Below are 72,089 nucleotides of genomic sequence, written 5' to 3' on the forward strand. Positions count from 1 at the left end.
AAAGTTTGTCTATTATTGAAAGAAGACTGGCACATATCAGAATTTACATATTAATCCCTTGCAATACATTCCGAACAGTTTTCCTTAAGAGAGAACTATAATTGCAACAATTATACCTGGCAATAACTGTTCGGTCTGTCTCAAATCATTATTGTAGAAAGACGAATAATAATAAAACAAAAGTACTGCCTATTTCTTTCTTAATGTCATGAAACAAAAAGGTTTATGAAGTATAAACTAATCTATAAGAGAATAAAACATTTAGTGGCATTGGAAAATACATTATTTGGATGAGTAATTTGTCTCAGTTTGTGAATGTATTCTAAGCAATCCCTATACTCTGAATGTGCATAATTTAAATCCAGGCACATTGTTTGAAAGCATTTCTTCCAACTCTGTGCTTACTAAAGTTTTGTTCTTTCTTCAGTGTCCAACTCAGGTGCCACATCCTCCATTACATCTTCCCATTCCAACTTCTAGGACACAGTTTCTTCATCCATAGCATGAGGGAATTTGATTCCTCTGTGTATTGATTTCGTTTTAATTTCTGTTGGGGTACAAAGAGATATTGTGGCATGCTGAGCTGGTCTTGGAGTCAAGAAGATCTAGGTATAACCCTGGACAAGTATTTTAACCCCTCAATAAATCAACTAACTAATTAGATTTCAGAAAAATTGCTGCTCTTCAGCAATATAAGGAATGACATTGAATAAGTAAATCACAATTTCAGTCTATATCTATATCTCTTTCCATATATAATCTATGTACATATTTAAGCTACATCTGTTTCTGTATGTCATATATATATATATATTTTAACTAATATATTTGTATACTTTGATATTCCATATATATGCTATAAGCAACAATACTGATGTGTACTGATAAGGTATGCATATTTCAAAATGCATATACATATATATGCACTTTTCTATCTTATGATGAATATAATATGAATATATACAGTGACAGAATTTCATCATTTCAACATATGTTTTATCTTTACAGTTTCTCTCTCTCTCATAGTATAAGATCATTGAGGACAAGGTCTTCATTGTTAGCATCATCATTTCTCCCAGAGTTTATTTTATTACACATAATAATGTCTTTAACAATTGTTTATTTAGATGAAAAGTAAACAACAATAAGATGGTATTAATGATTGTATATCAATTCAATTATATTCAGATGTTCAATTTATGCTTTGTTAACTAGAAATACTGATTTTATACATATATTTAAATGCATGATAAATATATATATATATATTGCTAAAGAAGATTGCCAATTTTCAAACCTTGTCTATTAGGTTGAAAATATACTCATAATTGAAACTTTTATAAATTGTATCTGCTTTCCCTCAGGCTCTATATTCTCTCTAAACTCCATTAACTGAAAAATCCCTGAAAATGCAGAAGACAAAATGAATTTCATGAAAAATCTACTTATCTGTCTCAAGAGTGCTGGTAAACCAATATGGGAAACATGATTATATACCATCTCTCTCTAACAATACAGATATCCATTCAACTAGATAAAGAGTATTACAAATTTACTCAGTAGAAGAAAAAGCCAATTTTAACTCTGTACCTTTGGAATGTTAAAATCATCATATCTTGTGCATTCCTCCACAAATATGAGTGATTACACAAAATAAACAAACTTAAAATAATAGAGTCTACATTGATTCTTTATGAAGGAGCATAGTTATTCCCTATTTAATTTTCTCCAAAGAAAAAAATAAATAACATTTAGGAAGGTTATAGTTATGAATGTTATATATTGAATGAATGGGAAAGGCATCTTGAGTTGTAAAATTAGAGAAAAAGTACTTATAAATGTTAATTTTTCTTTTTAAAATTCAATAAAATATTAAGAATTAGAAATAGTTTTTAAATCTACCAAAATATATTGTCATAATTTTTCTTAGAGAATTGCTTATTCTGGATAAATAATAGCTATTACACTTTAATTTCTACCAATTATTGAAGAGTGAACTAAAGAGTCTAATTTCCAAAGTAGTACATTTTTAAAGCTTAAACAAAGTCATAAAGCCACTGAGGTACTATGTTCTGTGGTAAATGTATAAGCAATAAACTGTGTGCAGATTGAAAGTTAAAATAAAATAATAAATTTTTAGAAAAGTGATTTGGAATTTTAAATAGAGAAACTGAATAATTAGATTAACAATAAAATAAATATTATCCTAAAGTGAAAATTTTTTGATAAGCCAAGTTTCTATCAATCAATCAGGGTCACTTATTAAGTAACTATGATATTTCAGGTACTCTGCTGGGCATGAGGTACATGATGAATGAAAATAAATAACCCCTATTCTTTTTTTTTTAATTTTTACCTGTTTAAAATTTTTTTTAATTTCTTAATTTAATTTTCAAATATTTTTAATGTTTACATAATTCTTCCTCTCCTTCCCCTTTTTCTTGTCCCCCTCCCAGAGCCAACAAGCAATTCCACCGTGTTATACATGTATTATCACTCAATGTCTATTTCCATGTTATTCATTTTATGGTAATCTTTTAAATACCAAAACTCCACATCCTATAACCTTATAAACAAGTGATAAACCATATGTTTTTCTTCTGCATTTCTACTCCCACAGTTCTTTCTCTGGATGTGGATAGTGTTCTTTGTCACAAGTCCCTTAAGATTGTCCTGGATCATTGCTTTGCTATTAGTAGCAAAGTCTATTACATGTGATTGTGCCACAATGTTTTAGTTTCTGTGTACAACAATCTCCTAGTTCTGCTCATTTCATTCCATGTCATTTCATGGAGGTCTTTCCAGTTCTTAATGAAATCAAACAGTTTATCATTCCTTATAGCCCAGTAGTATTCCATCTCTATCATATACAACAATTTGTTTAGCTATTCCCCATTCACGGGACACCCCTCATTTTCCAATTTTTTGCCACCACAAAGAGTGGAGCTATGAATATTTTTGTACAAACATTTTTCATTATTATATCATTGGAGTACAAACCTAGCAGTGGTATTACTGGATAAAAGAACATGCATTCTTTTAATGTGCTTTGGGCATAATTCAAAATTGCCTTCAAGAATGGTTGGATAAATTCACAACTCCACCAACAGTGCATTAGTGTCCCAAATTTGCCACATCCCCCCCAACATTTATTATTTTACTGTCATATTGGCCCATCTTCTAGGTGTGAGGTGGTACCTCAGAGTTGTTTTGATTTGCATTTCTCTAATCAGGAGGGAATTTAGAACACTTTTTATGTGATTATTGATTATTTTGATTTCATTATCTGAAAACTGCCTATTCATATCCGTTCACCCCTTTTTAACTGGAAAATGGCTTGATTTCTTGCACATTTGACTTAGTTCCTTATACATTTGAGCAATTAGACATTTTTCAGAGGTTTCTGTTATGTTTTTTTCCAAGTTTGTTGCTTTTTTTCCAATTTTAGTTCTATTTGATTTTGTTTGTACAGAAACTTTTTAATTCATTATAATCAAAATTATTTTTTTTTCATCTTGTATCGTTCTCTATCTCTTGCTTGGTCTTAAATTATTTCCCTTCCCATAGATCTGATAGGTGTACTATTCTATGTTCACCTAATTTACTTATAATTTCCACCTTTATATTTAAGTCATTTACCCATTTTGAATTTACCTTGGCATGGGGTATGAAATGTTGATCTAAACCTAACTCTCCCATGCTGTTTTCCAATTTTCCCAGCATTTTTTGTCAAATAGTAGGTTCTTGTCCGGAATCTTTGGGTTTATCAAACACTATCTTGCTGAAATCGTTTAACCCCAGTATATCCTATCTCTTAGCCAGTACCATATTGTTTTGATCAGCACTGCATTATAATTCAGTTTAAGATCTGGTAGTTAGTTCCAAATCCTTCATTTTTTTTTCATTATTTCCCTTGATATCTTGGTGTTCTTCTAGATGAACTCCAAGTTGTCTTCTTTGGTATTTTATTGAAGGAAAACTGTAAATAAGAGTTTAAAGTGTTAAACATACAAACTGAAATATTGTTCTGTTCATTGTTTAATGTAAAAGTGGTACCAAGATGTGATCACTCTGTCAGTGATTATGGGAGCACCTCTAATGATGCCAAAATTCTGCCCACATCTCCCTTTGTTTGCAACAAAGCTAGGAGACAGATTGAAATATCCATGGCATTTGAGTTTTAACACTGAAATAGATCTTTGAGACCATCGAGTCCAACATACATATTTTACAGATGAGAATACTGAGGTCTAAAGAGACAAAATCACTTGTCTACTGTCACAGAGCTAACAATTGCTTGAGGAGAGATTTTGACCCAGGTGTATGTTTATATATACGTATATATGCATATATATTTACATATTTTTTTCAAAGCCTTGTTTGCAAGATATGCCTGCTCTCTCTTAACTTTACAACCTGACATCCTCTTATGAAAACAAGTTAATGGACACTACTAAGTCTTTATCCCAAAGAGATCAAAGGCACACATACACACACAAAATATTTATAACCACTCCTTTTGTGGTAACAAAGAACTGGGAAATGAAGGGACATCCATCATCTGGAGGATGGCCCCAAATGTTGTGGTATATGATTGTAATAGAAAACTATAAGAAATGACAGACAAGATGGTCACAAAAAACCTGGAAAGGCATATAAAGTGATAGAAACTGAAGTGAGCAGAACTAAGAGAACATCTTATACAATAACAGTAATCAAGTACTATAATAAACTTTGAATGACTTAACTAGTCTCAGTAATTTAAGGATCCAGGACAACTCAAGAGACTCATGACAAGAAAATGCTATCCATTGCTATAAAAGGAACCAATGAAGTCTGAATACAGATTGAAGCATGTCGGTCTTTATTTCTTCTATGAATTTTTCTCTCATGTAAGAGACATGTCATTTTTACAACATGATTAACATGGAGATAATATATTGTATAACAACACATGTACAACCGAAGTCATAGTACCTGGTCTCCTGGGGAAGGGACAGGGGTGGTCAGAAAGGAGAGAATATAGGGCACAAGATGTCAGAAAATAATTATTGAAAACAGTAATGATATCTGGCAAAACAACAACAACAACTCAACAACTTTAAATAACATTATAGTCAGGTTTAGCAGGGATAAATTCCTCTGTCATTTAAAAAAATAAATAAAATTACCCAAAACAAAAAGATGAATTATTTGTGGACAGAATAATGCCAATCGCTTAAGTTATTAATTTTAATCCTTTCCTGAAAATGGACCTACTATTTATGTAAATGAAACACCATATGACTGCCTAACATATCAAAATGTAATCATATTACTGTATCTCTTTGACATGTTTTTTTTCCACTGTTTTTATTTTTTTTTTAATTTCTTATGGGGGGGGAGGACCTACTTGTACAAAAATATTTAGAGCTGCTCTTTTTGTGGTGGCAAAAAGTTCTACTGTTTTTTTTTAAAGAATGCTTTATCACCTTTGCCTGACTGGCACAGCAGAAGCAGGCTTGTCCTGAGGGGATGGGTTGCAGTGGTGAGGGATGGCTTCCACATTCCCCCCTGCCCCCTTCCTTTGGTTCTTTCAGGTAGGCCCAACTAGGGCCGCCTTGATTCCTCTCCTCCTATACTCCTTCTTTCCTTCTTCCCCTGATCTCTTTTCCCCTCCCCGCACTGCAGCCTCAGCATGATCTTGGTCCAGAGTGGGACCCCGGGACTGCTTGGGGAGAACTGGGTTCTCCACAAGGCCTCCTTCTTCCTCTCTGCCCACCTTCTCCGGATCTCCAGGGTTTCTTGGCTTCTGCACACCGAGGCTATTTTCTAGTCAGTTTAGGGCTTTGGGGAATGGAGGGGAACAGCTAGAAACTCACCACCAAACCATAAAATAGCTATGCCATGCCAAGATGCTGAAAGGCCCAGCACGCTGCTGCCACCATGCACCTCCACCACCAAAGGGTACCAGAGAGAGGAAGTGACGCAAAATATACAGACCTTTTACTCTTGTGTCTCCTCCTCTCAATTTTCACATCTATCAATCACATCAGAGGCTTTTCTCCAGGACTGCCCATCCTTTAGTTCTCATCTTCTTTGATTAGATTATATCTTTTGAGTTACTTAAAACTTCTTTGTTAAATTCACCTTTTGTTAGTTACTTAACCTTTTTGTGATTAATTTAACCTTTATAGTTACTTAACACTTTTTGTATTAAGATCTAGCTTAGATATTAAGACTTAGCTTAAAGTAAGAACTAAGTGCCTTCCTTGTTCAATCAGGAGATTACAATTTCATCTTCACATAAAGTAAGATCTAAGTAGGGTGGAGTAATTTAAAGTTCACACCCAGTAGATTAAGGCAAACAGAAGTTGTGATTTAGGAGCAGTGAGGTATCTTAAGTGGATCTAGAGTCAGGCCAAGAGAGGAGAAATCCTATGCACTTTTTAGCTGTGTGAACCTGGGCAGATCATTTAACTGCCATTGCCGTTCTTTTGCCTTGGAAGTTACACTTAATATTGATTCTAAGACAGAATACGATTTGCAAGGCACTAATATTTCTAGATCCTTGGGTTGCCTTGATGTTCAAAGATGAATCCCTATAAAGCTAATCTCCAAACAGACAAATGAAGCCAAAACAGCTCCTTGAATTCCAAGGACTTTGAACAGAATTCCTTCTAAGACACAGCCTGGTGATGAAGAAGCATTTGACTATAATGAAGAAGAGTGGTATGGCTGTAAAGGAGGTAACCTGTTTGGAAATCAAGGAAGATTTCCTGGACACAATTAAATTTCTTTTTATTTAGAATATTTTTCCTAGTTACATGATTCATGAACCCCCTTTTTTTTCCTCCCACCCCTCTTGAACTTGATAAGCAATTCCACTGGGTTATACATGTATCATGGTTCAAAACCTATTTCCATGTTATTAATATTTGCAGTAGAGTGATCTTTTAACATCCAAACACCAATCTTATCCCTATTACACTATGTGATCCATCACATATTTTCCTAATGCATTTCTACTTCCATAGTTCTTTCTCTGCATGTAGATAACATCTTTCTCATAAGTCCCTCAGAATTGTCCTGGATCACTGCATTGCTGCTAGTAGAGAAGACCATTAAAATTGATTGTACCACAGTGTATCAGTCTCTGTGTACAATATTTTCCTGGTTCTCCTCCTTTCGCTCAGTATCACTTTCTGGAGGTTGTTCCAGTCCCCATGGAATTCCTCCACTTTATTTTTCCTTTGAGCACAATACTATTCCATCACCAATATGTACCACAATTTGTTCAGCCATTCCCCAATTGAAGGGCATCCCCTCATTTTCCAATTTTTGGCTACCACAAAGAACACAGCTATGAATATCCTTGTACAAGTCTTTTTCCTTATTATCTCTTTGGGGTATAAACCCAGCAGTGGTATGGCTCAATCAAAGCGCAGGCAGTCTTTTAAAACCCTTTGCATAGTTCCAAATTGCCTTCCAGAATCTTTCCCTCTTTTCCTGGACACAATTTTGGAACCTTCAGATAAACATCTTAGGTGAAAAGGATGATACTCCAGTCCCTTTCAGTAATAAATGTGGATTACCTATAAAAATTTATTGGTGCAAGATCCCATGGAAGCATTTTTTTTTTTGCTATGACTGTGCTATTTTGCATGATAAAAAGACAGATAAGATGTGCCCAGGCTGTAATGATCCTGTGCAGCAAATTGAGATGTGTATGTGGGGTTCTCTCTTCCAGTGTAACATTGTTCAAGGGTGTAAAAGAACATACATGTCTCAAAGAGACTTACAGGCAAGCATCAACCATTATCATATGAGAGCTGCAAAACCTGTTACTTGTCCTCCAATTGAAAATGTCCATCCTCCCATTGCCCCCCCCACCAGCTGAAATTTCTGATCATTTTATAGTGCCTCTAGACAAGCACCACATGAGCCATATTCCGCCAAAGCATCACATCCTGATGGCACTACCTCCTTTGCAGCGTGTGCCACATGAGCATTATAATCAACCGCATGAAGATATTTGAGCACCTCCTGCAAAGTTGTCAATGCCTTATTCATTCTATCAGGAAACCTTTCAAATTACAACAAGAAAACACAGCAATTTAAGAACTGATTCAAATTGCTTACCATCACCTTGAATATTAGGGTCAACCAGTGGTTTCTCACTGTAAAGATTAAACTTAATATTCAATAATCCAAATATTATCTTAATACTATTTAAAATCCACTTAAAGCAGAGAGAAATTAAAAAAAAAAACAGAAATTAAAAAAAAAACAGAGAAAGGCAAAAAACTGCTCCCTCTTCCACGCTGATACCAGCCAGAGAAGGTGTGGGCAGAAAATGGAAACCCCAAACCCCAATCCATGTAAGGAGATGCACAGACAGGAAAAGGAAAAGGGGATTGTGGGAAATGTAGTGTCGGGTTCAAGATTCTAAATCAATGCATCACCCTCATCCTAGTATGCCTCCACCACAACATTATTCACCACCACCTCTTCCTCCACCACCAATGAGCCATCCAATGCAGAATCCTCCCCAGGCAGCAGGTAATCCTCATATGGTTTATAGCCAAGGTCCTCCTCCAACAACTATCCTACCCCCTGGACACATCATTGCCCAGATGTCTCTATACATGAATCCTCCTCCTCCACTAGGACCTCCTCCCTCTCAACATGGTGGTCCCACTGTATGTGCTCCCCCTCCTCACTACTATAACCCCAACGCTTTGCCACAGTTCCCTGAAGATCTAGGAACTCTGAGCCCTCCATTCACAGAGTCTTGGAATATTCCAAGAATGCAGGGGCTGCCCCCTAAACACCCAGCACTACATCATACTCAGCAGATGACATGTAGACCAGATTTCCCATGATAGTAGTGTTTTGAACTGAAGATACAATGGGGGTTGGGGGTAGGAGGGCACTTTATATATTTTGAGGGAGGAGAAGCACACCTTACAGAGGTGGCTGTAAAACATTCTTAGGGTCTTGTATCTTAAAATGTTTTTAAGCCTTGACCTGAGGACTGACTTCAAGTATACTGTAGTGCAGATAAGTGGCTCAGTAGAGCACAATTATATTTTAACAACTTTGTGCCCCTAGTGTGGTAAATTGACTCAGAGTTGATGATTTTATAATATTATTTCTTGGAAAAATAATCATACATTGAACCACTTTCAGAAGTATTGCTTTTGTTAAATCCAAGGTTTAGGTTTTTCTTGTGATAAATTTTGTTAAACTGTGTAAAATAATTACATTTCCATATGGTTGTAAAGATAAAAAATAATGTTTTTTATAATTTCATTAATATTGTAGGTTATTAACTTCAAATATGATGCTTAAATACAATAATGATATGAACATAAATTCTATTCTGTTATTCCTGATACTACCTGATAACAATAGAAAATTACAACTACCATGAAAAAACGTAAATTCTCTCAGATATATTAATTATTTTAATGGTACCTAACATAGGAATTAATTTAAAGCATGTCCCAACAAAACAATCTGAATAATTATAATCTTTTTTATGAAAGCACTAGAACACTTAATCAATTAGAAGCAAGAAAATATTTTAATTTTAACTTTAATTTAAATACATTTGTCTTCAAATTAGCCATTCCAGTTATTTGAAATCTTTTTGTGACTCTGAAAATATTTCCTTTAGGTTCTTTCACTCCTTTTCCTAATTCTATAAAAAAAGGTTTTTTTTTTTTTTTTTGCAGTTTGATAGGTATGGCTTAGGTAGGATTATCATTATCATTAGCTCTTCCTACCAATGAGATATTTTGCCTGTTTAGATCTAGTTTTATTTGTGTGAAAGAGTTTTGTAGTTGTGTTCATATAATTCCCAACTTTGTCCTGATAAATAGATTCTTAGATTCCTATTTTGTCTAGAGTGATTTTAAATGGAATTTCTCTTTCTAACTTTTGCTGCTAAGATGTGTTGGAAATATATAGAAATGCTGATGATTTGTGGGTTCATTTTGTACTCTGCAACCTTGCTAAAGTTGTTAATTATTTCCACTAGCTTTTTAGCTGGTTTTTTTCAGATGTTCTAAGTAAATCATCATATCATCTGCAAAGAGTTCACTTTCCTCATTGCCTACTCTGATCACTTCAATTTCCTTTTTTTCTCTAATTGCTACAGCTAGCATTTCTAGTACAATATTAAATAGTAGTGGTAAAAATGGGCATCCCTGCTTCACCCCTGATCTTATTGTGAAGGCATCTAAATTATCCCCATTGCAAAAGATATTTGCTGATGGTTTTAAATAAATAGCTTATTATTTTGAGTAAAGACCCTTATATTCCTATATTTTCTAGTGTTTATAATAGAAATGGGTGTTATATTTTGTCAAAGGCTTTTTCTGTATCTATTGAGATAACTATATGGTTTCTGATAGTTTGGTTATTGATATGGTCAATTATGTGCATTGTTTTCCTAACGTTAAAACAGCTTTGAGATCTTGGTATAAATCCACCTGGTCATAGTGAATAATCCTTGTGATAACTTGCTGTAGTCTTTTTGCTAGTATTTTATTTAAGATTTTTGTATCTAGCTTCATTAAGGAGATCCATCTCTAGTTTTCTTTCTCTGTTTTTGGTCTTCCTGGTTTGGGAATCAATACCATATTTGTGTCAGAAAAGAATTTGGTAAGACTCCTTTTCTTATTTTGTCAAATAGTTTGTATAATATTGGGATTAGTTTTTCTATAAAAGTTTGAAAAAATTCACTTGTGAATGCATCTGGCTCTGAGGATTTTTTCTTAGGGAATTCCTTGTTAGCTTGTTCAATTTCTTTTTCTGAGATGGGATTATTTAAGTATTCTATTTCTTCTTTTGTTAATCTAGGCATTTTATATTTTTGTAAATGTTCATCCATTTCACCTAGATTGTCATATTTATTGTCATATAGTTGGGCAAAATAATTCTTAATGATTGCCTTAATTTCCTTTCCATTAAAGGAGAGATCACTCTTTTAATTTTTGATAATGTTTTGTCTTCTTTATTTTTAAATTAAATAACCAATACATTATTATAGATTTTTTTCCCAAAATACCAGCTCCTAGTCATTCATTAGTTAGATATTTCTTTTATTTTCAATTTTATTATTTTCTCCTTTGCTTTTTAGGATTTCCAATTTTGTCTTTCCAATTTTAGTCCAATTTAGGGCTTTGCCTTGGGGCAATTTTCACTTCCTTGTCAGAGCCCTTAGTGAGCCCAGTTGTATAGAGCTCTGATCCTCACCTCTAGGGTCAGAGATTTCCAAGTGAAGGTCTGTGTTTTTTTGTTGGTTGTGGTATAGCCAGCTTCAGTGACTTGCCCTGAGGTTACCTTCACTATTGCTGCTACTGCTGCCATCTCTGCTGCTTCCACTGCTAAGTGATGCTAGTGCTCTGGAGCTCTGAACCATACCTCCAGGCCATGGGATTTCCAGGGGTAGTTCTGCAGTGTTTTATCATGAGGTTATTTTCACTGAGGCTGCCCCTGCCTCTGCTGAGTGAGTCTGGTGCTATTAACCTTTGGATCTTACTGCCAGGACTTGGAGCCTCTAGGGGTGGGTCTGAATTGCTTTTTCTTTAGTGAAACCATCCTCCTAGAATTTGGGGGTTGCCCATGTCCTGGCCCTGCTTCAGAGGTGGTAGGTGTGAGGTTTGGGGGTGGTAGTCAGTCTACACTTTTTCCTTGTGCAGCTCTACTCCCTTATATAGGCAGACTCTTTTTCTATGGCTACCTTTTACACTGTACTCAGTGGGAGAGCCCCTGTGCTCACCCTGTTTTAACTTCTGTCCTTTTGAGATGTTTTAATAGCTCCATTTGGAAGGATATTCAGAGCAGGGTTAGTATTTCCCTTCTACTAGGCCAACATCTTGGCTCAGCCCCACAATATTCTGAAGAAACTTCCATTTTAATGGGTAAAGTAGTATCAACCCACATGCAAATAAATATAAACTACTATCACAGTAAATATCAGGTAATTTTAAAGCAAGTGATATGTAACTGTCATTGTTGGGGGAATTCAATCAAATCAGCTTCTTTACTAATTAATAATAATAAATTCACTAAATCAAATTAACTTTTCCACTAAAAGTAAAAAAGCCCTTTTTTCATTCATTTTTAATGGATAATCATTATGATATGTATTGCTTTCTGGCCCTTAAGCAGATGGGGAAATGGAAAAGGGTTTAAACTTTTTTTTGTTGCCTCAGGGTCATCATTTTGAGTATAGGTTTTACATTACATCGTAGTATCTATAATTGTAGGAACTTTGGAATAGATAGAGCTTTTTGCTACTCCTTGGACAAACTATTCAATGTTGTGCTTTTAGAGTTCTGTCTGTCTCTTTGTTGACTCCTCCATTTACCTTGCCTCATTTTCACTCATCCTTTTTTCTCTAGGCTTCATCAATATGTCTCAGTTGCTTTTTCCTTCTCCACTGGTAATCTATTTCTTCCAAGAATTCTGCAGAGTCTGGATTTTGAAAAACTGCCCAACTGAGTAGCCATTCTTCATTTTCCAGACTTCCATGCCCTCTTCCTCCAAAGGTTGCTTTTCTTCTTCCTCACCAATAAATTTAAAGTCATTTACTACATATTTTTTTTCTTATCCTCATTTCACAATGCTTTGAGATTATGGTCCTCTCACCAAAACAATACAATATATCATGTTCTTTACTCCAATCTTTGATAAAATGGCCCTTTTAACTGAAGGTTATCTCACACACCGTACTCCATATACAGTTTTTAAAAATGATACCTTCTGTCCTAATATCAACTCCACAACAGAAGAGGAAGGACTAGGCAAACAGCTAGTTGTTTCCCAGAATCATGCAGTTAGGAAGTGTCTGAATCCATATCTGAACCCAGATTATCCTGACTCAAGGTTTGGTACTCTACCCAGTGTGCTTCCTAGGCTACCTGATTACTAAGGAAGAAATGCTCTGACTCCATAGTTTTCTTATTTATATCACTTTATTTTTTAATTAAAAATTTTTAATTAATTAATTTAGAATATTTTCCAAGGTTACATGATTCATGTTCTTTCCTTCCCTTCCCCCTCCAGCTGACACATAATTCCACTGGGTTTAACATGTATCATTATATTTATATCACTTTAGAATGAAGTCTCCAATGCCTCTTAAACTTCTAGGCTACTCAATCTATTGACCTCCTTCAAGAAAAGCTTTGTCTTTCTATAGCATATCATTCCCAATTTGAGCATACAGAATGTCGGTTGGTGCATCTATCTATCTATCCATCTACCCATCCATCCATCTATCCATCTATCTATCTTTCTATCTATCTATCTATCTATCTATCTATCTATCTATCTATCTATCTATCTGTCTGTCTATCTTTCTATCTATCCATACATCCATCCATCCATCCATCCATCTCTCTCTCTCTCTCTCCCTCTGTCTGTCTGTCTGTCTGTCTAGCTAATATAAATTCCTGTAGGTAAGAAATTGCTTTTTTTTTAACCTTTGTGATTTCAGATTTTAGCAATTACATGCTTATTACTTTTAAAAATTGAATTAGACTACCTACAGGATGATAAAGATTTCCTGAAACTTCCTATATATATATATATATATATATATTCAGTATATTTTTCCACATGCAACACATACCTCTTTAATGAATTATGATTTTCATTCATAGTTCCTAGATTGCTCTGTCATTGTGCACTGAAAATTCCCATATCAGCAACTTGATCATAGCAGAGTTGGGATTCAAACCTAGAACAACTGAATTCAAATCCAACATTCTTTGCCATTTGCAAACTCTTTATTTACTATTTTGTATTGGCTATTCTAATGATGATGATCTCCCAACTTTACTAAACTTCCGTGTGTATAATGTAATGACTAATCTTTTACTTTCTTGTGCTTGTATGTTTCTCAGACTTGTTCTCTCTAGTATATGACATCAAGTATCAATTGTTTCTACCTATAATGAAGTCACTTAATGAAGTCTTCATCTTCTTTCTTGCCATGTCAAATCTATGGAATCCTTCACATAAAAACACAACCCAATGCCCTAGAGAACTTTACATGATTTTACATGACTCACCTTATTCATGCTGCATCCACGTGCTCCATGGTTTACCCATCTTTTTGTACTCTTCTCTATTTTTATGCATAGATTTCCATTTATTACATATAGATTGATGTTTATTTTCTGGAATACTGAATTTCACTAATATTAAGAGAAAATATCTTATATGAAAATCCTGAAAAGTATAATACTGTGACCTCTAAATCCAATGAACTGAAAAATTCTGAATACTGGAAACAAAGGTACTGTCCATTTTAAATAAAATATAAACAGTGATCTTAAATGGGCTAACATTTTTTTTCTCAGTGCTGTGTATGCCTTTAAATGCAATTACATTTCTTTCCTTTTTTTAGATAAGCATAATTTAAAGTTCTATTTTATCTGAGGTATTGTTGTCTTATTTCATATGGAGTTTATTTGGCCATTTTTATAAGCAATGTTCGTTGCTCTAGCTATATTCCAATATTACCTGAACTATTCATTATCTCTATGCCAGCCACAGCAAGTTCGGAGTAAGTAAATAAACTTTAAAGCTAGACATGATGAGCAGTAGGGAATGTATATCAAGTACCTAACTTAGTAATAACCAACAACAAATAATGGTGCATTTTTATTTTGCTGCCTTCCAAAAATGAAAAACCCAAGGAAAAAATATACATACATAAATACATTTTTAGATACTGAGGCTTGTCCTCCATTAAGTCTTATTTTTTCACCTCAGTGTGCTCAGAGGTGACCCAGAATTTTTGAAAGCTTCATTCAGCAGTAAGGCAAGGAGAAAAAAGGATTTTAATAGAGGACAAACTTCAAAAAGTCTATGCAAAAAAAAAAGTTTATATGTGTGTTTATTATGCCTCTGTTTTCCCCTTCTTGGGCTTCCATTCTGGAAAGTATGTACTGTAAAGCATCCTAATGGGGTAAGAAAAAAATTGAGAATGAATTAAGTGGATAGATTGGGTCTCAGTGTTCAAAGATGAGACTCTAACTGCAGAGGGACTGTGTTGGGTGTGCTAGTCCTTATTTGTGTGTGCATGTCAGTTTGTTTTTCTCTTCAGTTTTTCTCCTGATTTATGACACTAAATTATAGGAGATATAAATAACCCTTATTAAATGCATTAATAATTACAGCAATTTTCTCCATAATCAGACCACTCCCATTATAAGCTATCAGGTGTGCTTTCAAAAGAACTCTCTCTTCTCTTATCCCAGAACCTGACTTTTTCTTCTGGTTAAATCTGCTCTATTAATATTTGCTTCATTAGGTCTGGCCTCATCCTCTTCTATTTCTATTGCTTCCCTTTGGAAAGTTCTTTACCTTTCTAACATTGACTACCCTATCCCCCACAAACTGCCCTGAACTCCCCTGTTTGGGAAGATATATACATATATATATGTACATATATATATACATATATATAATGTTAAATTTTATCTTTTTTTATTAATTTACACATGTTTTCTAAAGTTACATGATTCATGTTGACTCCCCTTCCCTCTTTTCTCTCTGCTGCTAGAGTTGACAAGCAATTCTCATGGGTTATACATGTTTTATCACTCAAAACACATTTCCACATTATTCCCTTTTATAAGAGAATAATCTTGTAAAACCAAAACCCCAAATCATATTCCCAATTAAATAAATGATAAATCATATGTTTTCATCTGAATTTCTCCTCCAACAGTTCTTTATTTAGGGGTGGATAGCACTCTTTTTCACAAGTCCTCAGAATTGTGCAAGATCATTGTATTGTTGTTTCTAGCAAAGCCTATTCCATTTGATCATCCCACAATATTTCAGTTACTGTGTTTAATGTTCTCTTGGTTCTACTTATTTCAGTCTGCATCAGTTCATGTAGGTCTTTTCAGTTCTTTCTGAAATCAACCTCTTCATCATTCCTTATAACACAATAGTATATCATCACCATCATATACCACAATTTGTTCAGCCATTTCCCAGTCTATTCCATTGATTCACCCTTCTATTTCTTAGCCAATACTAGATTGTTTTGATAATTACTGCTTTATAGTACAGTTTAAGATCTGGTACTGTTAAAAGGGAGGCCAAATATCTTACATTTCACTTCTCTCCCAGTGTTCTCTAGCATTCTTAAAGGGATTTGAGAGTGTCCATTTTCTCTTCAAATGATGAGCTCTCAAACATGGTCTTTTCTCAATTACAGTGTATGGTTCTTGTACCCCAGTTCCATTTAGCTATGAGCATGATGATTAACTTTTATTAAATAATATTTACTTCAAGGATATAGTAATAAATATATAGGCACATTCCCACTACATAGAACACAATTTTCCCTTTCCTTTTATATTGCCTCATACCCTGGAGAAGAGGGATTACTTTGATTTTTTAAGCAAATTCCTAGTCCCAAATTCAAAATGTAAAGACCCACCCCTTTGGCCATGAGTCTTAGATACCCTGGTAGGCATCATTCTCTTGCTAGACTGATTGACTACAATATCACACCTGGAATCTCTTCTCTAAGTTAACAATAGCTCAAATATTCAGGTCCAGTGATGATAACTTCTGGCACCTAAAACTGAGAAGGACAAATAGAACAGAAAAAAACCACCCAGGGATATTTCTCAGATCTAGGGTTAAAGAGTAAAAATGGGAAGGAAATCCTTTCCCTTAGCACTATTTGTTCAGTTCATGGTGCTCATTCTGTTTCTGAACCGTGATCCAGACACAGTAGGAAAGAATGTGTGTAGACCAAAAAATAAAACTGGACTTTCTGAAAAGCAATATGGGAGGAAGAATATTAGTTTGAGCTTACCTTTTGTAGCTTTCATATTAGCTTTTTCAGTTGTTTAAGAAAATCACCTTAAGGGAATGGCTAATAAGAATTTTTTTTATGTCCTTACCAAATGAAACCCAGTTCTCTAGGCAAGCTTGTAGAATTTTACATGAAAAAAATGTTGGGAAAAATGCTAATAAAATACTGCATATATTTATAAGAAAGAGAAAAATTGTTATCAGGGCTTTGGAGAAGAGAAAAATTCTTCATTATTTTTTAGAGGCACACAATTGTCCAGATTCTTTAAAACTCAATCCAAGTAGGAGAGAAAATCTCTAGGGTATATAAGTAGAAGTATCTAGTTCTTCAACATTTCCCTGATTGTTGGCTTTCTTCTTCAAGACTTCAGGGAATTGAGTCTCTGTTGAGAGAGGGACATTTCTCTTGCTTTAGCAAAATACCATTTTATTATATAGTTATTATAAGAACTCATTTCTGTAATTTCCTGGACAATCTAAACTATGTAAGTTTTCTGATTTCTGTTTGTTATATCCTTAGATAAATGTGTTTACTTGCTATTTCCTATTTTTCATAAACCTTTGTGTTACTGGAATTTGGCAAGAAAGGACCAAGCCAATTGTTTTGAGGTACCTTTTGCTTTAAATGATAACTGCCAGGAAAGTGACTTTTAGTTCTAAGTCAGGCCAGGTGGACATACATAGTACATAGGGCCAGTATACTCCTTACACCAAAAATGCTCATCATCAATGGCCTCTCTCTTTCATTTAAAGATAGTCATGTAAAATTATCAGGTTTTATTGGGAAAAGTGATTCTAGTATTTTCACTAAGAACTCAAATAAAGGTATTTTTTAAAAATGCATATACATTGATGATTCAGGTATTTTAATTAAAAATAGTATTACTTTTGAACATGGGTGTGCATATGTGTATATTATTACTTTGGTTTTAAGAGGTAATTTTTTTTCTTTTATTCATCTGTAATTTTTTTATTCTGTGTTATGATCCTCTTTGAACATGGGAGTGACAATAAGAGTTGACTGGCTACAGGCCCCATTAGGGTATGAGGAATAATCCTGAGAATGGTTTTCCATTACTGTCATACATAAGATCCTATCAGGACTCCTCATTGATTAACTAATTAATATCAGTTACTCTATCAAACCTATTTAACTTTTTAAAGCAGGTATTTATTAAAATGATGTAGCAAGAATAGCTAATAAAGCTGCAACCCCCAGTCCCAGTAAATAGTCTTCTCCCTGTATAAACTAATGAATGTTTCAAAACAAAACTCTCTGGAAAAAGTTTCATTTCCCAAATATATAAGGAACAAAGTCAAACGTATCAAAAAATCAAACCATTCCCCAATCAAAACATGGTCAAGGGACATGAATATGCAGTTCTCACATGATGAAATCAAAACTATCAATAAGCACATGAAATAAAAAGTATTCTAAATCTACTAATCTGATTAGTACTGATTAGAGAAATGCAATTTAAAACAACTCAGAGGTATCCCCTCATATCTAGCAGGTTGGCCAATATGGCAGCAAAGAAAAATGAGAACTGTTGGAGGGGATGTCCCAAAATTGGGACACTAATACATTACTGGTGGGGTTTTGCCAACTACTCTGGAGGACGATTTGGAACTATGAGCAAAGGGTTTTTAAAGCCTGTTTGCCCTTTGATCCAGCCACACAACTGCTGGGTTTGTATCCCAAAGAGATAATAAGGAAAAAGACTTATGCAAAAATTTATAGCCACATTATTTGTGGTGACAAAAAAAAAAATGGGAAAATGAGGAGAAGTCCATAAATTGGGGAATGGCTGAACAAATTGTGGTATCTGATGGTGATGGAATATTATTGTGCTGAAAGGAATGAAGAACTGGAGGAATTCCATGTGAACTGGAATCATCTCCAGGAATTGATGCAGAGCAAAAGGAGCAGAACCAGGAGAACATTGTACACAGAGACTGATACATTGAGGCACAATCTAATGTAATGGACTTCTCTACTAGCGGCAATGCAATGATCCAGGACAATCCAGAGGAACTTATGAGAAAAAAATCTGTCCACATGCAGAGAAAGAACTGTGGGAACAGAAATGCATTAGAAAAATATATAATCGAACATGTAGTTCCAAGGGGATATGATTAGGCTTCTGATGTTAAAGGATTACTCTACTGCAGATATAAATAACATGGAAATAGATTTTGAATAATAATACATGTATAACTCAGTGGAACTGCTTGTTGGCTTTAGGAGTGGGGAGGGGAGGGGGGAATCATATAAAATGGAAAAAAATATTCTAAAGAAAAAAATAAATAAACAAATAAATGTGAGTGCAAACCTAAAAATAGCGTGGAACAAGGACAGTACGTCACAGATCCTGGATATTTAAAATATTTTCCTCCTTTCTTTCAAGGTATCATCATAAAGTTCTCATGACATATTTTGTAGCTTTCTGCTTTGCTTTTTGTAGAGTCATGAATGATCTTTTCTTCAGTGTGTATGATTTTTTCTTACTTTTTTGATGCATATGCTGTCATCAGTCACTCTTCCTCTAGGGACACAGCTAGAAGACATATGAGAAATACAAAATGATCTGACCTTTAAAAATTCACAAGGCCATTCTACTAATGATATGATTGCTTTGTTTTATTCATCCTTCTACTTATTTTGGAAGCTCTTTTCAGATTCCTTTGTTATTTCATCATTCATGCCCCACTGCCAAACATAGGAATAGGGAAAATTTCTGTACTGGGATCTCTTCTACTTTTCTCTAAACATGCATTATTCACATGCTTGTCAGATCTATATACTCAGCCTTCACCTCATGCATAAATTTCATTCCAATATCATAAACTGCCTAATAGATTTTTGACCAGAATTTTCTGTACATATTTCAACTCAGTATGCCCAAATCCCTCTAACGTTTTTTTTTTAATTTTGAGAGCATTGCTGTCTTTACTTAATAAGTTTTGATACCTCAGATTCATTCTTGAGTTTTCACTCCTGTTAGTTTTATCTCAATAACATTTTTATTTGTATCCCTTTCTCCCAAATCACACCACCATACTGAAGATTGGATATCTATAATTGCAGGGGCAAAGCCAAGATGGGCAGAGCAAACCAGAGTAGCTCCAAGTCACCCTGATAATCCTTTCCAATCAATATTAATCTATTGCTACAAAACAAATATAAGAGTGAAAGAACCAACAAGGAGACAGAGTGAAACAACATTCAAGAAAAGACAAACCCAAAAGGTAGGCAGAGAATATCTAAGGCATAGAGTGAGAGGGGAGCAGAGCCTATAAGAGGCTATGGCAAGGAGTGAAGAGGAAGCTAAAAGCAAGCCACACACCCACACACACCACATCTGCTGCCCCTGGTTCAGAAACTATGTCCAAGCAAAGAGAGGACTGCACTGAGAGAAAAAGTAAGGGACAGATAGAATGGGGTAAATTATATAATATAAAGAGGTGCAAAAATCATTATAGAGAGGGGAAGATAAGGGTGGTGATGGGCAATACTTAAACTTTACTGTGAGAAGGGAATTTGTATTTAGATTTGATCAATCAGGGATTTAGATTTCCATTCCATTTGTTTTAAATTTGGATCAATCAGCAACCAGGGAATTGATCCAATAGGCACTGCCCCCCTCAGTGGTACCAGGCTAATTGAGGAATTGTGATTATTTCCTGGGGAGTGATGTAAGAGAGCTAGTGGGTATAATGAGGATTTATAAGATGAGACCCAGCAGGACGCTGGGGGAGGGGGGTTATTTTCTGAGGCTGAGATTCAGAGACAGACACTGACTTGTTAGGCTTTGGAATATTAGGCTAGGAAATTCTTCATCTCCTCTATACATTTCTCTATTATTAATAAATATAGCTATTAACAGTCTTGTGATTTAAGGGTTAATTAAAATTTTTGGCAACCATCCATTCTAATCATTACATTACCCTTATCTTAACTGTCTCAAAGAGAGAAAAACAAGTATACTCAGTGGGGTATAGAATTCTATCTTACCCTACAGACAAGTAAAAGGGAAATAAGACAAGGGAAGTGAGAGGTAATTGCAGGAAGGGAAAGTGAGGGGGTGACAAAAAGCAAAATACTGGTGAGAATGAAAAGAGTGAAAGGGGATAGAATGTGAATGTGATGACCTCACCTACAAAATGGAATCAGATAGTAGAGTGGATTAAAAATCAGAATCCTACTATATGTTGTTTACAAGAAACACATTTGAGGCAGGGTCATACACACAGATTCAAGGTAAAAGGCTAGAGCAGAATTTATTATGTATCATCTAAAGTTTAAAAAAAATAATAATAATAACCAGGAGCAACAGTCATGATACCAGACAAAGCTAAAGTAGAAATTGATCTGAGTGGAAGAGATGAGGAAGAAAATTACATTTTGATAAAAGGTACTATAAACAATGAAGCAATCGCATTATTAAACATTTATGTAGCAAATGGTGTAACATCCAGATTTCTAAAGGAGCAATTAAAGGAGCTTAAGAAGGAAATAGATGGTAAGACCATACTAATGTGGGACTTCAAACTTCCTCTCTCAGAACCAAATAATAAATAAGAAAGAAGTAAGGGAACCAAATGAATTGCTAGAAAAATTAGAGTTAATACATAGCTGAAGAAAATTGAACAGAGATAAAAAGGAATATGCCTAACTCTCAGCAATACATGATACATATACAAAGATCAACCATGTACTATGGCATAAAAACATTGCAAACAAATGCAGAAAAGAAGAAATAATAAGTGCAACTTTATCAGATCATAATGCAATAAAGTTATAATTAACATGGGTCCATGGAAAGGCAAATTTAAAATTAATTAGAAACTAAATAGTCCAATTCTTCAAGCCTGGTGGATCAAAAAAGAAATCATAGAAACAATTATTTATTTCACTGAAGAGAATAAAAATTAGGGGAGCAACATATCAAAATCTACGGGATACAACCAAAGCAGTACTCAGGGAAAATTTATATCTCTGAGTGACTATAGCAACAAAATAGAGAGGATGGAGATCAATGTTGGTCTTGCAACTTAAATAATAGAAATAGAGGCTAGAGGGGAGGGAAAGAAAGTGAAATTTGTAAATGTGGAAAAATATTTTAAAAGTAAAAAATTAACAAAAAATAAAATTAAAATAAAAAATAATAGATTTGGATAGCTATAAGCTTATTTATGAACCCTTATAATAACTTCCTAATTGTATTCATGCCTTAACTTTTCCTTTCTTTAATTCATACTTTATTTATTTGTTTGTTTTATTTATTTATAATATTTTCCCATGATTACATGATTCATGATTTTTCTAAACCCTCTTTCCTCCCCCACTCCCAGAACTGATAAGCAAATCCACTGGGTTATACATGTATCATTGTTAAAAACCTATTTACATATTATTCTATTTGTAATAGAGTGATCTTTTAAGAACAACACCCCAATCATATCCCCACCGAATCACATGATCTATTATATGTTTTTTTTCTGCATTTCTACTCCAACAGTTCGTTTACTGGATGTGGATAGCATTCTTTCTCATAAGTTCCTCAGTGTTGTCCTGGATCATTGTATTGCTACTAGTAGAGAAGTCCATCACATTTGATTGTGCCACAGTGTGTCAATCTCTGTGTACAATGTTCTCCTGGTTCTGCTCCTTTCATTCTGCATCAATTCTTGGAGATCTTTCCAGTTCACATGGAATTACTCCAGTTCATTATTCCTTTCAGCAAAATAGTATTCCATCACCATCACATAACAAAATTTATTCAGCCATTCCCCAATTGATGGATACCACCTCATTTTCCAATTTTTGTCACCACAAAGAGTGTGACTATAAATATTTGTGTACACATATTTTTCCTTATTATCTCTTTAGGGTACAAAACCAGCAGAGGTATGGCTGGATCAAAGGGCAGGCAGTTTTTTTAAAACACTTTGACCATAATTCCAAATTTCCTTACAAAATGGTTGGATTAAGTCACAACACTATCAGCAGTTTATTAGTATCCCAATTCTGCCACATCCCCTCCAACATTTTTCACTTTCTTTTGCTGCCATGTTGGCCAGTCTGCTATGTATGAGGTGGTACCTCAGAGTTGTTTTGATTTGCATTTCTTCTAATCAGGAGGGATTGAAAACACTTTTTCATGTGATTATTGATAGTTTTGATTTCTTCATCTGGGAATGGCCTATTCAAATCCCTTGACCATTTTTTACATTTTTATTCAGAATATTTTTCATGGTTACATGATTCATGATCCCCCTTGCTTCTGCTCTCTCCTCCCTGCTCCCAAAACTGACAAGTATTTCCACTGTGTTATACATGTGTTCAAGACCTATTTCCATGTTATTGATATTTGCAGTACAATGATCCTTTAACATCAAAACCCTAGTCACATCCTTATCTCACTGCATGATCAATTGTATTTTTCTAATACATTTCTTCTCCCACAGTTCTTTCTCTGGCTGTGAATAGCACTCTTTCTCATAAGGTCCTCTGTATTGTCCTGGGTCATTGCATTGCTGCTAGTAGAAAAGACCATTACATTCGATTGTGTGACAATGTATCAGTTTCTGTGCACAGTGTTCTCCCGGTTCTGCTCCTTTTGCTCTGCATCAATTACTTGAGGTCTTTCTAGTTCACATGGAATTACTCCAGTTCATTATTCCTTTCAGCACAATAATATTCCATCACCAATATATACCACAATTTATTCAGCCATCCCCCAATTGATGGATACCCACGCATTTTCCCAATTTTTGCCACCACAAAGAATGTGGGTATAAATATTTTTGTACAAGTGTTTTCCTTATTCCTCTTTGGGGTATAAACCCAGTAGTGGTATGACTGGGTCAAAGGGTAGGCATTCATTTAAATCCCTTTGTGTATAGCTCCAAATTGCGCTCCAGAATGGTTGGATCAATTCACAACTCTACAGCAGTGTGTTAGTGTCCTAGTTTTGGGACATCCCCTCCAACATTTACCACTTTTCTTTGCTGCCATATTGAATTTGAATTTCTCTAATCAGGAGGGATTTAGAACACATTTTCATGTACTTACTGAGAGTTTTGATTTCATCATGTGAAAATTGCCTATTCATGTCCTTTGACCATTTGTCAATTGGGGAATGGCTTGATTGTCAATTTGACTTAGTTCCTTATATTTTTGGAAAATTAAAAATTGTTCAGAGAGTTTTATTATAAAGATTTTCCCCCAGTTTGTTACTTTCCTTCTAACAATGGTTACATTGGTTTTGTTTGTACAAACCCTTTTTAATTTGATGTAATCAAACTCATTCATTTTACATTTTGTAATGTTCTCTATGCCTTGCTTAGTCTTAAATTCCTCCCTTTCCCACAGATCTGACAGGTATTCTATTCTATGTTCCCTAGTTTATTCATCTCTATAGTTAAGTCATTTACCCATTTTTAATTTATCATGATATAGGCTATGGGATGTTGATCTAAACCTGATTTTTCTCATATTGTTTTCTAGTTTTCCCAGCAATTTTTCAATCCATTCTTTATAGAGAGGAAAGATTCTTAGTAAAGAAGCCTGATTATCTCATTCCTTTATTCAGGTTTCTTCAATGCCTCCCTATTGTTTCTAGGATCAAGGACATAGTCCTATGTAGCACATGGAGCCCATCAAGACTTGACTCATCTATTTCACCTAATTTCAGGCTTAATATATTTTTCTACTACATTCCAAATACTTTCCAATCAAACTAGCCTCCATTCTCTTCTTCATATATAATATATCCCCCTTTTCTGTATCTTTGCTATATCACTATCTGGAATATAATTTTTCTCCATTTTTGCTGCTTAGTATTTGAAGTTTTCTTCAAATCTGACCTCTAACACATCTTTCATTTATTTCTTCCAATTATAATTAATCTGATCCAAATTATTCTGCAAGTAATTTGTATTTACCTCTATGTGTACATGGCCTACCTCTCCCCTTAATAAAAGGTTTTTGAAAAGAAGTTTGGCTTTATTTATTTGTTCATTTGTCCATCCATCTATTATTTATGTATTTGTTTTGGTAGTTACATCACACATCTCTGCTTTTGGCACAAGGTAGATTTTTCATAAATGTTTGTTAATTGGTCACTATTAAATTTCCATGAGTACAATTACATTAAAAGAACATGAGAAAAATAAGTTTAAATAATTAAAATAAAATGATGTATTTATTTAGACAAACAAAAGGACAGAGAGGAAAGGGATTGGGACACAGTGGGATTGGCTCTTATGGATGGATATGAGGAATTCGGGTATTGTAGAAAGGGATGGGACTTTTTAGGTGGGAAGCTTTTCAGTCTAAATCATTATTCTGAGTGCTGCCACAAGACAGTGGACTGTTAAGCTCTTTCTAAAAGTAATGATAATTTTGACTTGATTATCTTTCTTTGAGCAATAAGTGGAATCCAACAGTGTGACTGGACTTTCATGGGTTTCAAAAGCACATCTGCAAGTCTCTTGCCCTTATTTTATGGCTAGATGACCTTAGTCTGGGCTCCAAATATCCTTATTTATAAATTACATCTAATTGTATCCCAATATTGTTGGTCACTGACGGCTAAAGCCAGAATATTCCTGAGCCTAGAACATAGCTTTTTATATATAGGGAAGAGGCATAAATGGTTTATTCCTCTTCTAATAATCAATGAGGACATCTATGAACAGAAGCCCAATCCACAATTGAATTGATTATTTACTTCTGGAAAGGGGCTCTCGTTTTGGTACGTTGGCATGGAATAGATGGGTATGTATTTAAAAAGATAGATGATAATTTCTTATTCCTAGTCTAGAGTATTCAATCTGAAGTGATCTCTGTCAGTCTTTTGCAAAATGCCCCCAAATCTTGGATGAAGTGCTCATTCAAATGTGCCATCACATCCTTGATCTATGAAGTGCCTTCAGCTTTTTCCATAATCCTGAACCAGATGAGATTCTAAAATCAAGGTTCAAAAATTCCCAAATTTTGACTCTGAGTTTATGAGCAACAAATAAAACAGAATTAGGAAAAGCTAATACAAAACATAGAGTACAAGTAAAGAAGAGAGCCTCCTTCTTTATAAGTAAAGAGCAAAGTTTCACATAAATAATACTGCAAAATTCACAATCCCTAAAGTTCACATTCATACTGGTTAGTTTCATCAATAGAACAGACATTTGGAATGCCAAACATCTTGAAAGAATGTCATAAGGCTGAAATTCTTTGGATCCCCCAGCACCTTTTGTCCATAATAGTAATGCTGATATACTTCAGATTTTCATTGGGATGGTATGTATTATTTCACTTATGCATATTTTGCATGTTGTACTTTAATTCTCTTTTTTGCCCTCTGACATTACAAAAAGAATCTGTTTTCAGGGTATTGACTATTAAGAGGAGACAATCAGTAACTCCAGTAACTGTGTTCTCCTAATCCCTTCTCAATCTTAGTTCAAAAGCTCATCAATAGAAATTTTACAACTTGGTGATGTTGTTCATTTATTTTAAGTAATATTTGATTCTCTCTGATTACATTAGAGTTTCCTTGGCAAAAAGTATATGAGTGATTTGCCATTTCCTTCTCCAGCTAATTTTATAGATGAGGAACTGAGGAAAACATAGTATAATGATTTGCGCAGGGTCACATAGCTAGTATTACATGTCTGAGGTCAGATTTCAACTCAAGCAGAGTTTTAGTATGCCACCTAACTTCCCTCATGATGACTATTTCATTTCTTTTTTGTTCATTTATTCACTTATTTGCTTTCTTATGTATTTACTTATTGATCAATTCGCTTATTTATTTTTGCTTATTCATCTATCCATTCATTTATTTATTTATTCAATTGTTCCTTCTGTCAACTAGAAATCTGGAGACCCAAAGTTTGCCCCAGTCCCCTGAGAACTCACCCTGAGGGAAGTTCCAAGCTCACAGATTTCAGACAGAAGAATAGATTTAAGGTAGACCTAATCAAATGTTAAGTATCCTTTTGTAGTTTCCTCCTTTTTATCAAAGTCCTCTTTTAGGTAGCCCAGCTCTTGGTTGGATCTTTCACTTTTGTATCCATTGTAAAGCATTAGCCTGTCCCTGATAATCTTGTCTTGGACTTCTCTTTTCCTTGTAGCCTTGGTAATGACAATCAATCATATTTCCCTACCCTTAGTTCCCCAAATGGTATATAAGTTCCCCAAGTTCTATTGTGCTTTAGAGAATCATCTAGTGTGGTGATCCTCTCAGAGATATGTTCTTGGAGTGCTAGACCCTTTGGCTCTTTATGGTTTTTAAGCCTTTGACTCTGTGGTAGCTGAAATATTGAACACTATCTCTTTCCTGATTAATGATTTGTTTTTTCTGCCTACTTTATTAGTTCTGTGTTTTTCCCTGGTTAACTCTTCCTCCCTCCCTCCCTCCCTCTTCTCCTTCCTTCCTTCCTTCCTTCCTTCCTTTCACAAAATTGAAATAAAAATATTTATTATGATGTGTGTGGGGAGGGGATTGTGACCTGTTCTTTTGATAGATGTAAACAAACCAGTGAAACAAAAGGTCCTATAAATCTTCAAGTCCTGTACCTTATAACCTAAGTAAATGTAGATTACCAGAAGGTAATTAAGGTTTCCAAGGTGATTAGTTACAAGCTGATAAATATGTGTTGACCTCAGATGTTTAAATTATAAGTAGTAATGTATATAAGTTAATTATATATGTTTTTTTTCTATTTCAGTTTTAAAGTAAGAAATATCTTATTGAAGCATAAAAATATGGAAATAGGGGAACTGTTTTTCATACCAGAGATGTAATGTCTTTCTGAAAGAGGCAATACAATAGAATGAAGATATAAATTCTGAATTATCTGTACTTATCCTCTCTAATGGGAGAAAATAAAATTGGAGGAAATTCAATTGTAGGCTCTGAACTCTGTTATCATAAGTAACAGCATAACTCCTGTGGTGAAGCCCAGAGGGCTAGAAGAAATCAGAGAAGTTGGGACAACCTGAAGCAAAGAAGCTCTAGGATGTGTTCTATGATAAATAATAATGAAAAAAAATTTCCCCAGATATCAAAATTTCCTCAGCTTTTTCAAGACTTTTAAAAGTGAAACTTCATTTCTCTTTATCCAACCAAAAACTCATTTCCCATCTTTTCTCCTCTTTACAAAGCGGGGGAAAGGGCGGCGGGGGGGAACAAACAACAAAACAACAAAACAGATATCAGATATTGATTGAATTAAACATGTAGCTGCATATTATTGTATCACAAGAGATATGCATTTTGCCTCTTCCTATTCTATTCTTGTAATAATAACAGGTAATTAAGGTTTTGTAATGGGGAAATTTAAGGCTTCTGGGAGAAGGTTATAATATAGTAATGGTTACAAATGTGGCTACAAGATTTATATAATATTTAACAATGGCCGCCAAGGAATTTACTTATGAAATTCCTAAAATGAAACACTCAAGTAAGAATGAGGTTTATGGAGGTTTAATCACACTGGGAGTAGGGAAAAGGTTAGGGAGAGAAGGAGAGAAGAGAAAAGGGAAAGAGGCTACTCAACTTCTGACCAAGGCAGGGGGAGTTTTAGGCCCAAAGGCCCAGGTGGAAAGAATCAGTCCTTAACTCACGTGACCGATCTGAAGGAAAGCTGTCTGCGGGCGTCCTCTCTCTCCAAGCTCCTAACACCAACTCCCCTCTAGCTCTCTCCACAGGAAGTTCCGCGAATTCCAGAGGCTGTTCCCTACCTCCCTTCCTGTGTCTCACAAATCCAATGGTTGGCTCTAGCTTGGCTTAGGACAGCCCAGGTGGGCAGTTAATTATTTCTGATTAGTCATTGACTAGCGCATGCCCGTGTAGGTGGGTGTGCACAATTTTTGGGTGCTAGACCAAGATGGAGACTTTTAAAATTCACAATCCCCCCTGATGATGATTGGGAGACTAGTCTCCCCAATTGATCACTAAACATAAGCATACTGCACCCCAAAAATTTCTAACTATAAGTGTATACAAATTTTTTCCACTAAGAGGACAATTATAATAGTTGTAAATATGGGGAAATAGAGGAGAGAGAAAGACAGCAAAAACCAATGTTTTGCTGGGCGCATTGACAAAAGCCAATTAGGGGGCAGTCCCCTTTGGCATAAGAGTGTACATTCAAAAATGTTCAATCAACCACACCCCAAGGTTCATTCTGGATCTTCCTGTAGTGAAAAGGTTTAGATATCTTTCTGCAAACAGTTCATTCTCTGGATTCAGTTAGTTAGCAAGCTTCTTCTCTGGAGATTTCTCTCTCGAACAAAATTTAAATCTTGGAATTGATGAAATACAATCCCCCCTGAAGAAAGTGTTGAAAAAACACTGAGTCCAGCTGAGGATTCAAGTTTTAGTTGTGGGGGTGTGTGAGTTAATTCAAAAGAAAAACAAAAAAATATGAAAATAAAATCAAAAATCAAAATCAAAAGAAGAAAAAGGGAAAAAATTAAGGGAAAAATATATAAACCCTTTTTATATGCATATTTATATTAAAGAAGAATTCAAATTCAGTATCAAAATTCAAAAAAAAATCTATGTATACAAAATTTGAGAAAGCAAGAATAAAAAAAAATTTTTTTTTTTTAAATTTTTCCACAGGCCCCTGTATTAGGGTCCAGTTAAGTAATTTCTAATCCCACAAGTCTGTAGGACAGAATGTAGCATATTTTACTTCCCCATTTGCAGCCAAGGCTACAGGAAGTTGCCATACTATAGGAGAGAAAAAAGAGGACCAGATTTCCTTTTTTTTAGTATCTAGGGAAGTGTCATTCCCTCGTCTGATTTTTACCTTCGTTCTCAGGGATGGATGGAGCCAGGATGGTAGCCAACCTTAGGTACTTGTCTGTAGGTATTTTCACAAAGAGTGTGGATACAGGGAAGGCCTACATCTTAACGTCTGTCAAGTGTCGCAACCCCGAGTCTCACACTAGGTTCAAGTCCTTAGTATTGGCTTAGAAATGCATTAATCCTACCTGGATTGGTCTTTTGATTTTTAGACCTGTGCGCTCTTTTGGCATTATCCAGGTTATCTCTGTGCTCCTTGTTTGATCTCATTCCTAGAATCAGACACAAACATTAATCATAGTCCCACAACAATTATCAATAACTGGCAGGTTCCCATAGTCTAAAGCTGTTTGGGTGCGTATTAATAATAACAGCAAGTATATATATTTAAACTAATATTGTAGAATAAAATTAATATTGATCATATGTACCTAAAGTACATAGAAATAAGAAAAAGGGAAAAAATAAAATAATGTAAAAATAATAATAATAAAATAAGGAAAAGAGAAAAAAAAAGGAAAAAAGGAAAAAAACTAAATTTAGGAATTCAATGTGTCAAAAGCAGAATAAAACATTTCCACTTGTCAATGGGTAGTTATCTCCAATGCATGTATAGGATAGAGTCAATCAGTCTCAACAGAAGATGCTCTCTTTACATGAGAACAGTGAATCCAAGAGTCCTTTTCTCCAACCTTTATAGATGTTGGAGTAGTTAACAATATTTGGAATGGTCCTTCCCAGGAAGGCTCAGTTGCTCCAGTACGCTTGAAATTCTTTATATATACGTTGTCTCCTGGGTTCAGGTCGTGAAGTGAGAAGTCTAGTGGTCCAGCTTGTACTGCAGCTCCGGATTCATGTAGCTCACGCAGTTTGTGCTGTAATTCCTGTATATAGGAAGCAATAGTAGTATCTCCCCCTAATAGCGATGTATAAGCCGGGGAGAAAGGCTTAGCCTGTATAGGCGGATGTCCAAAAAGCATCTCAAATGGTGAAATATGTAAGTCTCCTCTAGGCCTGCTTCTAAGATAAAATAGGGCCAGAGGGAGAATTTCAGGCCATTTTAAATGGGTCTCAGTGCATAATTTTCCAATCATAGTTTTAAGTTCTTTGTTCATCCTCTCAACTTGGCCTGAACTCTGGGGGTGATATGGAACATGGAATTTGGGAGTTATTCCCAAGCAAGAATATATTTGATTTAAAACAGAATCAGTAAAATGACTCCCCCTATCGGAGTCAATACGTGCTGGTAGGCCAAAGCGAGGAATAATTTCTTTTAAAAGCACCTTAGCAACAAAAGCTGCTGTGGCTCGGGCTGTAGGAAATGCTTCTGGCCATCTGGTCAGTTGGTCTACTATGACCAAACAAAATTTATATTGTCCAGCCTTTGGCATCGTTATAAAATCTATCTGCAGGTGCTCAAAAGGTGTGTAAGCCAGAGGACGTCCACCAAAGGCTTTACCACGAAAGGCATGTTGGTTATATGCCTGGCAGGTAGGGCAGGATGAACACACTTTAGAGGCTATGGTAGTTATACCAGGGGCTATCCATACTCTCTTAACAGAGTCCACGATGCCCTGGGTGCCAAAATGACCATTATTATGAACAGATTGGCAAATTTGGTGATAGAAACTTCTAGGGAGCAGGGGTTTTCCTTCAGATGACACCCATACTCCATTAATCTGTTTTGCTTTAAATTTTTGTTTCCATTTTTCCACTTCCTTTTCATTATAGGAGAGTGATAAATTTAAATTATCAGTGGTTGTTAATGTTAAAATTAATCCAGGTCCTTCTATGGCTGCTAGTTTTGCAGCGGCATCTGCTCGGTCATTTCCTCTAGAGACAGGGTCAGAGCCACCTGTATGGGCAGAGCAATGAACTACAGCTAAGGCTTTAGGCAGTTTGAGAGCAGAAAGAACTTCATTAATAATTTCTGCATTAGCTATGGATTTTCCAGCTGAGGTTAAAAATCCTCTTTGGAGCCATAGCATCCCGACTGAGTGACAAATGCCAAAAGCATATCTAGAATCTGTATAAATTGTTGCCTTTTTATCCTTGGCAATTATACAGGCATGTTTCAGAGCTATGAGCTCTGCTCCTTGAGCGCTAATGTTAGAGGGCAGTGAAGCTGACCATTCAGTGGCAAATTCTGAGACTACGGCAGCTCCAGTGTAACGTATGCCATCCCTCATAAAAGAGGAACCATCGGTAAATAAGATCAGATCTGCATTGTCTAAGGGAGTGTCCAAGAGATTATCTCGAGGCTTTTCTGCCATGGACACTAATGTTTCACAGTTATGTAATGGTTCTCCTGAAGTGGGTAAATCTGGAAGCAAGGTGGCAGGGTTAAGAGTTGAACAGCGTTTCAAGGTAATATTTTCACTATTTAATAAGGTTATTTCATACCTTGTAATTCTCTGATCCGAGAATGCCTGTGTTCTATGTTTTACCAATAATGCTTCAATCTCATGTGGGCACATTATTGTTAATGGACATCCCAATACTAAATCAACGGTTTTTGTTACTAGTAAGGCTGTAGCAGCTACTCCTCTAAGGCATGGTGGTGCTCCTGCTGCTACTGGGTCTAGTTGGGCTGAATAATAGGCAATTGGACGCTGAGAAGGTCCCAAAGTCTGAGTTAAAACGCCAGAGGCTACTCCTCTTCGTTCATGTACATACAAAGTAAATGGCTTGTTGTAATCTGGGATGCCTAGAGCAGGGGCAGATAAGATAGCCTTTTTTAGCTCTGATAGAGCTGACAGGTGTTCAGGCTCTAATTTGAGGGGTTCCGGGACTGCATCCCTTGTTAGTGCTATAAGAGGTTTAGTAATTTCCCCATAACAAGGAATCCATTGTCTGCAAAACCCTGTTGCTCCCAGAATTGCTCTTAACTGTTTTTTAGTAGTAGGAGCACTCAATTTTTGAATATTCTCAATTCGCTTGGGAGAAATAGAGCGGGCACCAGCTGTCAGAATGAACCCCAAATATTCTACTTTGGGGAGACACCACTGGACTTTGTCCTTCGAGATCTTATGACCTCTTTTGTGCAATTCCAAAAGAAGGTGTTTGCTATCTTCTTGACATGTTTTTGCATCTGTTGAAGCCAAGAGTAGATCATCTACATATTTGATTAATTTGCTATTTTTAAATGTTATATTGTCTGTGTCTTGGCTCAAAATTTGCTCAAATAAGCTCGGACTTTCGACATAACCCTGTGGCAGCCGACACCAGGTATATTGTGAGCCCTTCCAGGTGAAAGCAAAAATATGTCTGGAGTTTTCATGTATTGGTATGGAAAAAAAGGCTGAACACAAGTCTACTACTGTAAAGTATGTAGCTGTGCTAGGAATAGATGAAATAATAGTATGTATGTTAGAAACTACGGAGTGTCTTTTTATAACGTGATTATTTACTGCCCTTAGATCCTGTATAAATCTATAGATGTGCTTGCCATCGGGCCCTTTTTTTGGTTTTTTAATTGGTAGGATGGGCGTGTTGTATTCAGATTTGCAAGGGATTATTATTCCCTGTTCTATTAATGAGTTAATAACTGGTGTAATACCCTCAATTGCCTCCTTTGAGAGGGGATACTGAGGGATAGAAGGAGGTGGGCTAGATTTAGTTTTTATCTGCACAGGAACAGCAGATTTAAGTAATCCTACATCAGAAGAAGATGTGGCCCAAAGAGACTCAGGTATATCTTTAGGTATTTCGAAAATGGAAGGCTCTTTTGCGTCCTGGTTTTCCGAGAGAAGTACAGGGAGTAATTTTAAAGATTCCTCTGGTACTTCTAATGATAATGAGCCATCTGGGGAGCAGGTTATTGTGGCTCTGAGTTTGCATAGAAGGTCCCTCCCCAGCAAATTTAAAGGGGAGTCAGGCATCAAAAGGAAAGAGTGTTGTACCTCTAGGGGTCCTACAGACACCATTCTAGGAGGAAGTCTTTTAACTCTTTGGGTTATTCCTGATACTCCCATTACATTCTCTGAGCCAATAGAATAACATTGTAAATCAGGTTTTCTCTTTAATACAGACCAGGAAGCTCCGGTGTCTAATAGACAATCATAATAGGTGTTACCCACCTTTAAGGTAACATGGGGTTCATTAGTATGGGGAGGGCAGTGGATAGGGACAACGGGTAGTAGGACATCAGGGTCCGGGAAATCAAAGGTTGTATCCTCTGATTCCTGTGCCCCAGCCCCCCCCGGGCACCATCATTGTTTTTGGGATATTCCTTGGGCACCCCCCTGAAGGGCACCTCTCTGAGGGTCATTAGTACCTCGAGTAGTTTTTGGACGAGCGCCATTTCTCATATATTGTTGAGTATTATCATTAAAATTTTCTTCAATTTGAGCATTGTCATTAATTTCCCAATTCCTATTTCTATAGTTCTGGTTTCTAAAGTTCTTATTTCTATATTCATTATAGTTATTATTTCTAAAACTATTATTAAACTGTGTATTCCTTCCAAACATCTTAAGAAAGGTTCTACATTCCATCATTTTGTGGCCCTTCTTCTCACAGAAGTGGCAAGTAATGGATTGATAATTGGATTTCTGGAGAGGGGCAATTGTCGTTGGTTCATTATCATGCCCACTTTCTAATTTAGTTATCCTATCTATTAAATATTTCATTTTTTTCTTCATTTCCTCCATGTCATCATTATTTTCTATCTCCTTTTCTTCGTTTCCCTTTAAAACATATATAGCTGTTTTTCGCAATTCTTCAAGGTCCATATCTGACCATCTTGGGCATTGTGTTTTGAAGTAATTTTTAATTGCTTTGCAAGAATTGTTTACAAAGATTCTTCTAACTTGTCTTATACTACTCTCTTTAGTTAAGTCCCAATCTAAGTATCTGTTCCCAAACTCGATAATTCTGTCCATAAATCTGGAGGGGGTTTCTTCGGCCTTTTGCTTAATTTTTTCCAGTTCCATCCACTTATCTGTATTGTCTGCACATTCCTTCATGGACGTGAGGATGGCCTCTCTACAACGGTATAGTTGTAGATAATCATCAGGATTGTTATAGTCCCATTCGGGATCCTGAGATGGCCAATGTGCTGCATTACGCCCCCTGGTTTTGTTGACATGAGCAATTATTTTATTTTTTTCACGTTCACTTAAAAAAGCCTGTAGTAAGCTCTCAACGTCCTTGTAAGACGGATTATACTGAAAAAATATGTCTCCCATCTTTTTTGTTACTAGAAAAGGATCTTGTTCATATGTGGGGATATTTCGTGTAAATTCATTTATTTCTTGGGGAGTAAACGGTATCCTATGTCTTAAAGTCACCACATCCCCATTTCGTCCTATTTCAGGTACTTCTCTTAGAGGAAACAGGCCTCTAGTTGAATTTTGCACCTGTGGGTCAGTTTGACAAGAACGGGTTTCTCTAGGAGGACAAGATTTCTCTTGCATTGGAATTTGGTTTTCTGTAGGAGAAGGAACATGAGAAGCTGGGATTGCAGGGGGAGGGTTTTGGGGATTAAATTCAGACAAGATTTGCACTGCACGAGAGAAGCAGTCTGTTAACTGCGCTATAGGGAGGGTGCTTTCCATCTCTATTTCAGGGAAGGAAATTTCCTCATTCAAAGGTTCAGAAACAGGTCTGTTTCTGGTAGAGTGGTTGTTTTCCAATTGATCTTGTAAGAGACTTTTTAGATCTTCTAATTGGGCTTGCATTTTATCCTCAATTTTTTTTATTTTTTCATCTCTAAATATAGTATTGAGGATTACAAAAATGACAGTACCTATTAATATAAAAATTTGGAGGTATCCTTCATTCCTCAATGCCCCTCCTTCAGCTGCCGTATAATTGTCAAAGAATATAGTAGTCATTTTTATATGTATATTTTGTAATTTCACAAAGCAAGTGGAGAGCAGGGCAAAGCAGCAAACTTTCCACAGGCTTTTTCTTTTTACAGTAGGTGGCTCTGAGATACAGGCTAAGGGCCTATTGTATTGTAAATTCTCCTTCTTTACAAAGTGTATGTGGGTGGGTCCCAGCAATCTTCTTTGGCCCTCAGGCTAAAGCCTCTAGGACCATGTGCTATCTTCCTTGAGCAAAGCCCACTTAAATTTTTAAGACTAGAAAGGCCAGGAAACAGAAAAAAAAATGGGTTTTAAGTTAGCTCCCTAGCTGTATTCAGCTGTTTTTGCGGGCTAGGAGCTCCTAAGAGCTCCTTCTCCTGAGGTTCCTCCTTGCTTAGTTGATTAGGTAAGCCTGGCCTGCCTCTCTCTACTGAGCCACCTCCTTAAAGTAAAAGGAGATGGAAATGAGAGACAAAGAGGAGAAGGAAAAAAAAATCCTGTTGACCCCAATTTAACTTAAGGGGTAAAGGGAAAAGAGAAAAGGTGTTTTATACTCACCTGTTCTGGCAGCTGTGTCTTTAAGCCAAGGTATTTGGTAACAGGACTGAGGGAGTGAGCAATAAGTGGGTTGAAAAGGCAAGAAAATTCAGGAAATTTATTGAGGTTCTAGAAACCTTCCAAGCACTAAGGCAGGGCCAAGAGCCAGAGGGGGTAGCCGGGGTGGGATTTCTCCCAGGTGATAGTAAGGAGATCAGAAGACTGATAAGGTTCAGGAGCTGGAGCGGCTGCGGGGGTGGGCAAGGCCGGGACCAGGTACCAGGTGAGGACGATCAGGGCTGCAGGCTGCAGGCAGGAAGCGGCGGGGCCGATCCGGAGCCTGTAGCAGCTTTGCGAGGGTAGAAAACCTTGGCCAGAGATATGGCTCCAAAAAAAAAATTTTTTTTTTTTTCTAGGTACTAGATATTAAAACTGAATTTAAGATCAGAAAAGAAATCAGAAGACTGAAAGTTCTTTTTCCCGTAGTGGTCTCCAAAACTGTAATGGGGAAATTTAAGGCTTCTGGGAGAAGGTTATAATATAGTAATGGTTACAAATGTGGCTACAAGATTTATATAATATTTAACAATGGCCGCCAAGGAATTTACTTATGAAATTCCTAAAATGAAACACTCAAGTCAGAATGAGGTTTATGGAGGTTTAATCACACTGGGAGTAGGGAAAAGGTTAGGGAGAGAAGGAGAGAAGAGAAAAGGGAAAGAGGCTACTCAACTTCTGACCAAGGCAGGGGGAGTTTTAGGCCCAAAGGCCCAGGTGGAAAGAATCAGTCCTTAACTCACGTGACCGATCTGAAGGAAAGCTGTCTGCGGGCGTCCTCTCTCTCCAAGCTCCTAACACCAACTCCCCTCTAGCTCTCTCCACAGGAAGTTCCGCGAATTCCAGAGGCTGTTCCCTACCTCCCTTCCTGTGTCTCACAAATCCAATGGTTGGCTCTAGCTTGGCTTAGGACAGCCCAGGTGGGCAGTTAATTATTTCTGATTAGTCATTGACTAGCGCATGCCCGTGTAGGTGGGTGTGCACAATTTTTGGGTGCTAGACCAAGATGGAGACTTTTAAAATTCACAGTTTCCCCTCATGGTGATAAGTTGGGCTGATAATGAGGAGAGATTTTTTTAAGTGAAAGGCGAGAAAGAGAAGTAGGTGAGCCTTGACACACAGAAGGACATTGGAGGTTTTGTCATCATATTACACTAAAGAAGTTATCAAGAGCAGAAAGTTATAGAGTGAATAACATACCATTTCTCTTTCTCACTGGATGAGAGCAATGGATCAGGGTATTATTGGTAAGAAAGAAGGCCTCATCAAGAGGAACCCACAGATCTGCCTGCAACTGTATGTTTCTCCCAGGATTAGCATAAATTTTCAGAATAAATGATTGCTTGTTCTAAGATTTCACTTTTCTTTTTCTATTTTTAATAGAACAATATATAATATGAACTGATGGGTTGTAAGTAGATTGTCAATCTTTGTATCAATTTGTATTGATGTAATGGTGAGAGGGTACCATTTGTACACTGCCTGAAATAATTCTTTTTTTTTATTTTTTGCAGTTATAAATCAGGCGATTAAGAAAATTCCCCAGAGTGTATTTGAATTAGCCCTTCCTGTCCTATGACAAACTTTGACAATTTTTTTCTTTCTTTTATTTTGTGAATAGAAAAGATTTCTTTCAATAACTGAACAGATTCCCTTTCTCAGCTGCCATTACTCCATCAGGTAATTGCTTTGTTCTCAATTAAGTATTTCCTCAAATACCTAGAATGCAATCCAATATTTCAGGTGTGCATATTTATGTATTATTCCCTAATTGCTAATGGTATGAAATTATAGATCACAAAGTATTTTTGACATTCTTTTCTTCCAGAATAAAAATATCGTTTTGTGTTTGGTTGACTGCTCAGCTTCTAAATACTTTTGGAGTTTGGAAAAATATTTTTGTTTCTTTGCCTTATACCATATAACTATGTAAGTTCATTAAAACATATTGATTCAAAATATGTGCTTGTTACTTCAGGAAAACACCTGTGGTTAGTTATCCAATTTCCACATTGCCTAGCACAGACTAATTATGACACAGACTATTGTCCCTCACATAACATTTCTGATAATGTGAGATTTTTAAATGACTTAATGTTTTGTAATGGGGAAGTGTCCTAGAGGGATATAAGATATTATAACCCACCTAGGAACGCCTCTGGGCCAATTAAATGCCAAACACTTTGATTATGGAAACAAAGTTTATTTTAACAAAAAGAATTAGGGAAACGTATAGGTATGACCCTCACACTCTTCAAACTACCTCCACCTAACTCCCAAGTCCCTTGCTTAAGGAGAGCCTTCTGTTCTTCTTTGGGCCTTACCTATACCTCCTTATGCTATCTAAAAACCCTTTCCAAAGCTATCTGACCACCTAATCTTCCTACCAGTAATTAATAAAGAAACAAAGGGAAAAAAAAACCCTGGGTTTGGTTGCTGTACTAAGTAACCAAAGTTATAGATGAAAAGCTTTAGATTACCTTAGCCAAAAGGAATTCTGGTAGATGGATCACTGCAAGATGAAAACTGGACTCAGGGAAATTAGTTTCCTCCAAGTCAGCCCTATACCTGGGTTCCAAAGATTTCTCCATGAAATTTTCACTTTCCCAGGAGAATCTCTTAGAACAAAAGTCCTCCTTCAGCTTAAAATTGTAGGCAGAGAGACAAAATCCACTCCCAGCTCAGATCAAATCCAAGAAGGAATTGAAGTTGAGTTATTTTCTGTTTTAGACTCTCATAATTCCTTCCTACCCAGAATCCTTTCCCAGGGATTATCTTAAAATTGTCTTCTTTCCACTAACCCTAGAAAACCAGACCATCCCTAACTTACTTCTACAGTTTCATTATTTTAAAAATTGATATATCATTGGATTTGTGGTTCCTATAGAATAGAAATTGATGAAATAATACAATTTCATAACCATGTATTGTTACAAGGGAATCACTTTAAAAGACTGATATATATTAATTTAAGGTCGCCCAGGAATCAGCTATGTAATTCCTAAATGAAAAACTCAAGTCAGCCTTTTTTGGAGTTTAATTACAATAGGAGCAAGAAAGGAATTAGAGATATATATATATAGAGAGAAAGGGGAGAGAAGGGAATAGGGCTTAAATACCCCTTCTGTTTAGGCTGGGCCAAAAGGCCCCAAGCCCTTAGATAGCTGGGGCAAAGAAAAGAGATCAGTCCCTATTACTCACGTGTCCAAAATGGAGAAACAGTCTCAGAGGCCCCCACCTTCAGCTTCCTTCAGAGCAAGCCTCCTCAGAGCCCAGGAACCACCGACCAAAAACTCAACCACCTCCTCGAGTCTCCAGACCCTCCTATCTTTAAGGAAACCATCCAAGTTGCCTCCCCTCAGTCCTCACATCTACCAATCACTCTTCATCAATTTCCCTGTCAATGGAGGCTCTCGCTTAACCCAGGACCGCCCAGAGGTTTCTGGCTTTTGCACATGTCTGTTGAAGGTCATATTTTTCAAATGATTAAATCTATACTCCTTTGCTACAGCCCTTTCTAAATCCTGTTAACTTGAGTATGGTAGAGATTGGAATAATTAAATTTTGATCTAGGCTGCAGCCCTTACTCAATCCTATTAGGACTGAATAGGGTGGAGTATCTCCATTGTATCAATTCTAAAATCAATCAAGACTCAAAGAAATTCCTGTTCTATGCTCAAGCATAGGTCAAAGTCCTTTCCATTGTTCAGCAAAGGGTTTCTGTCCTAAAGTAATCTTAAGAAGGGAAGAGAAGGAACCTCCCATGCCAATGGAGTTCCCATTCCAATAGACTATCAGTAAGAAATTTTCCAAGTATGAAATATCCCAATGGTGAAATTTCCAACATTTATAAGTCTAAGGAAATTTGAGGTTTACAATCCCCCCTGATGATCATTGGGAGACTAGTCTCCCCATTGATCATTTAACATAATCATTTTGTAGTTCTAAATTCACTTCTAACTAAAGATATACACAATATTCAATTTTCTAGGAGAGATTAGAATAGTGAGAGAGGAAATAGAAAAGAAAAGAAAGCAAAACCAATGTTTGCTAGGCGCATTGACAGAAAGCCAAATTAGGGGCAGTCCCTTTTGGCATAAATGTTACAATAAATGTTCAATCAAAAGTTCAGTCCAATCAATCACATCCAAAGTTCATTCTTGATCTTCTTGATGAAGTGTAGGTTTTTGGCATCTTTCTGCAACAGTTCATTCTCTGGATATAAAAGTTTCAAGCTTCTTTCTTGAAGATCTTTTCTCGAACAAAATCAAAGTCTTTGAATTTTTTATAACAGTAAAATCTTAAACAAAAGTCTTGGATTTTTATAAAAATATAATCTCAAACAAAAAAATTCAAAAATTCTTAGATTTTAAATTAAAATACAATCCCCCCTGAAGTAAGTATTAAAAAAAAAATATCAAGTTTAGCTCAGAATGCAATGTTCAGTTATGGGGGTATATGTGTCAATTATCAAAAGAATAGAAAAATAATCAAAAACATAAGAAAAATTCAAAATAGACCTTGTATAGGTCCAGTTTAAAGTAATTTCTATCCCACAAGTATGTAGGACAGAATGCAGTAATATTTCACTTAGCCATTTGTAGCCAAGACTATAGGAAATTGCCATAATATAAGAAGGAAAGAATTAGAATTCTATTTTGATGGGGAAATGTCATTCCCTTGTCTGATTTTTTTTCCTTCAGAGATATAGGGAGCCAGCATGATAGTCAAGCTTTGTACTTGTTTGAGTACTTAGAAAAGAGTGTAGATACAAGGAAGTCCTACGACTTAAACATAAGTTAAGCGTCGCAACCTTGAGTCTCACTTTAATATTTCATGTGTGCTCTATTGGCACTATTCAGGTTTAGTCTGTGCTCCTTGTTTTTATCCCTTTTCCTGGAATCAGACACAAACATTAATCACAGTCCTATAATATTTTATCAATAAATGGCAGGTTCCCATAGTTTAAAGCTTTTAGGCATATATTGATATTATAGCAAGAGTATATATATTAACTTGTATTACTGCAGGGAAAAATATTAATATTAATTATGTGTACCTTCAGTACAAAAAATGAGAAAAAAAAATCAAATATTCTGATAAAAAATAAAAGAAAAGAAATAAGAAAAAATAAGAAAAAAAATCAGTAATTCAATATATTCTTGAGAGAAAAAAAACCAGCATCCATTTGTCTATGGATTATTATCTCCAATTCTTATGATAAGATAGAGTCACAATTCATATGATAGGATAGAGTCAATCAGTCTCAGCAGAAGATGCTTTCTTCACATGTGAGCAGTGAATCCAAGAGTCTCTTTCTCCAATCTTTATAGATGTTGGAGTAGTTAATAATATTTGGAATGGTCCTTCCCATGAAGGTTCAGTTGCTCCAGTTCGCTTGAAATTCTTGATATAAACTTTATCTCCTGGGTTCAGGTCATGCAGAGAAAAGTCTAATGGTCCAGCTTGTACTGCAGCTCCAGATTCATGAAGTTCACGTAGTTTGTGCTGTAACTCCTGTATATAGGAAGCAATAGTAATATCTCCCCCTAATAGCGATGTATAAGCCGGGGAGAAAGGCTTAGCCTGTATAGGCGGATGTCCAAAAGGCATCTCAAATGGTGAAATATGTAAGTCTCCTCTAGGTCTGCTTCTAAGATAAAATAGGGCCAGAGGGAGAATTTCAGGCCATTTTAAATGGGTCTCAGTGTATAATTTGCCAATCATAGTCTTAAGTTCTTTATTCATCTTTCCTACTATTTGGAGAGGAGAAAAAAAACTGAAAAAGGTTAATTAATATCAACAAAATCAATACAATCTAAGAATCATCTTTATTATACTGGGAAGTTCCCTGGGCACCCTCCTGAAGGGCACCTCTCTGAGGATCATTAGCACCTCGAGTAATTTTTGGACGAGCGCCATTTCTCATATATTGTTGAGTATTATCATTAAAATTTTCTTCAATTTGAGCATTGTCATTAATTTCCCAATTCCTATTTCTATAATTCTGGTTTCTAAAGTTCTTATTTCTATATTCATTACAGTTATTTCCATAGTCATTATTATAATTTCTAGAATTCTGGTTTCTATAACCATTATCATAATTTCTATAGTTATTATTTCTAAAACTATTATTAAACTGTGTATTCCTTCCAAACATCTTAAGAAAGGTTCTACATTCCATCATTTTGTGGCCCTTCTTCTCACAGAAGTGGCAAGTAATGGATTGATAATTGGATTTCTGGAGAGGGGCAATTGTCGTTGGTTCATTATCATGCCCACTTTCTAATTTAGTTATCCTATCTATTACACATCTCATTTTTTTCTTCATTTCCTCCATGTCATCATTATTCTCTTTCTCCTTTTCTTCGTTTCCCTTAAAAACATATATAGCTGTTTTTCGCAATTCTTCAAGGTCCATATCTGACCATCTTGGGCATTGTGTTTTAAAATAATTTTTAATTACTTTGCAAGAATTATTTACAAAGATTCTTCTAACTTGTCTTAAACTATTCTCTTTATTTAAGTCCCAATCTAAGTATCTGTCCCCAAACTCGATAATTCTGTCCATAAATCTGGAGGGTGTTTCGTTTTCCTTTTGCTTAATTTTTTCCAGTTCCATCCACTTATCTGTACTGTCCGCACATTCCTTCATGGCCGTGAGGATGGCCTCTCTACAACGGTATAGTTGTAGATAGTCCTCAGGATTATTATAGTCCCATTCGGGATCCTGAGATGGCCAATGTGCTGCATTACGCCCCCGGGTTTTGTTGACATGAGCAATTATTTTATTTTTTTCACGTTCACTTAAAAAAGCCTGTAGTAAGCTCTCAACGTCCTTGTAAGACGGATTATATTGAAAAAATATGTCTCCCATCTTTTTTGTTACTAGAAAAGGATCTTGTTCATATGTGGGGATATTTCGTGTAAATTCATTTATTTCTTGGGGAGTAAACGGTATCCTATGTCTTAAAGTCACCACATCCCCATTTCGTCCTATTTCAGGTACTTCTCTTAGAGGAAACAGGCCTCTAGTTGAATTTTGCACCTGTGGGTCAGTTTGACAAGGACAGGTTTCTCTAGGAGGACAAGATCTCCCTTGCATTGGAATTTGGTTTTCTGTAGGAGAAGGAACATGAGAAGCTGGGATTGCAGGGGAAGGGTTTTGGGGATTAAATTCAGACAAGATTTGCACTGCACGAGAGAAGCAGTCTGTTAACTGGGCTATAGGGAAGGTGTTTTCCATCTCTATTTCAGGGAAGGAAATTTCCTCATTCAAAGGTTCAGAAACAGGTCTGTTTCTGGTAGAGTGGGTGTTTGCCCATTGATCCTGTAAGAAACATTTTAGATCTTCTAATTGGGCTTGCATTTTTTCCTCAATTTTTCCTATTTTATCTTCCATATCTCCCATTTTATCCTCAATATTTCCTATTTTATTCTCAATATTTCCTATTTTATCCTCAAGTTTTTCTATTTTATTCTCAATATTTCCTATTTTATCCTCAATTTTTTCTATTGTATCCTCAATTTTTTCTATTGTATCCTCAATTTTTTCTATTTTATCCTCAATATTTTCTATTTTATCCTCAATATTTTCTATTTTATCCTCATTTTTTTCTATTTTATCCTCAACATTTTCTATTTTATCCTCAATATTTTCTATTTTATCCTCATTTTGTTTTATTTTATCCTCATTTTGTTTTATTTTATCCTCATTTTGTTTTATTTTATCCTCAATATTTTTTATTTTTTCATCTCTAAATATAGTATTGAGGAGTACAAAAATGACAGTACCTATTAATATAAAAATTTGGAGGTATCCTTCATTCCTCAATGCCCCTACTTCTTCAGCTGCCATATAATTGTCAAAGAATGTAGTACTCATTTTTATATGTATATTTTGTAATTTCACAAAACACGTGGGGAGCAGGGCAAAGCAACAAACTTTCCACAGGGTTTTTTTTTTTTTCTAATCCAGGAAGTTGTTCCTTAAGGGAAAGGATATTTAGAAACAGTTCTTCCAGCCAGGACTTTAGAGTCCTGTTGCTGAGATTTAAAAACAGCTGTTTTCTGTCTATCTATCAGAGTCACACAGCTGGGAAGTATCTGAGGTCCGATTTGAACCCAGGACCTTCTGCCTCTAGGGCTGGCTCTCAATCCGCTGAGCTACCCAGCTGTCCCTTAAGATTAAAGGGAAGAAAAAGAAAAAACTGCTGATTCCAATTTAACTTAAGGAGAAAAGAGAAAAAGTTTTTTATACTCACGTGTTCTAGCAGCTGTGTCTTTAAGCCAAGTTTTTTTTTTAAAAAAAAAAGGACTAAGTGGTGAAACAGTATAGTAAAAAGGCAAGGAAAAAGTTTTATTGAGAGGATTCTTTAGACTCCCGTGTGGTCAGCCACAATGTTACAAGGGAATCACTTTAAAAGACTGATATATATTAATTTAAGGTCGCCCAGGAATCAGCTATGTAATTCCTAAATGAAAAACTCAAGTCAGCCTTTTTTGGAGTTTAATTACAATAGGAGCAAGAAAGGAATTAGAGATATATATATAGAGAGAAAGGGGAGAGAAGGGAATAGGGCTTAAATACCCCTTCTGTTTAGGCTGGGCCAAAAGGCCCCAAGCCCTTAGATAGCTGGGGCAAAGAAAAGAGATCAGTCCCTATTACTCACGTGTCCAAAATGGAGAAACAGTCTCAGAGGCCCCCACCTTCAGCTTCCTTCAGAGCAAGCCTCCTCAGAGCCCAGGAACCACCGACCAAAAACTCAACCACCTCCTCGAGTCTCCAGACCCTCCTATCTTTAAGGAAACCATCCAAGTTGCCTCCCCTCAGTCCTCACATCTACCAATCACTCTTCATCAATTTCCCTGTCAATGGAGGCTCTCGCTTAACCCAGGACCGCCCAGAGGTTTCTGGCTTTTGCACATGTCTGTTGAAGGTCATATTTTTCAAATGATTAAATCTATACTCCTTTGCTACAGCCCTTTCTAAATCCTGTTAACTTGAGTATGGTAGAGATTGGAATAATTAAATTTTGATCTAGGCTGCAGCCCTTACTCAATCCTATTAGGACTGAATAGGGTGGAGTATCTCCATTGTATCAATTCTAAAATCAATCAAGACTCAAAGAAATTCCTGTTCTATGCTCAAGCATAGGTCAAAGTCCTTTCCATTGTTCAGCAAAGGGTTTCTGTCCTAAAGTAATCTTAAGAAGGGAAGAGAAGGAACCTCCCATGCCAATGGAGTTCCCATTCCAATAGACTATCAGTAAGAAATTTTCCAAGTATGAAATATCCCAATGGTGAAATTTCCAACATTTATAAGTCTAAGGAAATTTGAGGTTTACAGTATACATGTGCTGTGCATGAGTAACAAGTATAAATCATCCACAAAGAAAGTAACACATAAGAAACCTCAGTTCCAATCCTGAATGCTCATCACTGTGTTAGTCAAATCATCTATTCTAACTAGACTCTATATATTTATGAATAATATGACATAATTGTACATAATAATCCTTGGTCATTTTTTTTCTTTAGGTTTAAGACTACAAATTGCAATCAAAGAGGTAGGTTCCTTTTTGTTCAATTTTGCAATGCTGCCTAAAGGGGATCTTTTTAAACTCCTGTTTATAACTACAAAAACAAACATTTGAGACAGGGACCAAATAGTGCTACACCACCAGGACCATCACAGCAGTAAACAATGATTGACAATTCACTTTTTTTTAATCCTTAACTTCTATCTTGGAATCAATACTGTGTACCGGTTCTAAGGTAGAAGAATGGTAAGGCTAGGCAAGGGGAATTAAGTAACTTGCCCAGGGTTCAGGGCTAAGAAATGTTTGTGGAGAGATTTGAATCCCCGATTTCCTACCTCTAGATCTGGCTTTCAGTCCACAGAGCCATTTACTGCTTAAGACTGATCAGTTCCTTTTATAGACTATTTTTCTTTCCATTAAAAATAGAAAAGGATTGGAAGGTTAGTTGATTTAAAGGATGGAGGTCAAGATGGTACCTTAACTGTAGCAAATTCTCCTGAGTCATTTTCACAGGGATTGGTAATGGTGATTGTGTGTGTGTATGTGTGTGTGTTTTCAGAAGTTTTATATATTTTAAATAAAGTTTATCAAGCAATCTGGCATCTCATATACTCTATTATCTGTATCCTTATAGCAATAGGGGATTTATTTCACGGTAAGGAAGAATCTGTCATGATAAGATAAATCAGATATAATTTAGACTCCATGTCTGACATACTGGCTGAGATATCACTATCTCTTTCAAAGTGCATAATTGAGCATCTTCAGTGGAAATGGCACATAATTTAATGCAATGACTATTCCTTCAACTCAGTCCACTTCACTCAGAATGAAGTTTTAACTTTAATTCTTGTCAAATTATTAGCAAGAAAGTTTGAAATAGGAGATAGACTATTAGACATAGGACTAAAAGCAACTAGGAATGGCCCAGAACCTAACTCTGTTGTTATATTAGGATTTTCTGTTTATAGAATAAGGAAAATAATTGTTACTTCATGGGGTCTTTATACTAATGAAATGAGGTGATAGATATTGCATGATCAATATTTGTGAGGCATTAATATTAGTGACAGTTACAGCCCCCCTGAAACAAACATACTCTCTCTGGGTTTGCATTTTTGCTCATCATATTTGATTTCATATGAATACAATATCTTAAATATAGGATAATTACTCCAAATAAAAAATCTAAAAGAATTCAAATATTAACATGGACTACTTTCCCTATGAGAATCAGATTCATAAATCATAGTGGAGTCACTGATGAGTTAACTGGATTTCCTCTTCTTTGGGTTTATAGTTCTACTCATATAAACATAAATATGCATGTAATACTTTAAATATTGGATGATTCACATTCCAAGTAAATCAGAATAACAAATCATTTTAAGATTCATGATGAGCTAACTGATTAGTTGGTGATGAAATATCTGGCTAAGGAAAATGCAAAAAAGTCTCATTCTTTAAAAGCCTGCTTTTATTTCCCAAGGGGAAGTTTATATATATATCCCCAGAAAATGAAAGAGTAGCATTGGAGGGAGGTGCAGAGTGTTATAATAAATATACAAGTTATGTTTCTATTAACTTTTGATACTCTAAAAGCCATTGTTGACCAATGAACAAGTGAATATACTATGGGAGAAACTGAATTGTATTGATTTTATTATCATAAATTTAAATGAAACTAGAAGAAAAAAGAAAATAACAGCTAATTGGAAAGAAAGCTTATACACAAAACTAGAAATTTATTTTAGTGCATTTCAAAGGCAATAAGGAACATCATTTGAGGGTGAAAGCTAGTCATCACATATTATGGTATACATGATAAACATTTGAAAAAAACACTCTAAGAACATATTTGTAGCTAGTATACCAACTTCTGTTGTGATGAAATAAAGGGGAGAGAAATTTTATGAACATCTTAATAAAATCTGTAAAATTAGACAAAATATTCCTGATGCTCAGCGGCTTCAATATCAAATATAGATAAATCAAAACAAAAAATAAATAAGAAAGAGGTAAGAGATGTGAATGAAATCTTGGAAAAATTAGAGTTAATAGACATGTGGAGAAAAATAAACAGTGACAAAAGGAATATACCTTCTTTTAAGCAGCACATGGTACATTCACAAAGATTGGCCATGAACTAGGCATAAAAAATAGCAAACAAGTGCAAAAGAGCAGAAATAATAAATGCAACCTTTCCAGATAAGAAGGAAGAAATAATAATAATCAGAAAGGGTATATGGAGAGGCAAATCAAACATTAACTGGAGATTAAATAATATGATCCTCCAAAATATGTTAAAGAATAAATCATAGAAACAATTGATAATTTCATTAAAGAAAATGACAATGATGAGACATTATTTCAAAATGTCTTGGATGCTGCCAAAGCAGTACTCAGGGGGAAATTTATATCCTTGAGTTCATATATTAACAAATTAGGGAGGGCAGATGTCAATGGATTGGACATGCAAATCAAAAAACTTAAAAGCGAAAAAATTAAAAATCCCCAGAAGAAAACTAAATTAGAGATTTTAATGAAAATTTAATAAAAATTAAGGGAGAAATTAATAAAATTGAAAGTAAAAGAACCATTGAACTAATAAATAATATGAGACACTGGTGTTTTGCAAAAACAAACAAAATAGACAAAGTACTGGTCAATATAATAAAAAAAGGAAAGAAGAAAACCAAATTAACAGTATCATAGATGAAAAGGGAGATCTCACCTCTAATGGAGATAAAATTAAGGCAATAATTAAAAACTATTTTGCCCAATCATATCACAATAAATATGCAAATCTAGGTGATATGGATGAATATTTACAAAAATATAAATTACCTAGATTAATAGAAGAAAAATAGAATACCTAAATAACCCCTTATTAGAAAAAGAAATTGAACAAGTCATTAAAGAACTCCCTAAAAAAAATACCCAGGTTCTGATGGATTCACAAGTGTATTCTATCAAATATTCAAAGAACAACTAAACCCACTATTATACAAACTATTTGACAGAATAAGTCAAGAAGGAGTTCTACCAAATTCATTTTACAACACAAATATGGTTCTTATCCCAAAACCAGGCAGGTCAAAAACAGAGAAAAAAAACTATAGATCAATCTCCCTAAAGAATATAGATGCAAAAATCTTAAATGGGATACTAGCAAAAAGACTCCAGCAAGTCATCACAAGGGATATTCACTATGACCAGGTAGCATTCATACCAGGAATGCAAGGATGGTTCAATATTAGGAAAACCATCCATATAACTGACCATATTAACAAGCAAATTGACAAAAAACATGATTATCTCAATGGATGCAGAAAAAGCCTTTGAAAAAATACAACACTCATTTCTATTGAAATCACTAGAAAATATAGGAATAGAAGGGCCTTTTCTAAAAATAATTAACAGTATGTATCTAAAACCATCAGCAAACATCATCTGCAATTGAGATAATCTAGATGCATTCCCAATAAAATCAGGAGTGAACCAAGGATGCCCATTATCACCTCTATTATTTAACATTGTACTAGAAACACTAGCAGTAACAATTAGAGAAGAAAAAGAAATTGAAGGTATTAAAAGAGGTAATGAGGAGACCAAGCTATAAATCTTTGCAGATGATATGATGGTCTACTTAAAGAATCCTAGAGAATCAACTAAGAAGCTAGTAGAAATAATCAACAACTTTAGCAAAATTGCTGGTTACAAAATAAACCCACATGAATCATCATCATCATTTCTATATATATTTCCAACACATCTCAACAGCAATAATTAGAAAGAGAAATTCCATTTAAAATCACCCTAGACAATATAAAATACTAAAGAATCTATCTGCCAAGACAAACACAAGAACAATATGAACACAACTACAAAACACTCTCCACACAATTAAAACCAGATCTAAATAATTGGAAAAACATTAATTGCTCTTGGGTAGAATGAGCTAACATAATAAAAATGACAATTCTACCCAAACTAATTCACTTATTTAGTGCCATTTCCATCTAACTACCAAAAAACCTTTTCCTGAATTAGGGGAAAAAAATATAACAAAGTTCATTTGGAAGAACAAAAGATCAAAAATATCCAGGGAAATAATGAAAAAAAAAAATGTGAAGGAAGGTGGCCTAGCAGTACCAGATCTCAAGCTATACTTTAAAGCAGTGATCATCAAATCAGTATGGTACTGGCTAAGAGACAGAAAGAAGAACCAGTGGAATAGACTTGGGATAAGTGACCTCAGCAAGACAGTTTATGATAAGCCCAAAGATACCAGCTTTGGTCATAAAAATACACTATTTGACAAAAATCTGCTGGGAAAATTGGAAGACAGAATGGGAGACATTGGGTATGGATCAACATCCTACACCAAGATAAAATTGGAAAATGAGGGGATGCCCTCCAATTGGGGAATAGCTGAACAAATTGTGCTATCTGTTGGTGATGGAATAGTATTGTGCTCAAAGGAATAATGAACTGGAGCAATTCTATGGGAACTGGAACAACCTCCAGGAATTGATGCAGAGTGAGAGGAGCAGAACCAGGAGAACATTATACACAGAGACTGATACACTGTGGAACAATTGAAAGTAATGGACTTCTCTATTAGGATCAATGCAATGATTCAGAACAATTCTGAGGGACTTATGAGAAAGAACACTATCCACATTCAGAGAAAGAACCATCGGAATAGAAACACAAAAGAAATCAACTGCTTGACCACATGGTTAGATGATTGGGGATGTAGACTCTAAAGGATCACCCTACTACAGATATCAATAAGATGAAAATAATTAAAATAGGTCTTGTTCAATGATACATGTAAAACCCAGTGGAATTGTGTATCAGTTATGGTAGGGGGGTTGTGGGAAAGGAGGGAAAGAACATGAATCATATAACCATGGGGAAATATTCTAAATTAATTAATTAAATTATATTTTTCAAAAAGGGTGGGGGGAGTGAGTATAATAGCATCTGTCAGGATTTTTGTGTGATCCCAAACAATTTCTGATTGCCTCAGTTTCCTCAGCTGTAAAATTAGTATAACAATATTTTTCTTACTGCTGTTATAAAAATTAAATAAGATAATAACTGTAAAAGCTCATAGCATGGTGTCTAGCACATGGTAGGCTCTTCTTTAAAAGCTTATTCCCTTCTTTCTGTACTGTGTTGTTGTTGAGTCATATCCAACTCTTTGTGACCCTATTTGGGGTTTTCTTGGCAGAGATAATAGAGTGGTTTTTCATTTCCTTTTCTAGCTCATTTTAAAAATGAGGAAACTGAGGTACACAGCTTTAAGTGTTAAGTGACTTATCTAGGGTCACACAGTTAGTACATATCTGAGGCTGGATTTGAACTTGTGTTCCTTGACTCCAGGTTGAGCTCTCTATCCACTGAAGCACCATAGCTACCCTCCATACTTTGTAAAAACATACATTTTGAGACAGCCACATTGGTGAAATAATACCACCAGAGTCTCTTGGGTACAGGAGCTTCAGAAGTCACACCATCCCTCCATACCTAAAACATCCTCAACAAGTGTCTTGGAGGCTATGCCTGAATAAATATGAAGATGGGTCTTCTGTCCTCTGCTCCCTCTAATTGTTTCCAATTGCTCTAAATTGTTGTTGGGCAGTTTTTCCTTATATCACTTGGGATCAAAGAGTCCTGTCTTGGACACCTGCTGCATCACCTTGAGTAAATCACTGGATTTCAATGAGCATTCATTTCTTCATCTATGGAATTGGGCAGGGGGATGCCTAGATGATCTCTGAGATCCCTTCCCCCTCTAGATCTATGATCCCATGATGCATAACCATGTTGCAGGGTTAGTACTAAGAGGTTCTAATAACTGGTTTGATTTCACCAGTGGGTATGGATAAGTTGCTCATTTTTTGGAAGCATATTAACTCTTTGGAGCCCCTAGGGTATCCTTCATTTACTAATGTACTTACTAATTTGTTTGCTTCCAATTAGTAGCACTTTCATGGTTACTGGAGCTTTGGAAGTTTGCAATTATTACAATGAATCCTTTTTGTACCCTTTGTAAGTTAGGTCACTCTGATACCCCATCCTCTAGCTACAGCTTCTTTCCCAAGCCTGCTTGTAAACTGTCAGTGTTTGTTTGATGTACTTAATTTCCCTAAAAGGTATATAAGTTCCTAAGGTCTATTATTCTTTGGAGAATCACCTAGCCGGGTGATCCTCTCAGAGACACTGTCCCCAGAGCCCTGAGGGTTCAATGCTCTGTGGTATTTAGTTTTTGTCCCTGTGTGGCCTCTGATTATTATGGACCTGTCTCTTCTCTTGATTAAAGGCTTGGTTTTGCTTATTACTTTAGTGGTTCTGTGTTTTTCCAGATTGACAATTCTAATTATTTTTTCAAAGTTTTCATTTATTCCAATTTTTTTTGTTTTTTGAAATAGGAATGTATGTTATATCTTATAAAAAAGTTACTTCTGAATCTATCATGATTTTATTGATATGGTAAATTATGCTGAGAGTTTTCCTGCATATTTTCTTGTAATTTCCTTGATAGTACTGTATTTAAAAAATTTGCACCAACATTCATTAAGGAAATTTGTCGATCTCCTTTCTCCATCTTTATCTACCTGGTTTAAATATTAAAACTCTATTTGTGTCATAAAAGGATCTTTATAGAGCTACATTTTTCAAGTAATTGATATAAATAATTGTTTTTTAATGTTTCTTTAATCATCTACTTCTAGAGTTGTTTTTCCCCCCTTTGGGGAGCCCATTGAAGACTTGTTCAATTTATTTTTCTAAGACAGGGTTATTTAAATACTTTACTTACTCTGTTTTTCTAAGCAAATTTTATTTCTTATAAATAGTTATCCATTTCATTTAGTCTGTCATTATCACTAGTGTATAACTCCTAATAATTGCTTTAATTTCATCATCTTTGGTGGTACATTCACCTTTTTTTTTCTCATGGTAACTGGGTTTTATATTTTAAAAATCAAATTAACCAATGGTTTATCTTTTTTTTTCATAAAAAAGTTTCTCACTTCATTTATTAGTTTTATTTTTTTAATTTATTAATTTCTTCTTTGATTTTCTGGATTTCCATTTTGATCTAGATTCCCCCCCAGTTCATTGCCCAATTAATTAATCTCTTTCCCCTCCTCTTTTATTCATGTATATGCACAGACAGATTTTCCTCCAAGTATTGCTTTGACTGCATCCCCAAAATTTCAGTATGTTGTCTCATTGTTGTCATTTTCTTTAATACTTTATTTTTTCTATAATTACTTTATCCATTCATTTTTCAGTGTTTAAGGACTCAAGGATTAAAAGGAGTAGATCACTGTACTCTGCTGTATTATCCATCCATCCATCTACCCACCCATCCATCCATCCATCCATCCATCTATCCATTTATATCTCTCTATCATCTACCTGCTTATCTATCTATCTACCATATATGCTTTTCTGAGTTTCCTAGCAAAGACATTTAGTTTAGTTAAAAGTCAATCCCTCTATCTAAGAATGGGAAAAGCTTCAAGAATACACTTTACATTCAGCAAGTATACTTCACTATATACCTTTTGGTCTAACTAATAAGCTCAGAAAGAGCAGGCCTCCTGCACTGACTGATCTAAATTTGAGATTTCTGTGAGTCCTTCTCCACAGGGTTCTGTACCCAGTAAATCTTTCTTCTTTGAATAGATATTTCTTTACAAACACTTCTTTAAATTTCACTGTATGGTTGAATTGGCCTTATTTTGAAGTCAATTACATTTTATACTATGTAATGATATTGTAGTGAATTGGAACATATAATGTATCTGGAGTCATAGAACATGAGTTTATGGTATAATTCTGTCTTTTCACTATCTGAGGGACATCAGGTAACTGATGTAATCTCTTTGCCTTTTAGTGCTTCTTTTGAAAAATGGAAAAGGACTGGATTACATCAGATGACTGCCAAATGTCCCTTCTAGCTTTAAAAGCTATGATCTATATTTCAACCATATATTATTCACTCAATAAAACACTATCCTTTCTTAGGAACCTTATTCATTTCTTTTTAATCAGATTCTTATATGATGTTGAGACATACATACTACCATGGACTATTATATTTCTAATATTAATGTTGTCATTAAAAATGTTGACATTTTAGGAAAGTGATCCTTCAGCAAGCAAATTAGTCTGAATTATCAAAAAATTATAACTAAGAGTAAATACATATGGAAGAAGTTAATTTCTCAAAAGGGATTTAATGTCTATCTGTTTTCACTTTAAGAATATAAGTTTGGAGGGATAGAAGAATTTATCTCCATGTGAAACAAAGATGCCTTTCACTTTGTTGCAATAGAAGATGCAAAAATTCTCTAAACTTATCTGAAAGATGTATAAGAAGTTTTAGATTAGAGAAAATTTTCATCACAGATTTTTTAAGGCCTGAAAAGTCATGTTGTTAAGAAAAGAAATGCTGATTCCAATGACACTTGGATTTAATAAGCTCCCAGAGAGGATGCTGTTATGGTAATCAAATGTAGCCTACTATAATATATAGTGAAACCTGACTTTCAGAATTAGGAAGTGAAGGACCATTTTTCTTTCATTTTTCCCCCATCCTCAGTCATAAAATTTCTGTCAGAAGAATTGCCATTTAATTAATTTTACCTACTTTTCAATAGAAGAAAATACTGTAAGATATTTCTATTTACATGAATAAGGGCTAATGAATATATGTGTTCATGCAATAGTTAAATGATAATTGGTCATCATGTTTTCAAAATTCTTAGCATGTTATTACACAAAAGATTTTTAATGACTATTTCTTTGTGACACAGATGAAGGATTTATGGGGACCTGTGTCAAATTGGAAAAGTACAGAACCACTAAGGTAGTAAGACCAAATTTTTAATCAGGACAAGAGACATTGCTCAAATATTTGGCCACCACATAGAGCCAAGTGCTTATTTCTACACAGAGCCATAACTCTGGGACTCGGAGAGTAGTCTCTGGGAGAGTGCAGATGATTCTCTAATGAATAATAGAACTTGAGGACTTATATACATTTTGGGAAGTAAGTACAACAAACGTACATTGACAGGTGGCAAGCAGGCTTGGGAAAGAGGCTGTAGCTAGAGGCTGAGGTATCAAGAAATGGTCTAAACTACAATAGACACAAAAGGATGGCTTCAGCCAGGTGCTGGTCTTCTTGGGAATGGATCTCTGCTAGGATGGGGAAACTTCTAAGACAACCAGGGTGATTAAGGACTTGAGCATTTCTATCACTCCTACTCTGGATGCTTAATGGATGCTTGGTGATCCATCTGTTCAGTCTGAAACAAGGTCAGTCTGGGACTTCCCTTAAGGCAATTTCCCAAGGGACAGGGACAAACTTGGGGCTCCTAGAAACCTAGCTGACAACTAGAAGGACAGGACCTAGAAACAAAAATTAATAGACTAGAGATACTGGAGAGTGAAGGAACCTTTTGCTAATTTTTGGCAACAAAATGTTGACACAAAATCTATTTGAACTGGTCTTAGCTGCCACATGTATGTAGTCAATAAAAATAGATATTTATCAAAAAATTACTTTGTGAAAAGTATTGTACCTTTTGGCCTGAAAACACTTTGGTTAGAGAAAATATCTCATCTAAACTTTGTATTTCCCCAGCAGAGTGTTTGGTTCATTAGATTCATAAGAAATATGTTTGAGAAAACAAGAAAGCATAGTGGGTAGAGAGCTGACCATGGATCCAAAAAAATTATGTATAAATCCTTATTCTGCTCTAAATTTTTTTCATTATTAATGCCTTTATTTTAAAAGTGCTCAAGATGGAGAAGTTAATATTCAAAGTGAAAGACCATTAGAATTGTTGCTTTAGCAATTAGAGAAGAAAAAGAAATTGAAGGAAATAAAGTTGACAATGAGGAAACTAAACTATCACTTTTTGTGGATATGATGATATACTTAGAGAATTCTAGGAAATCAACTAAAAACTAGTTGTAATGATTAATAATTTTAGCAAAATTACAGGACACAAAGTAAACCCACATAAATCACCAGAATTTCTATATATTTCCAATAAAACTCAGCAGCAATACTTAGAAAGAGAAATTTGATTTAAAACAATCTATATTAATTTTTAAAGAAGAGATCCAGTATATATCTATGTGTATTCAAAATAATTATAATGATATACCTATGCATTTATCCATACACCACTACAATTTTTTTCCATAAGCTCACGATAGTAAAGACTAGAAACATTTTTGAAGGGAGAAAAAAATTTTTAAAGCAATTCAACATACATGTAAATTCTGGGGCAAAGCCCTGATAATGGTATAAAGGGAACATTTTTATCAACATCTCCTAACTATCCCTTCTAAAAATTTTTTTAGAGTTTGGTAAATTGAGTTATAACTAGCATATTCAATAAAAGTGCAAGAGTCATTTTTTTCCAATCCTATGACATTTAATAAGGATAAAAAGAAAGTTCTACTCTTGGGCAGGGGTTGATCTGATGGACTGTGTTGCAGAAGAAACACTATGTGTGGATCATGAAGTTAATAGTGATGACAGCAGCAGGAGACCATGAATTCTCTGTTCCCAGAGATTCTTTAAAAAAATTAAATGTATTTATTTGATTAATTTACAATATTTTTCCATGGTTACATGATTCATATTCTTTTCCTCCCCTCCTCCCTACCCCCTCCTGTAGCCATTGAGCAATTCCACTGGGTTTTACAGTGTATCTCCACATCTTCAGCTCCCTCCTCTCTCACTCCCTTCCATCCAGCTCTTCCCCCAAGTTTCCCAACAGCCCCTTCCTCAGACCCAGGTCTTCTGAGTGTCTCTTCCTTCTGGGAAGGGGGAGGATGGACCAGGGCTAGGATTGCACAGAGGCAGCCTGGAGGAGCTTAGAAGCCTCTCTGAAGAATTGCCTTGCCCCTATCCTGGGACTCTGATGTCATTCCAGGTCCCTAAAAGTCCTCACCCTGCTCCTGCCACTCCCTCAGAGACCCACAGCATGGAGGAAAATCTAGCCATCATGAATGAGAAACTGAGGCAGGAGCTCCCTAGCCTGTCTCTTCCCTCCCACAATTACAACCTCTACTCATCTGATGTGGAATTCATCAGAGAGATTCTGCACATTTGAAGCAAAGGCCACACATGATATATTCTATCATTGACCCTCTGCCAATTCTTGGCCAGGGATTATTCTGCTCAGGTGCAGCTGGAAGTCCTTAGGGTAAGCCAACATCCTGAAGACTGCATACTGCAGGCACACTGGTGGCTTGAGGGTTTGCCTACCCATCTCCTCTTCCTGCACTTCCACCACCAGGACAAGGATGAACTTTACCAGACATAGGATGCATATTCTATTTTCTACCTAAACTCCAAAATAAACTCATTTATTGTAACTGCCTGGATAAACTGATGCCCTCACATTCACCTCCAATGCCTGTCAAGGAATTGCTGGTAGGAGCTCTGGGAGCCCTGGGCTTGGTAGAGCCAGAGGAGGAAGCTAGCTTACATCTACATCCTAAAGGCGGAATATTAATGAGAGGAACCTGGGCACAGGCCTGAGTCATGCTGGGGGACTTACAGGCTGCACTGAGCACATTATGTATGTACAGGGGATGGGATTCACTGGAGTGGAGAGGTTATAGCAGGCCTCATCTCTTCATTCATCCTACTTCCCCATCTTTTCCTTCCTGCCTTATTTCCATCTCATGCTGTGAAATTTAACATGTACACATTAAAACGAAGTGAGGATGTAAGAACCTTTAATATGATTCCTCTGCATGTGTGTGACCTATGTATAAGTGGAAATTTTGTATACTTTGGACTTCATCTCCCAGAAATCTCCCCTCGTCCCAAGGTTCCTTTTATCCTTTCTGTTTATGTGCATCCTTTACATTATGGATTTTAAGCTGTGGGTAACACCTCCCTCACTCTCTTTTCCACACAGGAGGCTGATAAACTCTATCTGTTTCTCTAGCCTTTTATTTTTCTTTTGTTTCAAGTTAAATATTAATAAATCTTATTAAATATAATACTTGGAGTATTGAATATTAATTTTTAAAATTTACACCTATGCTATCTACTGATCCTCATATCAAAACTCTCAACTTCTTCCTAAAATCTCTTTAATAAATAGGAGTCATTATTAAAAAAATAACAAAATCTGCACAAAGGAAATGAGATGGACTAACTCAGTTCTTCCTGAGTCTTGCCAACTTTCTTGGACCTTGTTTAGGCATTAGTATCTTCTAGATCCTGGACTTTGAAGTACTGGGGAGCTACCTCAAGATGCTACCCACTCCCAATTTTTAGCAAAGAGAAAGAAGATGAGTTTGTCATCCCCTCCCCGCCCTTAGGGAAGAAACATTTGTTTCCCTGTTTCTCAGCTGTGTCTATCAAGGAAGCATTCTCATCTAATCAGAAAGGAAGAGGAGTCTGGGGCCATTGCTATCAGACCTCCAGTTTTTCCTGTGTTTTAAAGAGATATTGCTCTTAAAAGTCAAGAGATCTGAGCTAAAGCAATGGTCTCCTTTCCACATTTCCCAGCATGCCTATAGAACAGGTCCCACAAGTATTTTCCCTTTTCTTCAGCTACAAGGATAGCAACTCTGAGGATGGATCTCAGCCAGGTGCCTACCAAAGAGGGAACAGCCATGGGGAAAAGAGCCCATGACTTTTGAGGTTTCATAAACAACTTGGTTGTCAAGACAATTGATGGTAGTCAACGTGGCTGCTCCTCAAAAGAGAGAGGAGTTAGGATGAATGAAGACAGGCTGTTGTTGTTTCACTGTGTTGTACCCACATTGGGTCCTTTGTGCTGTGATAGATGTAGTCAGCAGTGATGGCCTGGGAAAGAAGGCATGAGAGAAACCTAACTGTTTGTCCCTCCATATCTCCCAGACACCCCAATAAAGAGAAGAGTTGAGTGAATGCACAGGTAGAGACAAAGCTGGACCACAAAAGCTTTGCAGGATGGAAGAAACCCTATAAGTAATCTCAGAATACCCCAAGAAACCTATTCTCCTTGAGACTATTATAGGAAGAGATAAGGAAGAAAGCATTAATTAGATCATTAGTTAGTATGTGATCAAAGAAAAGTGCTGACCTGGGGCAGCTGGGTAGCTCAGTGGATTGAGAGCCAGGTCTAGAGATGGGAGTTCCTGGGTTCAAATCTGGACTCAGACACTTCCCAGCTGTGTGACCCTGGACAAGTCACTTAACCCCCATTGCCTAGCCCTTACCACTCTTCTGCCTTGGAACCAATACACAGTATTGACTCCAAGATGGAAGGTAAGGGTTTAAAAAGAAAAAGAAAGAAAGAAAAGTGCTGACCTTATGAACATAAGTATGGTTCCCTGGCAGGAGTTGAACCCAACTTCTACCTGTTCCAGGAGTCCCTCCAGCTGTTCTTGCACATCTCTAGCTCCAAGTAGTGGGTGCAGCTACCCAAAGTTCTCATAGCACCCCCTGGGAAGAATAGCCACACTCAACCTACTGGAGAAGACCAAGAGGAGAGGGTCTGGGTATATACCACAACCAGATGTCTTCACAGCTATCACTTTCCTTTTGATGTTCAATTTTAAATTACCCAAATTCTATCAATATGTGTATAAACAGTTAGTAGCACCAAGTGGTCCCCACCAGGCAAGAAGAAGTTATCACTGCATGGGCAACTTTGTCCTTGGGAAGGGAAAAATGGAATTATTGACTGGCATGATTGGCATGGCAACCACTGTGAGGCTCTCTAAACAGCCATAACTGAGAGAATGGAGGAAAAGAGATTGAGAGTAATGAAAAATAGAGCAAGACACATACATGTCCCATCCCATCCCCCCCCAAAAAAGATGATTGTGTTCTGGGTACTCCAGACCTATGACCCGTGGAATGAGGTAATGCTAATAAACCCATGTGTAGAGGCTAAAGGGATGTAAATTACAGAGAAGGGGACAATATGAACATTTTAAAGGGTTCCTGCTTAGGGTGTACATACAGGATTGCCCCTCAGTTTTAGTGAGAATAAATACAGCATGCTGCAGAGGAAAGTGGGGTCACTCACTTTTCAGATGCCAGAATCACGTTAGGGTCCACAGTCAATTTTTTGCTCTGGCTAAGAGAGGAAAAACATAATTCAGGTCCATCTTTCCCATCAAAAACCTCAGATCTCATTGATCATTGATATATGTAAAACCCAGTGGAATTGCATGTTGTCTATAGGGGGAGGAGGAGGGAAAGAATATGAATCATGTAACCATGGAAAATATTCTAAATTAATTAAATAAAATTCTTCAATTCAAACAAATAAATAAATGACCCCCCCAAAAAAAAAAAACTCAGACCTGCCCATAACTCCCATATTCCTTATTTTCATCCTGTACTTTACCCTCCCTCCCCATGATTTCTCCCCATTTTCAACATTCCCATCCTAACTAACCTTGGAGAGCTCCCCTAGGTGGCTTAATGCTCCCAGAGCATACAACTATTCCAGAGCCAGTAGCAAGGTCTCATATGGTAGAGGATCCAGAACGTCAAAGTGCATTAAATCATGGATTCCTAACTTGCAAAAGCCCAGAATTCTGGCTGTAGTTCCAGCCCTCCCCTTCATACTCATTCCTTCAGAGACTCTGCCTCTGGCTCACCCAGACTCTTTAGTAACAGGACAAGGTCGCCTAGGCTAGTCTTATGGGTCTCTAGCTCATGCTCATAGACCCAGGCTAGGTAGAGGCAACCATCAACCTGCAAAGCCAGTTCTCTGATTAGCTGAGGCCCAGACAATGGACAGTTTAAAGAACTCTAAGAGATGATGGTGATTTCCTACCCCCTTCTCCCAGAGGTCCCTCTCTCCAGAGTTGAATCTTCCTGGGACCAAGAGTCCTTTTTCCCAGGTGACAATAAGGGATTCCATGCCAATTCTGGAGTTGTACCTCTTTTGTTTGAAGAAACCCGCATCTAGGAGATAAATAATGACTTTAATGGTCATTGATATCTCTGCAATATTTGTTGCCACCACCACCTAGCAAAAATGACAAGAGTCACCTAGTATCCACTCATTCAACTACACCCCACCCAAAGGGACACAAAGCCACTTCCCTCAGCCACCTGATTCATTTTAGATTGTGAGCTCCTTAAGGACAATGATTGTTTAATCGATCTATGTATCTCTCTCCCTGAACCTACAATCATGCTATCCAGAGAGGACCTTAATAAAGTTTTATGACTTTTTAAAATAAAGACTCCATGAAGCATCCATAATAATAATAATAATAATAAAACAAAATAAATAAATAATAATTAAAAAGAATCAAAATGTAGGAGAAAATATGAAAGGTCTCATAAGAAAAACAACTGGTCTGGAAACTAATTCTAAAATAAACTACCCAGGTTTTTTTTTTTCCAAAGAGTGCAAAGAAGAAATTGAAAGAACCTACATCCTAAATGAAATCTCAAAATGAAAACTCCCTGGAATATAAGTCAAATTGAAAAGCTCCTCAAACAAGAGAAAATACAATAAGCAGCAAGAAAGAAATAATTTTAAAAACATAAAACCACAATGGGGATTATGCAAGACTTAGTTGGTACTGCTATAAAGGAGGGGAGATCTTAGAATATAATAATTCAAAAGGCAAATGAGCTAGAATTAAAATAAAAAAATACTATCCCCAGGAAAACAGTATTATCTGTATTGAATTTTAAAAATAGATACTTAGTGAAATAGAGGACATTGAAGTATTCCTGATAAAAAGAACAGGAATGAATAGAAAATATAATATTAAACACAAAACAGATAAAAAAAAACTTAACAAGACAAATGTAACTGAGATATGAAGAATTTGACATGGTTAAATAATTTATATTCTGAAATGTGAAAGAATGATGCAGTTTCTATTGTCATTCAGGTTATTAAGAATCTACTTAGGTATAGGGCTATTATATTGAGATGATCTCAAAAGAAAATTGAGGGATGAAAAAGAGGGGTATACTAGAAATCGAGAGAAAGAAGTGTAAGAATGGGGAAATTATCTCACTTAAAAATCAGTACATAGTTTTACGATGAAAGAAAAATAGAAGGAGGACAGACTGTTTCTAACTCACTGTCATGAACTGATTCAAAAGGGGAATTATACAGATACATTAAAGTTATAGCAATTTCTATTACACAACGTAGAAGCTGAAGGGGAAGAGATTGAGAAAAAAGGATTATTGATAAGAGGAAGAGTGGATTCAGACAGACACAAAACATATGAAAGTTCATGGCACAGTATTGGACAATAAAAATAAGACTATCTATGGAGGACCTACACAGTAAAATTTTCTTAATGACTCATTGAAATGTGTCCTCTGTAACTGGAGACATGGCAAATTAGACCATTGACCTTGCATAGGGGTAGGATTGAAAATATTCCCAAATCACTCTTTTTTTGTCTTATTTTCCTAAATTCTACTCCCATAATAATATACTGAGTTTTGAAGTGGCCTTAGAAAGTAAATGAATTTTGCATTCCTAAAGAGGTTAACCCTTGAGATTCTAGATTGTCTCCTTTTCACCATATAAAGTATATAAGCATATAACTTACTATATATATTAACATCTTGACCAATCCTGGAAGGGAGGTAAAATTGGGGGTCATTGGAGGGGCAACCTTTTTCTCATTGGATCTACATGAATCCAATAACCATAGCAAGTGTTGAACAAAGTTGAGAATTAAGTCTGCATTTGAAAAACTCCTTTTATATGCCAGCACAATGTGGGATGGCTCCATTCAGAACAATGTATTCTACAATAGTCCAAGTCATCTAATTCAGCTTCAGTAATCAAGATCCAAGGGCAGCTGGTTGCCCAGTGGATAACGTTGGGCCAAAGTTGGAAAGATCTAAGTTTAAATCTGGCCCAGATAACTTGCTAGCTATGTGACCCTGGCCAAGTCACTTAACCCTATTTGCCTTAGTTTGATCATCTTTATAATAAGCTGGAGAAGGGCAGGAGAAACCATTCCAATAAGTCTACCAAAAAAAAAAATAGGGTCACAAAGAGTTGGACATGACTGAAATAACTGAACAACAACAAATCAAGGCCCATTTTCCATTAGTCATCAAGGAAGCACATCCAAACTCTCAAAATGAAGATACAACCAGAATTCCCAAATAAATTAATTTTATTCTATGCACTCATAAAATTAATAAAAAATCTACTACTATCTCCCTTCATTACTATGACTTTTTAATTTAATTCAATCTAACAAAAATTTATTTGATATATATTTTGAATTTTGTTTTATGGTTATAACATATATATATATATAAATACCCTTGATCTCAAAAATCTCACATTTTTATGGGAAAGCTATAACACAAAAGCAAATAATACAGTGGAAGTGATAGCTTAAAGTAGTGAAACCATTATTGGCCTTGGAAGGAACTTGGTCTTGTGAACTTGGTCTTGGATTTAGCTATTTCCTGATGGTAACAATGAGGATATTTAGCTCTTCCTTTATTGTGAAGATAAAATTGTAATCTCCTGATTGTAACAATGAAGGTTCTTAGCTCTTCCTTTATAGTGAAGCTAGAATTATAATCCACAAAAAGTTGATAACTTAGTATTTAAGTAGATCTGCCCATTTTAGCTACAAAAAGGTGTTAAATAACTACAAAAGGTGAACTTACCAAAAGAGGTGTTAAGTAACCCAAAAAGATATAATCTAACCAGAGAAGATGAGAACTAAAGAGTGGATAGTCCTGGAGAAAAGTGTCTTTTGTGATTGGTAGATGTGAAAATTTAGGAGAGGTGACACAAAAGAAAAAGGTCTTTAAATAGAGGAAACAAAAGACTGAAGAAGGACAACCAGTCACCCAGGCTTGGTGTGAAGGATCAGTCACTCTGAGCTGGAGGGAACACGGACATTCAGAGATTTGGAGATTCAAACATCCGGGCATGAGGACATTCAGACACTGACTTAGAGGAGAGACTGGAAGACCGACCCTTGGGGAGACTGGAAGACAGACACCCAGACTTCTTTTTAGACTGTCACCATTGGTGAGTGAAAGGCTGACTTAGTGGACTTGCTTTTCTCTTTCCCTGGCTGGGGCTTAGAAATTCTAACTGACTTAGTGACCCCACCTTTCTGGAGGCATGAAGCCTCCAGGTAAGGCCCATCTTCTCACGACTCTCTTCCCTGGCTGTGGCTTAGAGATTCTAACTTGTATCAGAAGAAGCCGGAGTTTTCTCTCTCTCTCATTCTGTAATAGCTTCCTTCTATTGTAAATATTGTAAATAAACTACCATAAATTCCATTTACTTTAGTAATTCATTTTGGGATATAGAAATTAAATCCCTGGAGAATACCTAATTAATATATTATCAGTCCAAACACAATTAATTTTAACACTCTTTAATTAATGTTCCATATCTGCTCTTCATTAGCTATATGACCTTGGTAAAATTCTTTATCTTTGTAGGCCTCAGTTTTCTCATCTGTAAAATGAAGGTGTTAGTTTAGATTGCTTTTGAAGTCTTCTCCAGCTCTCTCTCCTCAACTTGAAAGTCATTAGATGTTTGTTTTTTAGTTCAAAACCTTGAATTTTATATTTTTGAAGGGAGAACAGACAAACTAAAATCAGACAAATTTCAGTTACAAGATCAAATGTCCTTTAAATGACTATCACCTTTTGAGTTACTAGAAGTACAAGATGAGAATTCTTCATTTTCTAGTGGAATTTTTAAGCAAATTGAGTTGTAGCAACCAACCTGCCTTGTTGGGGTAAGGAACCTCAAGTTGCAATCCAACAAGGATTCCATTAAATTCTCCAGTTATATTTTGTCAACATTATTATTTTGAAAAAAATAATCCTATGCATAAATGGTCAAATTATCATGGTTAATTTCCATCTAGTCTAATAGAATTAATGTCAGTCAAATATGACAAGGTAAAATTCAAGTCAATGCAATAAAATTTAGTTGTTTCATATTTTGTGTTTTGTTATATATATGTATACATATGTACATATATAAATATATATGTATATATTTAAACTTGATTATATGTAAACAAGTTTAAAAATGTCCCTAACCTCAGAAATCTTACGTTCTACTGCAGACATTGTTAAGATCATCCACAAAAAAAAAAAATAGATGGGTAAAAAAAGAGAGAGTTCAACTGTAGCACATCTCAATTATCAAGATTAGTGGGAAATTATGTCAGGTTTAACCCCAGTACTGACTTGCCAGGGAGTGTTTATCTAACCCCTGCCTTTGAATGTTGAATTTTAGCTCCCTAACATGCTTCTCTGCTTTTTAATTTGTGACTTTCAACAACTTGCTAGAGTCCTGCTGCTTTTTAACATGCTCCCTGAGGCAACAGGGCTGCATGACTAGCTGCCATATGGGTTCATTGGTGATAGATTGCATACTGCCAAGGACCTTTCAGGATCTTCTTAATCAGAACAAAATCTCTAGTGTTTCACTGCTCATTTTAGTAGTAACAGTAACTTGTAATTATCCATAGACTTACGGATGACCTTGTTACCAATATCACAAATACTATCTATTATCCAGAGCTATAATTAACTTACACTGGCATCTGATTAGCTACTAATTACACAATTCAGGTAACATCAGAACTATTATCTTTATGGAGATATCCTTAATTCTGCAAAATTCCCCATAGATTGAACAGGAAATTAGAAAATCTTAAAAGTCAGCTTTTTGTCTCCAGGAAGATGGATGAAATACTTTCCTTCTAAATGAATGATGCTCAAATCGACTTTAATTATTTATTAGAGTCTTCCAAATGACTACCTTCACTGTTAGCAGGAGATTTGAAAATAAAGGTACAGAAAGCAGGATATGTTTGAGCAGAGAAAATTGCTACTTGTTGACTTTACAAGATTTAAAGACATTAAATGCAGATGAGCAAATTATGGTTTTAAAAAACCCTCTTTTGGTCTTCTAAGAAAAACAAGTAACACACACACACACACACACACACACACACTCACATACACCCCATATTAACATTTGCACCTGTTAAGAAGTAGTGAAGATAGCCATTGCAGTAAGGAATCTGAGGCTATTTATTATGTGATGGAGAATGTTTTTTTTTCTCTACTTGTACTTTCCAAAAGTTCCTGTATATTATTGTTCTGCAAAAATACAAAATGCTTTATTGATTACATGAGAGAATTTAAGTTTCTCCATCCCCAGACAAGTCATGCCACCCTTGATGATTGCTTTATGTGGTACCTTCCTTCTTTCAGAATGTAACTTCCTTGAGAATAGACAGTCATTTATATTTCTGACTCTAGGTCTTAAATCAGGGTCTGACACATAGTAATTGTTCAACAAATGTTATTATCTCTGAAAATATGGAAGTATGTTTGTACATCTAACCATTCATTTTCTCTCTCTTTATTCTAGATAGTATTTGCATTGAATATCTCTAAATAAAATTTGTGAGTGTATTATTTTTTTTGTTCAAGTGGTAAAGAGTTTTAACTGTGATCCATCTATAATCAGTCCGCAGTTCTCCATTTTTGCCAGCTTTGGGGGGAGTGTTGGTAAGAAGATTTTTCATTGCTGTGATTTCATCACCTCGAGTGATTTTAGTCTTGATATTCTGTCCACCAGAGCAGTATGGCAATCTGTCTGCAATTTAATATCTTTGAGAATTGTCCTTTAAACCCTATATAGTATTACATACATACTCTAACAACATACTTTGTATTAGTAGGTAATAGGTGGATTTGAGCCCAGGGCTTTCTGACTCCCCAGCCTATACCATATGTCCACCACTGCAAGCTATCTCTTGCTCCAATGTTCCAATGTTGTACAGGGCAATGAATTTGGGGTTTGGAATTAAGCCTAGTCATTCAAGTATAAAGGAATACTTCTTCATTAATAATACTAGCCATGTAGTAAAATAATAATAATAATACTAGCCATGATTAATAAGGAATCTTCATGCTGCTGGCCATTAATTAGTTCATGCAAAGATTATAATTTTAACTTGTGTTTCCTGAGAGAACCAGATTCTAGAGGAAAGGCCTAAATGATATCTTTTATAAAAATTATTTTCTAAATAATAGAGTTTTATTTTTTAAACAACATAGACAAAAATAGTCCTTCATTTATCAAAAATAAAAATAATTTCATCATTATCTTAAATTAGAAATGGAAAAATATGGGGACTTCTAGGCATGAAATAACCTGCTTTTGTTTCAAAGGTTCAGATTAAGGGCTTTTCATAATGCAAGTCCTTCTCATTGGCCCCTAAATCATGACACATCATGAGAATATAAAAGTAGCTATGCAATATTGAGTGGAAGTAAGATATATATAATGACTAGTGTTCTGACACTGAAGTCAGAAAGATCTGAGTTCAAGTCATGACTCTTACATATACTGTATGACCCTGGGTAAATTATCCCACTTTTCATTTCTGTAGTTACTCTCTAAGCAAGGAAGTTCTAGAATAATACCTATTCTATATTGATAGATTATTTCTCCTTACCACTCTTTTCAAACAGCACTAAAATCATGGATTCAAACAAAAAATAGAGTGCATGTTTCTATATTTATTAATAGATAAGACACAAAAACTAAAATTATGAAATATACTCAAGAAGGTATTTACAACATTTTTATATGTATATAATTTCCTACATTAGGATAAGATACTGTTCTTTGTCCTTTGAATATAATCAATAGCAACCTATATTTTGCTTTTAAATATAGGTAAAATGTTTCAATGTACTATTATTATGTTCTCCTCCTATGAGCACCAGGTTTTAGTGATAGGTAATTTGCCCTAACTGTTGAAAATATCACCATTCTTCTAGTCACTCAGGCTTAAAATCTAGGTGTTATCTTTGACTTTTCACTCTCATTCATTCATCCATCCCTTCCCATGTCCAATCAGAAGCCAATTTCTGTAATATCTTCCTTTAAAGCATCTCCAGGATGAACCCATGTTATCCTCTAACATTGCTGACACCTTGATTCAGATTCTCATCACCTCATGCCTGGACCACTGCAATAGGGTTTTGGTTGGTCTCTCTGCCTCAAATCTCTCCTTGCCACAATCTGTCCTCCCCTCAGCTTTCAAACTGCTGATCCTAAAGGGCAGATCTAATAAAATCACAAGCAAAATGGCTAATTCAGGCAAATGCTTTTCTCCCCAGAGTCAAACATACATCCTCTAGTTTTCATTGTCCTCTCTAACTTGGCCCCTTCTTTTTATCTCCAATTTATTTGTCCAATTTATTTATCTCTCCTATCTCTCCACTTATTTGCCAAGATATATGTTTTAACATAGTGATATTGGACTCTTGGCCTTAAATCACACAATGCATGCTATCTCTGATGATGAGCATTTTAGTTAACTGTTCTCTATATCTGGGATACTCTTTCTACTCATCTTTACCTTTCAGCTTCCCTGAATTCCTCACACCCTAAATAACCACCTTCTTCAGGAAGCCTTTCATAGTCTTCCTTAATTTTATTTCCTTTCCTCTGAGATTTTTACCATGTATCTTGCCTACATCTCATTTGGTCATAGTTATTGATATGTTGTCTGTCCTACAAGATTGTGAGTGATTTTATTTTTGTTTTATTGTTTTTTGTGGCCTTTCATTGCCTTCCTAATACTTAACTCACTTCTTGACACATTGCAGATGCTTAATGAATGCTATTTAACTGATTGATCAAGACACAGACTTTTTCCTTTCATTCTATATACTCAGAGACATTGATCTTCCTTTTTACCTCCCTAAAGGGCATTTAAGGGGGGAAAGGGGTTTATTATAAAAAGTTGGACTGGATTATTTGAAAATAGGGTCTCCAGGAATTTAATTAACTCCAAAGAGATTTATTTAACAATATATTTACAAAATATAGAAAGAGTGAAAGCAAGAAAATGAGAGAGAGGATAGGGTAAGATATCTAGCCTACACACTAAGTATTTTGCTCCAACCCCTGGCTTAGCCCAGGCAGGGCTTAGCTGGAGAAGCTTTGACCTTGAGCTGAGGACCTAGGGATGCAGGGAGGATAGGTCTCTCCTGAGGCTAGTCTCTTCAGAAAATCCAGGAAAGAAGTCAGTTCTTTTTCACTCACCATGTGTCAGTCCAAAGGAAGAGATTTAAGAACAGTCTCACCAAATACAGTGTCTCAGATCAAATCAGTAGATTCTTCACAAGCCTCCAATTTGAATTCAGAACTCCAAAGAATGAAAGCTGTCAGAAGAACTCTAGTAGCACTCTCCAACAAACACCCCACAGGAAGTTGTAACTCCTTTTTAAAGACATTTTCTTTTGCATCACTTCCTGTGCCCTCCTCCAATTTTATGTCTACCAATTACAGTTGATGCTTTGCTTAGGACTGCCTAGGGAGGAGTCAGTTGATTCTGATTATCACCCACTATTGCACATGTAGGTCACAGACCTCCCCCTACTCAATGATTAAGTGGGAAAGACATTGAAATTTATTGAATGAGCAATAGAAGCACGATTTATCTAAACTTAGTATTTTGCCAGAGGATGCCTGGCACAAGGGTATCTTGTTTTATGGAACTGAAACCATACATGGCAAGAGATATCAAATGGAGAAAGTCAAAAGTCCATTTTCTGCCCTCTTAAAAGAAGGCATTGAGAGGAGTTTGTTACTCTGCCCTTGAGCCCTCCAATCAGAGGGGTGAGTGGGCTGAGGGAAGTGATGTCAATCAAGGTTCAAGTTTGCAACAGGAGAGCAAGTTTAGAAGTGACGAGGTTATTACATTGGGAGAAGCATCTTGTTCCCCGAAGTTGAATCCAAGAGGGACAACAGATACAAACTGGAGGGGTATATCAGAATGTCACATTTTTTATCAGAGTAACAAGATTCCTACATCTTCAACATGTTATCTTTCAACAAACTGATGTTACTTGTTTTAAAAGGAGGAAATGGGTAAAAGGAAATAAATGTTGACATTAATTTTTACTATTTTGTACTAAAATTTAATCATTGTGAAACAGTGAGTATAAGAAGAAACAGTGACCCCACTCTAGCAACCATCTTAGCAAATGCATGAGGTTTTCATGAAGTTAAGAAACATGGTAATCTTCTTGTTGCTCTCCTTGCTTTAAATCTTTCTACCCTATAATATTTTTCAGATTCAGCTATCAAAGTGCTCTTCTAAAAATGAATGTATTTCTGTCCATTTTGGCCCGTCCTATTGCTCATTCAATAAATTTCAATGTCTCTCCATGGTTTCCTGTATCAAATATAAAATCACAGGGCTTTGGCTTTCAAATATTTTACAACCTGGATTCTTCCTGACTTTTTAATCTCCCTGCATGTTATTTCCCTCTACAAACTTTATGATCCAATGACACCCATCTAGTTCCTATTTTGTTTTGTTTTTATACCAGACCAGGTACACTGCCTGACAACTCTGAATTCTCACTAACTTTTCTAGATGCTTGGAATAATCTACCTCCTCTCCTCTGCATCTTGGTTTCCCTGATTTCTTTCATGTCACATCTGAAGTGCCACTTTCTTATGTTTCTCTATTGATCTACAATTTACAATGTACAACACATACTATGTGTGTTCCTAGTATTTTCATAGTCATTTAAATGTATTTCTTCTTTTTTTCTTTTGAACTCTTTGAATGCATAGATTATTCCCCCCCCTTTTTTTGCACCTCCAGTATGAAGCTCAGTGCCCATCACATAATTGGCACTTAACAAATACTTGTGACTTGGCTAAACATCAGTGTGAGTTTGTAGTATAAGCCCATTGATGAAAGAGTAAAGAAGAAGTGAATGTAATGTTTAAGAGCAGTATAATTTCACTGTATATACACATATATACATACTCATACATACACACACATAAATGTGTGAATGTATTTAAATCATTAGAATAAACTGAAAGAACCACTGCATAAGACTCAGCTGAGATCAATTACAGCAAAACAATTGAAATTGGAAATCAGATAACAAATATGAAAAAAATGGAACAGATTTGAAAGTGTTTCTGTAATGATTTATTATGCCTCTCTGCAAATGAAGCCATCACCTCATCACTTAATGTACTTTTGAAGCAATAGCAATAGCACTGAAAGAAATTAAATAAAGAAGAAAAACTGTAGGTTAAGACAGACATACTGTAGGTTCTAACTGAGGATGTATGTTTTTCCCTCTTTGAACCAACTCTGATGATTATAAGATGCAAGTATTTCCTTCCCTCACCTTCTCATTTTCCCCTCCACTTTAGAAACTCCTTCACATCATTTTTAGTTAAAGATATCTTACCTCATTCTACTTCTCCCTTTCCACTTCTCTTGGGGCATTCCTCTTTATCACTCCTTAATATTGCCCATCATAGTCAACTCATACCCTTACTGTCTGTGTATACTTTTAACTACTACAAAAATGAAAAATTCCTAGAGACTGGCTTTGGATTAAGAAATAAATTTATTGATGAAGCTGGGAATAACTAACAAATTAATGGTCAGTAATACTTTCAGTAATCAAAAACCAGGAAATCCCTTGCAGAAATCTAAAATACAATTTTAGGAGGTCATTGTTCAGTCCCTCGCTTGAACATCCAAGCCCCTTTTAACTGGTAAATAGTCAATGAGCAAATGGTCCATCAAAAATCTCAACACCTCCCCATCCCCTGAGTGGTAGTAGCCAATCATGTACTTGGTCCCATTACATTAATACTAGGAGTAGAAAACAAGTTCTGTCCAGTCCTTGATTCATCATATGTCACCACTTCTAAGGATCTGTAGTTTTCTTCAGACAATAATCAGTGCATTCTCACATAATCTCCTCTAATCAAGTTCTATACTCAACTCAATTTTTATTCTTTGAAGCATTGATTTTCTTAAATTCCTTGTTGTTCATTCTCAAATGAGGCAGAGTGTCCTGGAGTTTCTCTTCACAGTTCTGAGCAGTCTCTTCAATGGCTCATAGTACATGTTCCTGAGCTTTAGGAGAGGCTAAGCAGAGAGATGTCTGGTCCTCATTTCAGAAGACTTGGTGATGATCTCATAATGGCTTTTTTTTACCATAGAGTTCTGCAAATTCTGTGGATTGAGCTTTTTGTAAATAGCAGCTAGGTTTGCCATGCACATATTAAGACCAGGGTAGTTTGGGGAGATTTCCTTGTAGTCATGGCAATAGAAATATGTGACCCCATCTTTCTTTATTTTTCCTAGTCAGACAAAATGGCAAGAGTTTTCCCCATTGCAGAGAGTGGCAGGCTCTGAGAAGGATGTCAGACAGGTATTATAGGTGTTCTCCTGTTAGAGACTTTAAGCCAGTGTGATAGTTTCTGTTATTTTTCTTGAGGTTTTTCCTTGACCTAAATTGCCTTGACTTAGAGTCAGGGACTCTCCTGAGGCAGTGGTTCCTTCTTTTGGAGTTCTCAAAGACCTTCCATTTCTCAAATTTTCCTCCAATACCTCAAATA

The 72,089-nt window shown here is 35.7% G+C and overlaps 1 protein-coding gene and 2 pseudogenes across 1 annotated transcript; all 3 read left to right on the forward strand.

Moving 5' to 3' along the window:
- The first annotated feature begins 5,881 nt into the window (after positions 1 to 5,881).
- LOC100013500 (E3 ubiquitin-protein ligase Hakai-like) lies at positions 5,882 to 8,172 on the forward strand (annotated as a pseudogene).
- A 263-nt stretch (positions 8,173 to 8,435) lies between these two features.
- LOC130453515 (E3 ubiquitin-protein ligase Hakai-like) lies at positions 8,436 to 8,879 on the forward strand. The gene has a single exon (XM_056803823.1). It carries the CDS (start codon positions 8,436 to 8,438, stop codon positions 8,862 to 8,864), a length of 429 nt encoding a protein of 142 aa, XP_056659801.1. The 3' UTR covers positions 8,865 to 8,879.
- Positions 8,880 to 12,688: 3,809 nt separating this feature from the next.
- LOC100616743 (uncharacterized protein C6orf136 homolog) lies at positions 12,689 to 57,205 on the forward strand (annotated as a pseudogene).
- The last annotated feature ends 14,884 nt before the right edge of the window (positions 57,206 to 72,089 follow it).

This window comes from Monodelphis domestica, chromosome 6, assembly GCF_027887165.1.
Source record: "Monodelphis domestica isolate mMonDom1 chromosome 6, mMonDom1.pri, whole genome shotgun sequence".
NCBI classification, from domain to species: domain Eukaryota; kingdom Metazoa; phylum Chordata; class Mammalia; order Didelphimorphia; family Didelphidae; genus Monodelphis; species Monodelphis domestica.

Excerpts from the sequence above, each read along its gene's own strand:
- LOC130453515 (XM_056803823.1), top strand. The coding sequence starts at position 8,436 with ATGCATCACCCTCATCCTAGTATGCCTCCACCACAACATTATTCACCA.